The sequence below is a fragment of the Sabethes cyaneus genome, chromosome 1 (genome assembly GCF_943734655.1).
Source record: "Sabethes cyaneus chromosome 1, idSabCyanKW18_F2, whole genome shotgun sequence".
Taxonomy (NCBI): domain Eukaryota; kingdom Metazoa; phylum Arthropoda; class Insecta; order Diptera; family Culicidae; genus Sabethes; species Sabethes cyaneus.
This window is the reverse complement of record NC_071353.1, coordinates 131,146,002-131,218,090: the sequence shown is the minus strand read 5'-3', so window position 1 is coordinate 131,218,090 and position 72,089 is coordinate 131,146,002. Positions and strand designations below refer to the sequence as shown.

General features: G+C 39.4%; 1 protein-coding gene across 1 annotated transcript; it reads left to right on the top strand.

Moving 5' to 3' along the window:
• Positions 1 to 31,894: 31,894 nt before the first annotated feature.
• Positions 31,895 to 67,268, top strand: LOC128746238 (leucine-rich repeats and immunoglobulin-like domains protein 2). The gene is made up of 10 exons (XM_053843287.1): positions 31,895 to 32,459; positions 32,735 to 32,794; positions 32,971 to 33,047; positions 42,242 to 42,427; positions 42,525 to 42,717; positions 42,834 to 42,962; positions 51,043 to 51,162; positions 52,805 to 52,975; positions 66,694 to 66,764; positions 66,921 to 67,268. Exons 1-10 carry the CDS (start codon positions 31,895 to 31,897, stop codon positions 67,266 to 67,268), a joined length of 1,920 nt encoding a protein of 639 aa, XP_053699262.1.
• Positions 67,269 to 72,089: the final 4,821 nt, after the last annotated feature.

The window sequence follows — 72,089 nt, the reverse complement described above, 5'->3', positions numbered from 1 at the left end:
TCTCGTTCCCTGTATCCTTTTCTTGCTTTTCACTCTCACTTCTTTACTTTTTCCTTGCGATTTTCTCTTTCCATGTGATTTTTCTTTTTTTCTGTCCCGTGTTTCCCGTGTCACTGCTTCGGTTTTCTTCGTTTCCCGTACCATTTTTCTTATTTTCAGTCCTCTTTTTTCTCTTGCTTTCCACAAGAGATTTTTCTGTTATTTTCCTTCAAGTCTTCTGTCTTTTTCTTCCCTCTTTCCTTTCTTCGTTTCCAGTCTTCGTCTTAATTTTAATCTTTTTTCTCCTTTTCTTCTAGTTTTTCATCTTTGGTTTTCCTCTTTCGAGGCATTAGCTTCATTTTTCCTTCTTTTCTGTCACGTTTATTCTGTTTTTGACTCCCTTTTCTCCTTTTTAATCTCCTATTTTTCCTCTTTTTCTCTTCCGCTTTACCTTTCAATTTTGATCATTTTTTTGGTTTCGTTTCGTATGTCATCTTTCTCTTTTTATATTTTATTTTCTTCGTTTCTTCTGTCGCTTTTTTATATTATTCTTCTTTTCCCTCCTTTTCTCTATGATTTCTCAATTTAACTGCCCGCTGTTTCCTTTTTCTCTGTTCTGTTCTTCTATTAAAGTACCGTTTTTTGACCCTTATCAGTTTTGATTTTCCCCTTATTTTTCTATTTTATACTCAATTTTTCGTATTTTTTCTTTCGTTTTTGCTCGTTTTCAAGCTCGTTTTTCCTCTCTTCCTGTCTCATTATTTGTCGCTTTCTTTTCCCCTTTTTTATCGTTTAATCTGTTCTACGTTTTTCGTATTCGGCTTTTCTTATTATTATTATTATTTCCGACTTTTCTTCCTTGTCACATTCTTCTATTTTCCTTTTTCGTTAGGCCCGGTTTTCCGTTTACATTTTTTCTTCTCTTCTAAGCAGTTCCTCGTTAATAGTTATAGTGTTTTCTTCTTTTCAATTATTTTTCGTCTTTTTTCTCTTCGGTTTTCTCGTTTTTCTATCAAGCCTTGTCTTTTTTGCCTGGTATTGCCTCTTTTTGACACCCACTTTCTTGTTTTCACGTTTTTCTCTATTTTCTCTTTTTACGTCCCGTTATCATTCTCACTCTGTTCTGGTTTTTTATTTAGTGTTCTTTTATCCATACCAATTTTCCTCTTTTTCTCTCTCGCATTTTTTTCTATTCCATTTGTCCAGCTTCTCTCACGTTTTCCCCTGGTTTTTTTTCCATTTTTCTCATTCTGTCTCATTTTTCCTCTCTTGCTTCTTTTTCTGAAGAGCAGCAGCAAGCGGACTATCTCTATTTACGGTATTTGGTTCATCAGGTTATGATCTTTTGATTTAGTTATATCGAGTTTTTCGGTCATAGCTCAGAACTACCAAAAAACCGGTTTTATGAAAATTTTATCAATTAAAGATTAGAAATTGACAAATGAAAACAAATATTCTAAAAACTTTTCATGTGACAGAACATAATTTTTCGACTTGTTTTTGCAGTTTTCCACCGTCACTTAACTGGGCTTCAATTAGAAATGAAAATTGACACTTGAAATTGTAATTGGATTTATTAGTACGCTCAGGGTTTGTATAAAATTTAATGTAAAAAAATAATTCCTCAAGGTGGAATGAGGAAGTACGGTGATTTTGATTTAACAGCCCGCCATCTCTCCGATAAATAATCTAACTGCGTGAAAATAGATCCAGTCTCAAACCAAACTTTAAGTCCACCCAGTGTGGAATACACTGAACGTGCCGCTTCGATGGTCGGTAACTGACTGCTCGCTTCTACTTCTTCTTGGTGCAAACCTAAGCTGCAATTTAGGTTTTATCATACTCTTATGATGACTTTTATTTTAGATTAGAGCGCAATTAGAACACACTAAAACTCGCATTGTTGCTTGAAAAGCGCAAACATTCAAAAATAATTACTGTCGGCCGGGTAGCGAATCTGTGCGTGTATGGAATAGTTAAAACTGGAAAAACAAAATTAGATGGAAGACCGTCTAATATAAGGGTGTGGCGGTAGTTTAATGCCAAAAGCAGTTGGGTACCAGCCGAGAGAGTATGGGTTGCAGTTCCACCTGCCATTGTACTATCCAATATATTTTGGTCGCAAAACATCAATCATATATTAAATAATATATGTTGGTCCTTGGTCTCTACACATCAAAATTTCTCAATTTCATCCAGTATATCATTCTTCGCATCAGAAACTCTTTCACTTTACAAAAAAAAACTTTTAATTTGCATTGGTTAAAGTTTAGGTTTGCAAGAAAAATTTAAAGTTTAATTTTAAGTCGAATTTCAAATCCAATGTCGAGTTCAATTTAAACACCAACTTACAGTTTAATTTGAAGTAAAGTTTCAAGTATAAATTGATCCAAAATTAAGTCCAATTTCATGTTAAAGTTTATGCTAATTTTATCTAATATCTTATTTCAAGTCAAATTTAATATTCAATTTTGAGTTTAATTTGAAGTACAAATTCAAGTCCAGTTTCGTGTTTAATTTGAGGGTCAATTTAAATTCCGTAAAGTTTAAATTGGTTTAAAATTAAGTCAAATTTCGTGTCAAATTGTCCAAAAGTAAAGTCTAATTCCAAGTGCAATTTTAAGTAAATATTAAGTTTAATTTCAATTCCAATTTCAAGTCTAATTTAACTTCAAGTACAAGCCTATTTCAAGTACAAACTTACATCTAATTTCTAATCCTGTTTTGTGTCTAATTTCAAGTTCGAAGTCCGAAGTTCGAAGTATAAATTCAAGTTAGAAGTCCAATTTCTGTTTCCATTTCATGTGGAATTCGAGTTTAACTATCAAGTGCTATTTCGCGTCCAATTTTAAATAATATTTCGTGACTAATTTCAAGTGAAATTTGAAGTTCGACCTTAAGTTCAATTTCAAGTTGAGTTCAATTCCAATCTCGAGCACATTTTAGGTCTAGTTTTGCGTCCTATTGAGCTTGAACAATTTTCAATTGCAGTTTTTAAGTCCAAGTTAAGATTTAAATGCAAATTTTAATCTGATCGGATACCAAGTCGTCTTTCATGTCTAATTTCAAATGTAGCTTCAGTTGCACTGGGTACATGACCCACAGTCTGGGCACACCAGTGTACATATTGATATAAATTTGTGACACTAGTGTAGTACATGATGTAGTCCAAGGTGAGTCTTGACTAACCTTGATGTAGTCTATATTGGTTCACGAAAACACAAGAAAATGTTGCAAACAAAATATCTACGTTAATTCTAAAATAAATGGAGGCGCATAGTTGTTCTTTTATTTTAATTCTCAGAAGCAGGAAAAATTCTCTTGAGTCAGCTAATATCACTATAGTGTGCAAAAATCAGATTAATTTACATTTTCAAATGTACTTCAACTGGGGGAATCCAAGATGACGAATTTTATAACCGAAATCTTCCCAATAACTTATAGAAGAGAAAGAACAAAGTGGTCCCAAAACTACAAACCTCGCTGTGCTGCAGCTGTCAACCAGCAAAACCACTGCGCATCAAAAGCTAAGCCCCGTGGATACTCTCAAACCACCCGGGCTAAAGCCACTCGGCTACGGCGAACACACAACAAACATAATAAATATAAATCACTACCACAGCCGTACCCTCCGGTGGGCACGAATTTCAGTTAGTAACACACTCGGTCAACCACTACAACTGCCGGCTGCTTGCGGGGTGCGGATCCACAACTCACAAGGATTCCATTTCGGAATTTCCGCTGACCTGATGTTGACGTTGGGTTTACCAGTCCCGCCGTTTCCGCATCGAGCTGTGCATGTTGATGAATAGAAGTGGGTTAGCATTTTCCAACCGGGTACAAGAAATAGGACGACCGAAAACCATGGTAGCAAATATGTCTCCCTATACATAGCCGGTGCAGGGGATCCGATTGCACAGTATTAGGAAATCTTACGAAATTTATCAAAAGTTGCACAACGATGCAAAGAAACAATAGCCTGCCAATAACTGCTGCTACCGCATGCAAATGCCAAAAACAGAATCGGAAATGTCCCCAGCAGTTGCAATTAAAAGTTATTATCTATTTCCATTTCTGGCCAGATATCAGTTTGTAGTACCTTGTCAGTAGACTCTGTACTACTGCCATGAACCGGCAAAATCACAACCGGCAGTCATCAACAAATGGATTAAAGCGAGAAACAACCAAAAAATGGCCGAAATTGATGCTAAAAATCGCAATGGCATGTTCACCCATCTCCTGTGAAATGACCGACTAAACGGGGTAGGTACCTTTTTAAAACCCTGTACCAGCCCTAAGCTGGTAAGCAGTTAACGAAACTAGACACACCCTAACCCGTCGCTCGCTTCTACGGCCAGCCGACCGGTTTACTGGGCCGATTATTGTTACTACTGGCGAAGCAAAATTCAGCACCCTGATGAGTGGTGGACATTGTGTGTTACGATTGCTGTTGACAGCGATTGTCGTACGCCAGTGAACGGGAACATACAACACAAGAGTAGTCCCAATCCGAACGAAACGAAGCCGGCCGGTTGGACGGTCCACTGGCCAGGACTACTCTTCCCCTACCCTACCTGTGCTGTGGGCGCACTAGCCTGACTGGCACTTGCAGTTGGCGTGCTGCGGTGATAATAATTGATGACACAATAACAGTGCATTTACACTTTATTAAAACAACATAATTGCGGAAATGAGTACGGACGTGGTCCTTTCGCCTACTTTCCGTTTTTTGGCTGGTGAACCGAGCACCATTGCCGATTTTTACCATTTATTGTTGCCAATGCAGTTTGTATGTGAATGAGAGGGGGCGCTGCTGGGGCAGGACAGCCGTACTGTGTTGACGTATCCTTCTCATTCTGCAGTCGATGTTCGCGCTCACAAATGCAATGATAATTACGAACACAACCGACCGATATTTGTTGCAATTGTGTGCACTTATGCGCATAAGATGAAACAATGTTATGGTGGGCCATTGAATTTTTATTGGTTCGGGGGTAATGATTATGCGTGTGTCCGAATATTTGTTGTGGCAGATGGACAATTCAGTTTTTAAACCAAGCTTCCAACAATAACGGCTGAATTGCTGGAATAAGTTTTAGTGAAGTACCAAAAAGACTAAGTACGTTAAAATTGATTAGATATTCAATGATGCGGGTATGTTTTCCCAACCAAAGGCCGGATACTTATCTAACAGGCCGTATGAGTCATAGACTTAAACTTTCATATTTCTTATGATCCCGTCCAAAAAGGTATCAAATGGGTAATACAATTTTATTTATATTTTTTTAAATATTTTTTAAAGGATAGTTTCTACAATAGACAAAGAGGATAGTAGAAGAAAGTAAAGAAACAAAGTTGTTGATAGTGTGCAAACAGAATGGGACAAAGCGTGGAGTGCAAAGAGCGGATAATTAGGTAAGGGAGGGTCATTGAAGCAACGCTTAAGAATGTGTGTATCGTTCTTCTTTACCCAAGCTGGAGGATCCGCTGAACGAACCAAGCAAAAATTGGAGCCAATTATAACCGAATTCAAATTCAATTTCTCCTCAACCACGCACATTGAACAGCTGTGTTGAGGTCTCTCAATTCGACGATGTTCCGTGTTCTACTGCCGCAACATGCACTGCCGATGGACCCGCGTTGGTGAGCTCTGTCGGATCCGTCCCGAAAACCGGTCCTCTACTGATGTATTATCAGAACGTTGGAGGGATTAACTGAAATTTAACGGAATACAAACTCGCATGCTCAGATGCTTGCTATGATATTTATGCCTTCACAGAGACCAGGCTCCACGAAAATACCGTCTCTAGTCAACTTTTCGACGACTCTTATGTCTTGTACAGACAGGACCGGTCTCTGACCAACAGCGACAAGTGCTCAGGAGGTAGTGTTTCACTAGCCATCCGCTTGCGAATCAACTCGCGTCAAGTCTTTCCGCCCGATTATTCAGCAGTCGAACAACTCTGGATTAAAGCTGCGCTGTTCGGAGCGAACACTTTCAGCGGTGTTATCTATCTTCCTCCAGATCGTGTTAACAATGTTGATGTCATCGAAAAGCTTATCAAATCGCTTGACTGGATCGTATCTCAGCTGCATGCCAAGGATAACATCATCATTATAGGCGACTTCAATCTTCGCAGCATTACGTGGCAGTTCAACACTAACGGATTTCTCTATCCGAATGCGACGCGCTCTGGTAACAGTGTTACATCCAGCTGTTTGTTAGACGCATTTAGTACAGCTTGTTTGGGACAGCTGAACAGTATATTCAACGAAAATGGCCGTTTGTTAGATCTATGTTTTGTAAGCAAGGAAGTGACTAATATTAGCTTGACACGTGCACCATGTCCGTTGGTCAAAGATTGTAGACACCACCCGCCTTTGCTGTTATCTATGCATTATGAAGCTCGAAGTCAAATCATTAGTGCTAGTCCCAATAGTATATTTAATAACTTTAGTAAAGCCGACTATACCGGTATGAATGCTTCTCTCACAACTGTTCCTTGGAATGAATTAATCCGTAATCGTAACATCAACCTTGCTGCTTGCACTGTTTGCCATGTTTTACTATATGCAATTGATCAGTTTGTTCCAAAGCGGATAGGAAACGGCCTGCTTACCCTGCCTGGTCAACTCGTTGCCTAAAGCATCTAAAAAAGTTGAAAAAGAAGGCATTAAAAAAAATCAGCTTATTGAAAACTGCAACATCGGAAACCCGGTACCTTGAAGCCAATAGGAAGTACAAAAAATTAAATAAGCGACTTTTTCATATTCACCTAAATCGCTTGCAACGGAAACTCAAATCTAAGCCAAAAGGACTCTGGCGTTATGTTAATGATCAACGAAAAGAGTCTGGTCTTCCTACATACATGTATTACGGAGACATAGAGGCGTCAACAATAGATCAAATGGTCGGTGTTAAGTCAGACCGAACCAAGTGACAAAATCCTGATTTCGAGAAATATGCGTTATCATCTCATAACTCCGGCTGTTCGCAACATTACTGTAATCTGATTAGAGTAAAATATAGCTTGGAAAATTGTTGATCGTTTGTTGTCATTAACTCATTTTTGTAAATTTTGCGACTTGGTGCGGTCTGACTTAACACCGACCAAATAGCATCGCTCTTTCGAGAACAGTTCAGCAGTATTTTCTTGGATGCTCCAGCCAGCCCGCTTGTTATCACAGAAGCAGCTGTGAATGTGCCGTCCTTACCTAGCCTAGCCTTACCTAGATGGAATTCCAGCCGTTATGCTAAAGAACTGCATCAATGCTATTGCATCTCCTCTTGCATCAATATTTGACTGCTCATTGGCCACTGGTGTTTTCCCTAGCTGCTGGAAAAATTCTTACGTTTTTCCGGTTCACAAGAAAGAATGCAAGCGATCCGTATTCAACTATCGAGGAATTGCCGCTTTGTGTGCCTCTTCGAAGCTTTTTGAACTAATAGTTCTTGAATTTTTAACGCGGAAATGCTCGTCATATATCTCGTCAGATCAACATGGTTTCGTCCCAAAGCGATCGACTACCACCAACCTTGTGGCATTCACTTCTTTTGTCATTCGCCATATGGAGAAAGGCTCGCAAGTAGACGCCATCTATACTGATTTGTCGGCTGTATTTGACAAAATGAATCACTCCTGGCTGCGTTTGTACCTGACTGGACGGAATATGTCCGTTAAGATAGAAGATTTTGTTTCGCCTTCGTTTTCAGTTAAGGCAGCCATCTTGGCCCATTTCTTTTCCTGTTATACATGAATGACGCAAACTTGATCCTGGATTGTTATAAAAAATCTTACGCTGACGACATGAAACTTTATCACTTTATCAACAAACCAAGTGATGCCCTCTCTTCAATAACAACTAGTAGGATATTGTCGTTATCGTCGGGCCACTGTTATGGTCGGGCCATCACGATTTTACAGTTTTAGTAACTCATGATATCTATGATACAACCATTGTAAAACTTCTTACTGTAATAGCTAACTTTTCACAATATTGTGAGTTTCAATCGTGTATTCAAAACACCCGTTCTGAATTCAGTGACTAAATCTTACAAAAAAAGTTTTCCAGGCGCAATGAACTTTTCTTCAAGAAATGATTCATGAAATGCAATTATCGAGATAAATTTTGAAAATGTATAAAGTGTGTTGTGCTGCACACGAAGACTACAGAAAAATCCCCTTCAGTAAGGTGTTTGGGAAGGCTAAGGTGAAATACTAGAAATGCGCTATTTGTAAAGGTCGGGCCACTTGACTAGTCATGGTTGGGCCACCATAATTTTAAGCGCAGAAGCGCAATAATCGTTAGAGAATATCAGTCACGTAAAATGTGATGAAATGAAGCAAAATTAATACGATAAAAACCTAGATTTTTGTTGATTTTTTCATTGTAGTTGAATACTTCGGAAAAGGCGATTGTAGCAATATTGATTTTACAAGATCGCCCAAATTTCGCAAAAATGCAATTAAAAATAGGGTATTTGTACCTGTATGAGCCGTTGTTTACGGAATTCATTCTTTTCATGTCTCTATATAGAATTTCAATACGTATGTCTTAGATTTTCTGCGGTGGCCCAACCTGTACAGCATGGCCCGACTATGACAACATTTTTTGTCTTCACGTAAATGCCTATAACTTTTTTATTTTTCAAGCAATCAGCAAAACCTTCTTGGAAATATACCTCATTCTTAGACCTTTGCAACGATGTATTTATATTTCCAAAATTCCTTTTGAAACAAAAGTTATGGAAGAATTCCAAAACGTGGCCCAACCACGACGACACTCCCCTAGTATTTGCAGCCTGGTGTAAAACAAATCGTATGGTTTTGAACGCTTCCAAATGCTGTGTTATTTCCTTTGGGCGCAAACGATCACTAATGCTTCACGACTACATTCTCGATGGTACATCTTTAAAACGTGAGAACACCGTAAAAGATTTTGGTGTACTTCTTGATTCCTCACTGACATTCAAAGATCAAGTGACATATGTTGTCTCCAAGACCTCATCGCAGTTGGGATTCATTTTTCGATTCGGCAAATATTTCCAGGACGCTTTCTGCCACAAAGCCTTATACTGTACTTTAGTGCGTTCAACGCTCAACGCTGATGTTGCTAGAAACTAAGATCGACTAATCGAATATATTTATTTTGTTCAAACAACTGGGTTTCAAAAACTGCAAAATTTGGATGGCACGTTAATTTTAGCCACTTTGCATTCCAATATGCATGATAAAATTTAATGTGCATATGCTTCCCAACTACGGAAACTGCTGAAAAATTATATATTAGGCCGTATGAATAAAAGAGTTAGAACAAACTCCCCCATAAGATTTAAGTACACGGGAAAATCAAAGCAAGCTGTTTTATTCATACGGCCTATTGTTTTGAAATTTGTTTTATGGTCGCTGTTAATCGAATCGATTTGACAGCAAAACGTGACCTTTTCTGCTCACGGCTATATATTTTCAAGCTAATAAAGTTCGGATTCGACCGTGGTAGTACGCTTTAATCGTGAGAATATATTCCACTTCTGTCCAGCACAGAGGTTAAGTAGATTTGGTGTTTTGAACGACCGATCTGAGATCAACTGACTTGCTCTGATTTTCAAATCATCAGCGTAAAATAAGTATAACCAAGCGAAAATGCAACATCGTTGATGAAAATGACGAACAAAAGTGGTCCCTAATTGCTCCCTTGCGGAACGCCAGGCGTGCTTGACATGCAACGTTCCTTCAGTCAACTTGCGTAGCCGTCATACAGGTAGTAATGAAGTCTAACAAGTTCGTAGTTACGGATCTACCTTGAACGATATCTGAGTTGGCCAGTTTCGAAGCGTCGGAAAGGCTGGTAATCCTACGGTAAAACGGACGATCGCCCTTTTTATACAACATGGAAAACATGTATGCCAGCTTCCAGCTCACATGGAATTCTCCTCGCTAGAATGACTGGTTGAAAAAACTAATGACTAAGAGTAAATCCGGTCCAGGTCTTACGACTTTTTAACTTTTTTGAGGCAGTGACAATCATGGCGGGCGAAATTTCAAACGTATCCAAACGTTGATAAAATCCATTCATGTAGACTTTAGTCAGATGAAGTAATAATAATAATTCCAGAAACTCAATTTATAATGATTTTGATTTAGTACTTCCCAACCAAAAGAAACAGTAACTCGTGAAAATAAATTTTAAACTCATGCTTTACTGATTTTTTAATTGTTATCTTCGAAAAAGAACAAAGGAACAATTGTTATCAAAACAAAATTTAAATGTGTTTTGTTAGTACATTCCTTTGAACCTTACGCATAAAGTGTAGAAGAATTGCTTTCTAAATTTATTATCACTTAGCATTCATGCTCTGCACTTGAAAAGTATGCAAACATTTTTAACAACCACCAAAATGCAATTACAAAATGCTTACAAAACCAAATATTATTCACAGCACCGGAAATGACAAATTTTACGATCTGCTTATTCCGAGCGCACTCATATGATTACACATTTATTGAAGCTCGTTGAGCTTTGTTGGGTAATCTCTCCGGTTTGCTGGGAGTGAGGAGGCATTCTGATGATTAATTTCACCATTCTCGGTTGAAAAAAACGAACCATTTACCGCTCGAATCCAGCCCATTCCGGCTCTGTAGTAGTGATGAGTGCATAAAATTTTCCCATAAATCTTGATAACACTCGACACATACTGCTTTCGTGCTTTCTCTTTCTCTCCTTCGACCCCGTAATGCCTTGCAGCCTGTGCTTCTGTGAGTTTGTGTGCAACCCAATAGAATACCCTAACGCAGCGGCAGCTCTGCCGTCATTGTTGTCCTGTGCGGAGGTGCATTACCATCAGGAGGAGTAGCAGGAGCGACCAAAACGGCGGAGCGGTAAAAAAAATTTACTTTACTGCTGACACTTTACAGCACTTAAAATATTTTTAATCAGAATAAAACGATCTAATAAATTATCGTTACCATCATTTTACGACTAGTCTGTCTAAAGTGCGTGGGGCACACTCAAATGCCCGAATGCCCGTGCTGGAAACAAAGTTATGTATTGATTTGCTTTGCAATGCAAATAATTCCAGGTTTTGGTTCATATTTATGCTGCATCGACTATTAAATATTCAGAAAATACTTGCCAGAGCAAACTTATTTTATAACTTTTCTTGTTCTAACTTTAACCAGTAACTGTTCTACCACAAATATGTCAAATGCCCCAATGCCCAGCGAAGTTGAAATCAAAGTTGATAACGACGATGATGTAGCAACAAGAAAAGGTTCTGAAACACATGTTTGCACAGCACATGCTCGGCACTGCAATATCACGAGCTGGTTTTTTTTCTCCTGCGCCCATCATTCAAGAGGGATTTCTTCCGACGGTGGTCAACATTCAAGGAAACCATAGCAGCGCGAAACAGAAAACAAGTTATGCAAACTTTGCAAACCTCTTCACTCCCCCAGAGAGGAGTCATGCATACTTTCGCTTCGCAGCGTGTTTGTTGCCTTTTGAGGATTGATGAGCGTGTGGCTGCTGCTGCTGCAGGGGACGCGGTCGTGCGGTTCGGCAGCGGCCGCGGGCGGCGGGATGAAGCCCAATGGAAAAACTAAATTTGAAAAATCTCATCCCATCCGTTTCATTCTTCTCGATCACGAAATTTCCGCTCTGCTTAGAGAGCTGAACGATGGCTTAACTCAAACAAAAGAGTATGAAGACAGCGGCAGGCTCTGCATGCAGGCACAACGCGTATTATTTTTTTTTGTTCGGGATAAACTTCTAGCGCTATCCGAAAATCGCTCGCTGAAAAAGAGAGTACCGAACATAAATATTTCATCCGAGGAATTTCAATTAGAATTTCCGCCGGAATTAAAGCCTTTTGTGTCGGTAGATGCGGCTCTGCGTCTTACACAAACATCCTCCACGGCTCTATGTTTCGTGTTCACGAACTGAAGCTGAAGTCGTTTCCTGCTGTTACGTTTTTCTGTGCAACTCATCGTTTTGCACGGTTGCACTTGACTTTACTTGTTTTTTTTTTCACTGAACAACGACAAACGCCGAACCAGTCCTTCTCAGCAGCGGTGGAAGTTCTTCTATAGACAATAAACGTAGTGCAAGAGTGGAAAGCGCATTCGGCTAATTTCATTGTGACATCTAGCAAAATGGGAAGTGTCATGACAATAAGCTATGAATACAGTTACTGGTTTTAATCATTTTTTGATTCATTTTTATAGACGATGATGATATGTGAGTACGTAAAATTTAACGCAAGTAGACTTTTGTATTTTGCGTATACCTTCTGCATTCGGCATTAAGCTGCAGTGAAAAAAAGTTGAGAGAGCAAAACTAGTTGCTTTTTTTAATCGAATATTGCTAGGACCTGTTCGGAATAATGGCTCGTTACAATGATCTCCAACCCGTTGTTTCTAATCTCTAATGTTTATTAGAAATCCAGTCTTTAGGAATATTTTAGCAACTCTATGTAATGTTTGTACTTTTATAAGTACTATTTGCATGTATTTATTCTTCTTAAGCCCGATGATGTGCTAATCCTATCCATCGATAAAGACAAACCAAATCAAATCATTGCTACAAACTTCATTTCCATTAATAGTGAACTAATGTAGCGAGAGAGACACTTCCGACCATCTGGGAGCTACGAAAATTATTTTTCGGTTACAACTTACGGGTACAGTACAGAACTAACAGTTTTGCTCTATCTCGCAGAACTCTAGAACTCGGAAACTCGGAAACTTAGGAGCTCTGGAACTCTGAATTTCTGGAACTCACGAACTCTCTAAATATGAAGCTCTGGGATACTTGCATTAAGGAACTCTGCAGCTCAAGAGCTCTACAATTCTGCAAGCCTCAAATTCTGGAACTTTCGAACTCTTGAATTTCTGAACTTTTGAACTCACGAACACAACAGTTCTTGAACTTTTGGACTTTTGGACTCTTGGACTCAAGGACTCTTAGATCAATTCTCGGGTAATTTTTCAAATAGACCTAAGTGACAATGAGAGATTCCCTTCGTGTCTCCTCTCTACCGCTGTTTACGCCGATACTAGTGCATTTTAACACATCAGCTTTGCATGAATCGGTTGCCGGAGTCACTTATTAGCCAAATGTTTTGAAAATTTTCCTTTCTATGCATTTATGTAACCATGAAAAGCGGAAGAAAGGAGACGCGAAGAAAATCGCTCATTGTCACTTAGGTCTATTTGAAAAATTACCCGAGAATTGGACTTTTGGACTCTTGGGTTTGACACTTTGACTTGCTGGATACTTTGACTTTTTGGACTATTGGACCTGTTAGACTTTTAGGCTTGTTGAACTCTTCGATTTGTTGGACTCATAGACTAGTTATTTTCTTGGACTTGTTTGACTCTTTAATTTGCTGGATTTTGTGACTTGTTGTACTATACGTACGCACCCGAATCTAACATTACTCATCATGAAAACTAAACATTACGTAACAGATCAAAACAAACAACTGACCGTATGATTCATTAAGTCATATAGAGTCTGGCCGTATGACGCATTCATTCGCAAGTACACTTAAAGTGCTGAATTACACTTTTGATGCTCAGTGTTGATCAGCATTCGCGTCGCGACCAGCGAGGATTCCAATTACATTCATAAAATTAATTTTTAATAACGGTAGTGCTTACAGCAGATCCAACTGCTTGGGTAGAGAAGAACGGTACACATACTCAATTAAGCGTTGCCTCAGTCACCCTCAGTTATCTAATTTTCCGCTTTTCCTCTTTCCTTTTCATGCCATGTCCCATTTTGTTTGGATACTATAAACAGCTTTGTTTCTTTACTTCCTTCTACCGTCCCATCCGTCTTTTGGATTTGTTAGACTTCATAAACTCATAAACTTGTTGGACTCTTGAACTCTTGGAGTCTTGGAATCTTGGACTCTTGAACTTGTTGGACTCTTTGACGTGTTAGACTCAGGCTAATTGGACTGACTCTTGGACACTTGGACTCTTGGACGCTTGGACTCTTGAACTGCTGGACTTTTCGACTCTTGGACTCTTAGACTCTTGGATTCTTGGACACTTGGACTCTTGGACTTTTCGACTCTTGGACTCTTAGACTCTTGGATTGCTGGACTCTTGGACTCTTGGATTCTTGGACTTTTGGACATGGTGGACATTGTTGGACGCTTGGACTCTCCGTCTCTTGGACTCTCCAACTCTTGGACTCTTGAACCCTTAGACTCTTGGACATGTTGGAAATTTTGGAATCTGTTGGACTCTTGAAACTTGCTGGGCTCTCGAAACTTGAACTTGAACTTTTTTAACTTGTTGGACACTTGAAACTTGTTGGTCTTTTTGACTTGTTGCACTCTTTGGCGTGCTGGATTATTTGACTTGTTAGAACCTTAGTCTTGTTGGGTTCTCGGACCTGGTAGACTCTTGGATTCTTGGATTTGTCGACCTCTTGGACTCTTTGATTTGTTGGACTCTTGAAATTATTGGTCTTTTACTCTTATTGGACTCATAAACCTGTTGGTCCCTTGGGCCTATTGAGCACTTAGACTTGTTGGACTCTTGAATCGGTTCTACTCTTGGAATTGTTAGAATCTCCGACTCGTGGACTCTTGGACTCTAGGACTCCTTCGCTTCTTGGATTCCTGAACTCTAGGACTCTTGGAATTTGTTGGACTTTTGGAACTTGTTGGACTCTTGGAATTCGTCGCACTCTTGGAACTTGTTAGTCTCTTGTACTTGTTGAACTGTTGTACCCTAAGACCAAGGATGGAAAAAGTCATTCACTCAAGTGAGTATCGCTGATTTACGATCATAAGTTGTCGAAGGCAAAAAGATTACTACCGCTAACGCTCAGCAGTGATCCAGAACTGTACTAATTCGCTCTCGCTGTTAGCTGTGCACGAACCAGTCTCGAAAGAGAAATGATTCAAAAGGGATATGAAAAAATAGTGATTGGATCAGAACCGACACAATAACAAGACGAACGTAAGCGATAGAAATTGGTTTGAACTTGGTTCACTTACGCTCACTGATCGATCAGTTTTAACTCAATGGTATTCACACTTCTGCTATTAAAATATATTGTAATTATTCTCCATATATTTCAAATATTTAAACACTTTGTAATGGATAAGTTACATTACTTATTGGACCAAAATTAAAGCTGATTCAAATGAAAATTGCAATCGTTTTCGGTTCATGAACGATTGAGAAGATGAAAAGCAAAATAAAATCGGATCAGATTCGCTCAGTGGCAAACGTTTGGTTCGCTTCGTTAGGGTCAGAGAGTGGTATGATCGCAATCATTTCAGCTCATATTCAATTTGGTTCGTTTGCAACAAATGATGCAAACTGATATGAGAGCACGGTTAGTCTGCCTAAGTGAGCATATAAAAGGTGATGGTTGTGTGGGTTGAAGCGGAGATTGAGAGATGACAACATTTTGATGCGATTTTTGACCATGCCTGCCTAAGACTTTTGTACTCTTGGATTTATTGGACTTTTGGTCTTCTTGGATTCTTGGACATGTTGGACTCTGAGTTGACTTGTTGGACTCATGGACTTGTTGGATTCTTACTCTTGTTCGACTCTCAGATCTGTTAGACTCTTGGACTTGTGGAACTTTTGGACGTGTTGGGCCTTTGGATCTGCTCGACTCCTGGACTTATTGAAGACTTTTGGTCTTCTTGGATTCTTGGACATGTTGGACTCTGAGTTGACCTGTTGGACTCATGGACTTGTTGGATTCTTACTCTTGATCGACTCTCAGATCTGTTAGACTCTTGGACTTGTTGAACTTTGGGACTTGTTGGACTCTTGAACCTGTTGGACACTTGAATTTGTTACATTCTCAGACCTGTTAGACTCTTGGACCTAGCGGACTTTTTGAATTATTGAATCCTTGGGCTTGTTGGACTCTTAGACTTTTTGGATTCTTGGGCCTTTTGGACACTTGGACCTGTTGGACTTGTTGGACTCTTGGACCTGTTGAACTCTTGGATGCTTGGGTTTATTGGACTGGTGGACTTTTTGAACTATCAGACCTGTTAGACTCTTAGGCTTCTTGGACTCTTAGACCTGTTGGACTCTAGGATTTGTTGGACTCTCAGACTTGTTAGACTCTTGGACCTGTTGCACTTTTGGACTCTTGGACTCGTAGTACTCTTGGACCTGTTGGACTCTTAGAATCATTGGACTATCAGACTTGCTGTTCTCTTGGACTTGTTGGACTCTTGGACCTGCTGGACTCACGGATCTGATAGACTTATGGATTTGTTAGACTTCTAGGTTTGTCGGACTTTTAGACTTGTTGAACTCTTTGACTTTTGGACCTGTTGGTTCTTGGGCCTGTGTGCCTCTTGGACTTGTTGAACTCTTCGATCTGTTGAACTGTTGGACGCTAGGGTTTGTTGAACTGTTGGGTTTGTTGGGCTTGTTGAAATCTTGGTGGACTCTTTGATTTGTCGGAATCTTACACTTGATATACTATTGAACCCTACACTGAGAAAACTTTTCGTATAGTTTCTATGTGTTTCACACATAGATTTTATCCATGTGCCAAGTAAATGAACTTTATGTGCCAAACAGTTACCATTTATGTGTTTTTAAAATTTACCTTTAAAATTTGCACATACTATTCATATACATATAATTTTCATGTGTACTTCTGGGCGGATTGTGTTTATATGTGGCACATAATAATCATAATGTTTTTCATATGGAAATTTTCCATTAGTTATGTACGGATTATTTTGAGTGTATAATTATGCGAATATTGGACACACCGAATATGAGACACTTAAAATGAGGCATACTTCGAATATAGGACACTTTGAATATGAGAAACTTTAAAAATGAGATACTTTAAATATGAAACACTTTGAATCTGGTACACTTTCAAAATGGAGCACTCCGAATACGAGGCCCGTTGAATATGAGATACTTTGAATATGGGACACTTTGAATATGGGATACTTTGAATATGAGACGTGTTGAAAATTAAACGCTTTGAATATGGGACAGTCTAAATACGAGACCTGTTGAATATGAGACACTTTGAATAAGTGACACTTTGAATAGGAGACGCTTTGAATATGAGATCCTTTGAATTTAGGACAATTTGAATAAGAGACACTTTGAATCTGGGACACTTTTAAAATGGGACACTCTGAATACGAGGCCCGTTGAATATGAGGCACTTTGAATATGAGACACTTCGAATATGGGATACTTTGAATATAAAACACTTTGAATCTGGGTCACTTTTAAAATAATACACTCTGAATACGAGACCCGTTGAATATGCGGCACTTTGAATAGGAGACTTTTTGAATATGAGACATTTTGAACAGTAAACGCTTTGAATATGGGACACTTTGAATATGGAATACTCTAAATACGAGACCAGTTAAATAACGGGTGACAACTAAAATTTTGGATTTTTTTCGAGGCTTCTATACTCCGCAACAAACGAGCTCAAAGAGAAATGAGAGTATGTATGTGTTAGCTCTCTCTCTCTCCTCTTTTTGTTAATATTTTTTGTTTTGTTTACGCTTGCCCAGTTTTGCTAAAAATGGCGTCGAAACAAGAAGCATGTCGGTAGCGCGTTGTACACTTCTAAGAACTGCCACAGAAATCTCGGCAAAAAGTGATGCCCACTGCCCTAAGACGCCCAACAACTATTTGCAAGCAAGGTAGTGGAAGACCAGCCAAAATTATGGACGCAGAAGGACATCGTTCTGTTTCTCGTTTCTTCAACAACAAGCCCTCTGGTTTGGCTATCAATTAGGATGCACCAGACAAATGTATGCAGAAAATTTTGATCCCGTTTCTTCAAATACATCATGCAGATGGACAATACGTGGTTTGGTCGGATAGAGCATCATACCATTGCGCCAAAAAAACACAATTGTTCCTGAATACCCGTTCGGTCCCATTTGAACCCAAAAACTACGACCCGACAAATCTGTCTCAGTGCGCCCAATCGAAGATTTCTTCGGGTTTTTGAGTTCCTTGGTGTACAAAAATAATAGGAGAACCACGAATTGCAAACAGTTGATTGGTAGAAGCAAGAGATGCATTCGCAAAATTGACATGACGGCCATACAACGCTCCTGTTCCGACATCAAACGGAAGCTTCTTCATGTATCTTTGTCTTTTTTTGACAGCTTGAGTAAAAAATTTTAGTTGTCACCCGTTATGAGACACTTTTAATATGAATAAGAGACACTTATACCTATTTATACCTTTTTACCGGTAAGGACTTAAATTTTTGTTAGAAAAACTTTTTTCCCTTAAATATGCCCATTTTGCTATTTATAGAAGACTTGTAGACCATATAGAGTAGGACGGGGCATAAGTGCAATGTTTGAAGTTGTCATAAATTTTCGTGAGATGTAATAAAGGACAGCAACATAATATATTTTATAGTGATGCAGTAACTCAATGTCTTCACATTCAACTATAGATCATCTGCGGTAATAGTGTTTTGCAAAATAAATTCTTCTTTCTCCTGATCAAGTGCAGATTCACACTTTGACCCCACTAGCGGGGCAAAAGTGCGAATACCGCGGGGCAAAAGTTCGAAGCTAGAATCCATGAAATTAGCCCAGCAGTAGCTATCAAAACCATATTATCTTCAATCTGCGTTATATTTCGGTAAGGAATATTCTCAATTTGCACGTTTTCTATTTTGCGCTGGTGTATTGCAGCCTCCGTTGGATCGAAACTTTTCCAAACGTTTGTTTTTTGTTTCATCAGCGGAAACACATTGTTTTTCTTCGGCCAACATCTGTAGAGCACACAATTTTCTGCAGATCTTTCATTTCTAGTATCTGTGATATAGTGCCTGAAGCTGTATATAATTAGCTATACATTTTTGCCATGTCCATGAATCGCACTTTTGCCCCGTCCGTGAATCGAACTTTTACCCCGCTAGGCGCTTGACGGGGTTACATTAAATTACGAAAAAGCGAAATATATTTTGTAAATTATTTTCGCCGTAATTTCAAAACAGATATGTGACTGATGTAAAACGCTGCTATAAATTTTCAACAAGTAATATCCTCCTGTTGATATCGTATTTGCCGTATAACGAAAAATTACATTACAACCGCCCTAAAAGAACATTTGCACATAACACAGCAACTATGCTTCGTAAGCAACCAAAGTGTACATTAGATTGAAGCTGTCAAAGTAGTCACCCATCCATGCCAATGTAGAAAATTTACTCGGAATCTGCACTGATAAATCATTGAATCGCACTTTTACCCGCATCGCACTTTTACCCCTCGTTACTCTAATTATCTATCTTCGTAAAAAATTTCATCAATTTCTGAGATGGCCTTTTTTGAAAAATCAATTTTTAGTTTTTGAAATCCTTTTTTCAGAGTGTTGAGTTTAATTTTTATTTTTATAAGTATTGTTTTTATTAGAATTCAGAACATTTTCTAAAAGTCACTCATAGATCATTTTTTGTAGGTCCTAAAGTTTTCGAGTTATATTTTTTATTAAAAAAAGAGAAAAAAATTGACCTTTTCCAAAAATTAGTCCAGACCAAGTTTTGAAAAACTAATTATGCAAAGTTGCTTATTTACATGAATTCTTTAGACACACAAAGTTTCATTGAATTCTGAGAAGGTCATGCCAAACTCTGGTCGAGTTGGCATGAAATCTGTCTATTACATTGTTAGGTGAGTGAAATCAGTTTTTCCAAGTTCATTGCAATATACAACAATTTAAAGTATCAACATATGATAAACGGCATAACATGAATTTTATGAGCAAAAGCTATTTGCTATCATAACCTATTGAAAGGGCAACGGAAAACTATCCAGCGAACGTAGTTGAAGAGGTCAAATTAAAAATCACAATTCCTACCAACTTTTCCGACCTTCGGCCGCTTACAATTACTTTCCCGGTTATCGTGATGCACACACAGATAGATACCGGCACGGAAAACCACAGCAGCAACAGCGGCTACAGCATCCATGGCACTGATTCCAACAACCCAGTAGTGCCCAGAAGGTAATTTCTCATCCCATTCCACATCGTGGTCGTGCATATTCTGTGGCTATCCCCGCCACTAGCAGCTGCACCAGCAATGGCACTGTACTTGTGGTGTGAAAAGGCTAAAATATTTGATTTAAAAATTAAAGATTGCTACATTATTCATAGAGGCTGAAACGCAAATAAATTAATGTCACTGCAACTTGTCAGCGGCACCAGCGCGACGGCGAGAGCACGTTCGACCGAAATTTTAATATTGTAATTACCGCCACCGAGTGGCGATTGTCATTAAATCGAGGAGCATTCAGCGGAAAGTACCCACGAGTTGATTGCACATGTGTCCAATTGTTCGTGAATTACCGAAACGCGTGCTGCCATACAGCGATGTGCCGGATAATCAATTAATTTTTTTTCGGAAGAAAGTTGAAACAAAGTGTACCAAGATTAATGTTGAGATATATTTACTACGAGTGCATCGTTCCAAGTCATTACTCGGAGTGTAGTAGAGTTTATATGCAAGAGAATATTTAATGATGCGTAGGTTCAATCGACGAAAAATATTTCAAACAATTAAATCATTTTCATTTATTATTCAACGAGATTGATTGAATCAAACTAAACAATTTCATTTCCACACATTGTCCGGTAAATGCTTTGAAGTGACTAATATCGCCTCGGTTATCAAACTAAACGACAGCAGAACGGCAAAAGCAAACAGCCATCGCCCAAGGACGGAGGCTTATTGCTGTTTGCATTAAGGGGCAGCTGCCCTGCATTCATCGGATGATTGCTGTTTCGTACGCCGGCCAGCACCGGAAAATGCTTAACCCGCCGTCATTGTAGCTATGGTCCAGGAGCATCTCGTCGTTTCAACACTACAACACAACTGGCGAAAAACAGACAAAGAATGGTTTGCGCCTTTTTTGCTTTGACCACCAAAGACTAAAGTGCTTCTCTGGATTCTTCCGGCTTAATAGCTTTCTTTTCCCCCATTTAGGATCTAGCCAAACGTTTTTCTCTCAGCCGAAGTCTCATCGCAGCACGTCGTCGTCGTCGTCGCCGTTATCATCTGTTCTGTTGCTGTGTAGGGTGTAAACTGTCGTAGTGTCCTGTACATTTCACAGCCACACGTATTGCAGCTTTTGCGAATCATAGGAACGGGTAGGTTAGGAGGATAGATTATGGACCTTTTTCAGCGAAGATAAAGCGAGATCAAGTGAGTAAAGTGTATAAAAATGAACAGCTTAAGCTAACAAAATAAAAAGACTGCGTACCGAGCTAGAGGGAAAGCAATTTATGTGATTTGTGAGATGAAAAAAAACGGTGAGAAATTGGTAATTATTGTAATATTGCAAGGGATAATTTTTCGCAGCGTATGAGCAGCGTGCTTTAAGAAATAAGATCGGCCTAGTTTGTATTCATTTTTATGAATGTCAATTCAAAATCAGCTGAAAACTTTGTGGATGAAAATTTGCGCGAAAACTTACTGCGTATTTCGTTTGTGCATTTTAATCTACTATAACCAGCTATTACAATTAAAGAGAGTCGACGCGATTATTTTTACACATTTTAATATAATTGCAAGAGGATATCAATTTCATGTTTAATAATGCATCCTCTCCTATACGAACACTGAAAAACTAGTTGTTCCTTGCTATAATAATCCTCAGAGCAACTTAAAAGAAAAGGATCTTGAAGCGATACGTAGTCGATTGCTACACCCTGCCAACCGGCCCCGAAGTTGTTATTAAAACGCTAACTACTTTATTTGAAGGACCGGAAGTGATTGTCTGTTCATTAGTATCTAAGGTACGAAAAATGTCAGTACCAAAGACGCAAAAATCTTTCATCGATTTCAGTGTTACAGTCCAGAATATGTGTACGACAATTGTAGCTTGTGGTTTATATCAACATCTGTGTAATGCTTCAAGAGCTTATGGAAAGATTGCCGCCGACTATCAAAGCTCAAAAGGGCGAGACATGGGTAAACACTAAACACGGATACTCTTTAAGGCTTTAGTAGCTGGCTTGGAACACTGGTCGAAGCAGTATGCGTGGTAACGTTTCCTTCGTCATTCGGCGATTATGGTGGTAAATCAGGTAGGCGAAGTAGGAAAAAGGAAGTGTACTTGTGCAGTCTTTTGTTCAGTGCATAATATGCAACGAAGAATGTCGCAATATTAGTTTATGTACAACATTTCGGACATCGGACCTGGTAGACACACATCCCTGCAACGAACGTCATTCTCATACATTTTTCTTGAAGCCGTTTGAGCCAGGTTTGTTGGCTCGATTTTACGTCAAATTTGACAACAGCTGTAAGAATCATGCAATTATACGGTTTTATGCTTCCAAAAATTTGTTGCATGTAGGATGTAGATTGTTTTTTGTGTTATCGGCAACGTAAGATGGGAAAATTTCTGACTTTTGATAGTCTTATTTTTTACGATAAACAAAAGAGGGGTAACTATACGCTGCATTCGTCATACTGCGCAGCATTGAATACATGCGTTGTCCCGTTTACATTTTGTTTCAAAATTTTTTGTCTACCTCTATAACCACCACTATCGGAGGCGGCTTCGGCTGACAGCTGTCGTGACAGGGATCTGGGTAGACAACGACTAAAAATAATAAGTTGTGTCACAATTGTCTTTCAAAGCAATTCGCAGCGTGCACATACAGAAAGTTTATGGAATGAATGGCCGCACACGTACCTTACAGAAGTTGAACGAAGAGAAGTAGGTCGAGCACTTGGTTATCACCGTGGACACCAAATCATCATTAACCCCCCAACATCAGTGCACATTGGAGGCAAGTGGGAGCGTCTTGTACAATTTGTTAAGAAGACCATAAAATACCTCCAACTCGCGCGCTCACCAACCGATGAATTACTAAGGAATATGTTAGCCGGGATGATCTCGACTAGTTGCCCTCGAGGTATGATGCTGGTCTAATAAACCAGTCGTCATATGTTCGAATCTCGGTTGGGAGAGGCTATTAGAGTCAATAGGATCGTAGCAACTGGCCCTGCAATTCTCCTGTACTCATACAGCTGAGTGCGAGGTCTATCGTATAAAAACAGAAGGTCCAGTTTCGATAACGGAATGTAGCACCTAGGCTTTGCTTTGCTTGGCTTTATTATGTTAACCAACATTAACGTTGAATTACAAATTTACGATTATAAAAACCCAGATCGCGTTCGACGATAGAAAGCATGCATTAAAGCAGGTCTGCAAAAATTCGTAGGGATATACAAACAGATTTTGGAAGCACTGGATAACAGAATACTTGCCAATGCTGACTTGACTTGAAGAACAAAGTGATTCGTTTCGGTTAAACCAATCACCGAAGGAGACATCGTTGTCATAGTGTCAAGGAACAGCTGGCCGAAAGGTCGAGTAGTTAGTGTGATTCACTCTAAAGGTGGATGGAGTAGACTCGATATCGAAGTTTCTGAGTGGCTTGCTGTTAAACTTACAGTATTGGACGTCGCTGCAGATGTAAGTACGTACGGATCATCGACCTTGAAGAACCAGGGGGAGTGTCGCATCATTCTGTTGCTGTGCACTTTCGTCTATGTTAGTTTGGTACCGTAACCCGTCCCTAGCGCCAGTGAACCGTTATGACCAAACTTAAAAAGAAATGTCACTCCGTAAATATTTTTGTGACCTAGCGGAAAAAGCAAACCTTAAAACTAGTGACTGGCTGATTTGTTTAGCTTAAAACTATTAAAATTTATATTTGCTCTACTTAAAGAAATAAATGCTATACTGAAGCTGATTATCGTTGAGAACATTGCGAAGCAGGAAGGAGTTAGTCTTCATGCAATTGGAAATATGATTGATCAGTTTAGTACACATCACAAATTTAAGGATCTGCCCGATCGGGGCCAAAAGGCTGGTCCTGCTAAACCTAATTTGGACAAAAAGTTTTGTAGTAGTAGTAGTAGTAGTAGTAGTAGTAGTAGTAGTAGTAGTAGTAGTAGTAGTAGTAGTAGTAGTAGTAGTAGTAGTAGTAGTAGTAGTAGTAGTAGTAGTAGTAGTAGTAGTAGTAGTAGTAGTAGTAGTAGTAGTAGTAGTAGTAGTAGTAGTAGTAGTAGTAGTAGTAGTAGTAGTAGTAGTAGTAGTAGTAGTAGTAGTAGTAGTAGTAGTAGTAGTAGTAGTAGTAGTAGTAGTAGTAGTAGTAGTAGTAGTAGTAGTAGTAGTAGTAGTAGTAGTAGTAGTAGTAGTAGTAGTAGTAGTAGTAGTAGTAGTAGTAGTAGTAGTAGTAGTAGTAGTAGTAGTAGTAGTAGTAGTAGTAGTAGTAGTAGTAGTAGTAGTAGTAGTAGTAGTAGTAGTAGTAGTAGTAGTAGTAGTAGTAGTAGTAGTAGTAGTAGTAGTAGTAGTAGTAGTAGTAGTAGTAGTAGTAGTAGTAGTAGTAGTAGTAGTTTTTGAGTGTCTCGGCGCCTCTGTAATCTATAGTCTCTGTGACCGCCACACGCTATATTAGGTGTTCTAACTAGTTAATCATGATCACGTATAGTTATATACAAGTAAATTAAAAAATATAAAACACTGCCGGTGGTGGATTCAATTCGAGACGTGCCGTGGCGAACGTCGGTAACGCACTGCTCTGCATCTATCACATTGAACGAGCAGATAACATTCTATCTTCTTAGCGGTAGAAACAAAGACCAGTCATACAAATAATATCGTCGCGAAGTGTGTGATGCGTATACGGGAGTGTTAGAATCGGTAGAATAAAACAAAATTAGATATTAAACTACCTAACATAGCGGGTGGCAGTAGTTTAGCTAGTAAAACACTCGGGTACCAACCGAGAGTCGGGATTCGGACATACGACGACTGGCTTCCCGATCAGACAAACATAACAAAATTATAACAAATCATGATATTTTGTAATGACGGTATTTCTAACATAATTTGATATAATTTTGGTCTCGTTAGTAGTTAAAATAACAAAAATTCTATCAGAACTTCTTAGCAGCAGTAGCAGAAATGTAACAAAATTTGTTATGTTTTGAACAAAATTATATCAAAATTTGTTATGATATTTGTAACAGGTTTTGTTATAATTTTGTTAAAATATAACAAAAACTTCTTTGCCATTATCTGCTATATCGACACTTTATTTCGGCTAAATTGGCAAAAATAGTACAACTATTTTATCAGGAACATTCACAAATAGCACAGAAAAAAACTTTCATACATTTGAAAAATCGTTCCGACCGCGGCCGGGATTGAACTCACGACACATCGCACAGAATGCAACAGTCTTAACCTCTGTGCTAGAACTACTCTTAAATGAAAGTCGATTAAATGCTTATATGATTTGGCCGATAGCTCATTCGGGGTTGTCAGTTTTTGCTTCGAGCTGTCTATAAATAGAAAATAAGCGTTCAATCCAAAGCCAATCAAGAAGACGAAGAAATTGAATCATGATATGTTGCGCCATTAACCGTTATGTGTGCGACAAAAAAAACACCTTTAGCAGGGCGAGAAGGGTACCCAAAATTGATATTGTTATAACATCAACAATTTTAAACCGATTTTGATGAAATAGGTGTCATTTGATTCGTTAATTTATCTAGTTTTGAATTATCTGGCCATTTGGCCATTAAAAGACATACGGGGCCCGAAAAACCGGAATTCCGACAGAGTGTCCGCTGTGAGGTAGAGAACTGATTGTATTGCAGGAAAATCTGTCATGCGGATATAAAAACTCTAAAAATTCATACAATGAACTATTTCATATAATCAGATGAATCAGGTTGGCCATTCCGAAATAGGTTCCTGTAGGGTCATGGGTGGCCAGTCTAGGATTGGAGGTAAAACCTAGCAGTATGGGTATCAAAGTTCTTGGAATTAATTCGGTAGGTGATATTTTTTACATTTCGATGTATTTTGATTGGTTATTTCGAAAATGGTTTCTACGGGGTCACAGATGATACCGCAGAATTTAAGATAATGCTTAGCATTATCAGAACAGTTCAAAACGTAGAACCATCCGTTATACATTTGGAACCAGTTCCGAAATTATTAATCAGTACTAAACTGGCCATATCAGTTCAAAACATTTAAAAGATCCGCTAAACCAAGTCTAATATTGGAACGAGTTTTACGCTGTCGAAAAATTTCAATGACGTATGTTTTAAATTTAATGAGTTATAACTATTTTAAAACTGAATAGGTACCCGGGTACCCTGTTGCACACATAACGGTTAAGAATGTTGCACGAATTGCCATTAAATATGGTCGGTGTTAGATCAGACTGGACCAAGTCGCAAATTCAAAAAATTAGTTAATGATAGCTAGCGATCAACAATTTTCTAAGCTGCATTTTACTTTAATCAGACTATCAAAAATATTGCATACAGCCATAGTTATCAGATGATTTCGAACGATTGATAGGTATTAAACATACAGAGCAACAAACTTTGAACACGTTTTTCTAGAAGAGTTTTGTCACTTGGTTCGGTTTGACTTAACGACGACCATATATGATCGATGTTAAGTCAGACCGAACCAACTGAGTGATTTCGAGAAAAACACGTTCAAAGTTTGCTGCTGCTGTGTAGTTTAAAGCTATCAATCATTCGAAATCATTTAATATCTTTGGCTGTTTGCAACATTTATGTAATCTGATTAGAGTAAAACATAGCTTAGGAAATTATCAATCGTTTGCTGTCATTAACTTATTTTTTAAAATTTTGCGGCTTGGTCCGGTCTGATTTAACACCTACCATATAAGAAAATAATGCCAGACTTCATTCTTGGTTTTTTGCTCAGTAGATGCTCAATTGACTACAGCGCCCCAACTAAACAGAATTTGAAAAAAAAATGTGTATAGGGAGTTTGTAGAGCTGATTATTATCTACACTATTGTTGAAGAAAGTATAGTTCTATCTTTTTTATTTACGGCGCTATGCGATTGCTAACCCGATTGCTACAAATGAGTAGGGGAGAGTAGTCAACAGTGAGACAACAGGAACAGTGAGACATCGGGAATAGCTTCGCCATAAAACATACAAGGTCCATGATATTTTCCTGCAAAGTAAAGTTTGTGAATCTATATCACATAATACAGTTTGAGAAAAATTTGTTAATTTTTTAGTATATTTTTCAACAAAAGTCGTTTTTGGGGGGGTCAAAGTAAATTTTGTTGCGATCATTTTCAGGTGATTTTTAACGGCAAATCGCATAACTAATCCAAATTAAATGCCATGTAGTGCATCTCATAGGAATGAGAGATAAAAATAAAAAATATAAGACCATCGAATTGTTTGCTAACACCACTATTTCACTATTTCTTATGAAACATTCCAATTGGGAACAGTGAGACAAACAGATGTGGGTAATTTTCAAAAAAAAATTTTTGTGTTGAATTGTAACTCAATCCATATAAATTGATTGTAAATGAGTTCTGAAGTGTAAGTTGAAGGTCAGATAGCCAGGATTTGACCTTTATATGAATATAAATGTAGATGTGAGAAAAATCGGAATTTTCAATAATGCACAACAATAATGTATCCTTTATGCACAAAATAAACAGTACGACCTCTAAACTATTCTTTGTAAACGAAAAATATGGTTTAGGTTTAATTCTAATATGTGTCTCAATATTCAATATTCGTTGTCTCACTCTTCCCACCTACTGGGGAACAGTGAGCCAAAAAGACACCTTCACATTTGCGTTTGTAACTATTTTATGTTTTAATCAAAAGGGCTGAAACTTTTTTTCAGACAACTAGAAGGATATACCTTTCAAATGGATTGAAGACCTCGTTGGTAACTATCACCAAAACAATTTTAAAATTTTTGGAAAAAAAGTGTCTCACTGTAGACGTCTCTCCCCTACTCTTTTTACTACCAACGGGGTAGCAGCCACATAGCGCCATAAATACAAACGATAGAACTATACTTTCTTCAACAATAATGTAGATAATAATTAGCTCCACAATCGCCCTTTACACTACTTTTCCGAATTCGGTTTAGTTGAGGCGTTGTAGTCAAATGAGCATCTACTGAGCAAAAAACCGAAAATAAAGCCTGAATAATGCAATGACTCCTATGTTTCTGTTTTCGAGTCTGTAAACTTTTCTGTTCATTTTAGCAAGATTCAGCCACAGAAAAGATTAAAAACAACCATGAAATTAATTATTTAAATGATGTGAACGGTTGAAAGCCTAATTAAAAAGTAAATAAATAAATAAATAAATGATGTGTAGAAGAATCTATTCCTCAGTAATTATGCGAACTATTTAGATAATTTTTTTGTTTTGTTGGTAAAGGTTTGGAGAAAATTTTAACTACTTTTGAACTTTGTAAACATACATAAACCGAGAATATAAAAGATAAGATTTTATTTTATCTCAGTTATGTTCAGTCCAAGCATATAGCAATAAAATATAAATGTGAGTAAACGAAACATTCTCCAACTACATGCCATTAACTAACAAAACTGGTTCTCTCATATATGAAATTCTACAATGACATTCAAAAATAACTCTTTAGGTTATTTAAACAAAGACTTCTGTCAATACGTTCTTTAATTTCTAGTAATAAACTGAATGAGGTTCCTCAAGCGCGACTTGACAGGAGCGGCGTGTTACTGCATCGAGTATGTTTAAGAGTATGTAGCAACATGTAGAATGCGACATGTTGCTAGTTCTTGCTCGCATTAATCGTGGGGAGGACCAACTAGCACCAAATTTAGGATTTTTACATTCTGACAACAAAACAACAAAGTTTATATGATATAATGCGTAGAATTTGATTTTATTTTAGTTTTACAAAAACTTGTCAATTTTCAAAGATTATAAAAATTCCGAAAGAGCTCTTTACCAGATTTTAGAGCATTATTTGCGCTTAAAAATCTTAAAAAAAAGACATGTTTTGAGATAATTCACAAGTTATGATTCTTAACGCGTATTTGCAAAGCTTTTTCTTTCAGTGTAATTGTTTACTGAAAATACACTTGATTTACTACGAATTTTGCTTTGACGTCATTTTCATAAAATAAATAGTTTTCGAGATAGAATTTTTTGAAAAAAATATTCTAATTTCTAAATACGCTCTTTTTAAAAGTTACTCTTGACGAAAAAATATATTTCATGGAAAATGATTCGGTGCGGGATTGTAATTAGCAAAACTTCATTGCAATCAAAACTAGTCGAGACAAACCGTTTGCAAGCTGGAACAAGCTGAAATGGCTCTGTAACAATATTATAACAAATTTTGATATAAGAGCAAAACTTGTAATAATTCTGTTAGCCTCATTATTTTGTCTGATCAAAAATATAACATGTTCTGTTATTACTATCTAATTGAGATATTTTTTTGTTATATGTTTGTTATAATCATTTACTCGGGTTATTAGGCCAGCGTCATACCTGGCCAACTGGAATGCAAAAGAGTTAACAAACGACGTCAAAATAACGACAGAAAACGGTAAAAAGAGGTTTCCATAGAAGACAAAACATGCAAAAAAAGACTACGAAAAATGACGAATATACAACGGCAAGACGGCGTTTGTTGTATTGAAAACAAACAGAATAACGAAAATTCGTCAAAACAGTAATAAAATAACAACGAACGAACAGATGATGAAAAGATGACAAAAGGACCATACAAAATCGACAGATCTACGACAGATGGATCAAACTAAACGAAGAATACAAAAAAAAACAACAACAAAATAACAAAAAGACGTCGAAAGGTGCCATCGAAAAGACAGTGGGAAGACGTTGGAAAAATAACCAAAAAGTGATAACAAGTAGCCGAAGAACAAGACGAAGATGAGAAAAGACGAAAGATGACAAAAATGCGCAACAAAAAGACCATAGAAGCGAAATTAAATGCCAAAAATGACATTGAAAAGGCGACGAAACGACTATAAACAGATGCAGAAAAAGCGACGAAGAGACGTATAAAAGATGACAAACCAGCGACAAAAAATTCAGACTACGAATGACAACGCAGTGGTGATGTAATCCGCTAATCCTTACTGTTTGTTCGTTTATTTATATTATGCCTGGGCGTGATTCATTTATGGCCCGGTTATCGCGGTATGTAATCTCCGGACCGTATTTTCATTACTAGCGTGATGGGATGTGGGTTGATTGCATATTGTACGGGCCAAGTGTTTTAAGACACAAGGCCGAGTGCGCATAGCACACCTCCCTTCTAAAAAAGAATGATGTTGTGGCTTTCGGGTTGATGTTTCTCGGTGAAAATTCAAATTTAATCTGATGAAGGCTGATAAAAAACAGTAAGCCGAAACGTAGTTTAAAAAAATTATAAATTTGAATTTTCACCGAGAAACATCAACCCGAAAGCCACAACATAAATATACGGTGATCAAAAAATTAAAACAAAAAAGAATGATGTAGAGGAGCGAATTCATACCGATAATGGCTTGTACTTTTTATACTATATTTTGTTTCGTTATATTCGCATTTATTGATTTGGTTTGTGTATTGAAAGTCTTCAGTTCGTTATTTGCGTGAGAATACATCAGCACTAACGTTTGTTTACCTTGTATATACTCAACTGCAAAATCAAACTCTTCGAATTCAAATCTCAGTCTTGTGAAAACATCGAAATCAATATACACTTTTCAGCAAAACTTACAAACGCTCAGTACTGACAAACCTTCAAATAAAGCATAAATGCCGGTAAAACTTTCATTTAAATTAAAATTTGATTTAAAATTTAATCAAAATGCGAGACTGAACCTTTTTCTTTTGTTATTAAAACACAGAACAGATACTAAAACTACGAATTTTTCTGGCAACGAGGAAAGGAAAATTTTGTCTATTTAAGGTTAATACCATAGAGTATAAGGTATTTATTTCACAAATATCTAAAACAAAAAATTAAATGTTTGTTTTTCCTTAACCTTTCGTTACTCGCGCCAATATCGATTTATAGGCATGTTAAAACCTACAGGATTTCACTCGAATACTAATACCGCTTAATGAAATACTTATGAAACTTTTTCTACCGTTTGAAAGATCTTGGTCTGGGATCAACTTTGTTGAAAACAGTAATTTTGTTTATTGGTGGAATCTCGAGATATACTGAGGTAAAGGTAACGGTTTACAGGCGTTGTACAAAATACAACAGCGCGAGTAACGGAGGGTTAAGACATGCCTAATTTTCTTTATACAGAAAACTAACCGTCTATCACTGTATGACGAAAATTCAACGAGAAATTTCACCCTTCAATCTGACACAGCTTTCTCTAGAAAACTATCTCAACCTCTTAGCCCGCATATATGTACGGTGACAATGTTTCAAAGTGCTCTTCGGAAAACCGAACTATGGCACCGAAATAAGCCCGGAATTCGTTGTGAGTTCACGAAAATAAAGCAAAAACCGCAAATAAAAGCATAAAAGTATCATAATCACCGCCACCATATCGCAGAGCGTCATCTTGTCAGGACAGATGAGAGAAAAGAATCCTGCAACATGTTGAATATTACATTACGATTCTTTTCGCCACGTTTTCTCGTTCGTTCGTTCGTTCGTTCGCTGTGTCGCAATCGGTGAAGCAATCTTCGCTTCACCGCTACACGCGGTAGCAATTCGTTCGTACCGTGGCAGAAGAAAAACTTTTTTGATATAAATTTTGTATTCGAAATGTCTACCCTCGCCGCGATGCTAGCTTCGGAAAATACTAACATTTTTTTCGTCCTTTTTGACTCGTTCTCTTTCCTGCAGGATGCCGCCCACAGCCAGCTGTAACACCGGAGGAGACTCGTAGAGCACGGCAGACATTCCACCTCGCCGGCAGCGGCTTTGTCACCGGGTCAGAGCGGAAAATCGCATTCCACGCTGCTCTATCAACGGAAGAAACGAACCAAGCCAGCAGCGGGTGAGGGAAATGTAAAATGAAATGCAAAAACAGTCAAGATGACGATAAAACTTCACGAGTGCAAACATAAACATCATCATAAACATCATCGCAGTGACGGTAGTCGTAGAATTAATTTTCCCCGCGACTGCTCAGGTGACGGCGGCAACGTCGGCGGCGGAAGTGCAAACGGAAGTGCAGTGTGGAGGTTGAAACCGGAAGAAGTGGTGCAAACTAGGGCAGATGGTACCGGTCACGGTGAGCTAGCGAGCTGTGAATCAGCCGCGGCGGAGGTCGTGACAGGTGTGGATCGTTTTGCGGTGTCCCACCGGAACGGTAACCTAGTGAACAGTGCGTGGCCCAACAACGTCGAATCCAGCAGCATCGATTGCATCGGTGGCGATGGTCGATCACTAACGACGCGGTTGCTGGCACGGCAGAAACAACCATTCTGCCTTGGTCAGCAGCAGCCCGGCAACAAGAACTACGACAACAACAACAACAACAACAACAACAGCAGCAGTTGCAGCCATCCGACTAGTTTTAGTATTAGATTTTTTCGTTCACAAGTCCTGCAAACTGTGGTCGTGTTGTATATAGCACTGGTAGTAATCATAGCGAATGGTAAGACTATTCTTTTTGTTCTTCAGCAAACAAAATCGTGTTTCTTATATTATATTGTCATGCGATCAAAATATTTCTTAAATATTGCAAATTTCAACATGAGCACTCACAGTCCCAGTTTAAACATATATTTTTTTATGTGTGTCGTTTTCTAACATTCTTGTTTCGAAACGAGAACGTCGGTCTTCCTGCGTGGATCATTAATCTATTTCCATCTCCGTACAATAATGCACCCCGGATGTTCGTCTTTTTTGACCGCACCACCACAACAGCAGCAGTTGCAGCATTTGAACCCGATTTTGTATACCCACTGGAAAATGTTACGGTAGCAAAAGGTGAGTATCACAACATGCTACCAGATTAATCTAGTAAAGAGCTTGAAAATCTATTATTATTTGCTCGAAGAAAAGCAAATCAATAAAAACTAATGGTGTGACTCAAAATCACAATGAATAAAATGCTTTTCTGAATGTTTCCCTCTTTCAATCGCCTTTTTCTCTTCTCCCGCCAGGACGTGATGCGACGTTCACGTGCGTCGTGAATAACCTCGGTGGTTATAGGGTGAGTGGGGAGGCAACTCCGGCTAGGGTAGGTATCGGTTTATTCAATATGGTTCAAATTCTTCCCTGATTTTGTGGTCGAAACACACACCGTTTTGCTCCTTCCGCACAACCCGGCAATCTCTGGCACTGTTACTTGCACCTGTGCACCAAAAGATCCACTTAGTAATTGCACCAGCGCACCCGATCAGAAAGTTAAACTGCACCATCGCACCACGCAAGTATAACCCCCCAGTATGGAACCAAAACCTGCACTCGTTTTTCTGTATCAGGTGACACACTAATAGCTGAGCTGAACGTTCTCGCACACAACTCTTCACTGAACCTGTCAACGGCACTGTGTTACACTATTATCGTTCCTGTTTATAATCTACATATATCTAATAGCTTAGTACCAGCACAAGCGTCCAAAGAGAAAGCGCACAGTTAAAACACTATATAGTGATGCACCGTAGTTTGGAGAGCAAAAAAATCATTCAATATTGCACCGTAATGTTGCACACTACTCGCACCTGTATTGTACCCCTATTAAGTGCACTGTTACTATAGTTAATTTGCACCAGCCAGAGCGCCACCATCAACTCAACACCAACCCATAAACTATTGGCTCACCGCTATCTTGGTCTATCAATTTTGGCACTCTATCCCACAAAAAATCACTAAGAATTTAGCTATATTGTATACTATCTAGAACAGTAGTGTAGTTGCGTAGATCGGTTAAATTGGCGGATTATAATTTTTACCTTAAACCCGTAATACTACTTTTAAATGCAAGGAAAGTGTCCAATCGGCCACTAGGATTCTTATGATCAACTGCCTGAATAGTTTGATGGTTTGATTCATAATCGGTGACATTCACAAAACAGAAGAAACTTTCTAAGAGACACTAAATCACAGATAACCGTGCGTCCCCATCGAGCTCCATTCGATGGAGATGCAATGTATTTGGATTTAGCGTTTACTGTACTGTACCAATGTGACATTTTCATCGCGTCTCCATCAAATGAAGGCTAATGGAGGCGCGTAGTTTTCTGTAGTCAACAAATCAAATATTCAAATTATTTTTATGAATTACCCTCTATTGTCGCCTTCCAACGATTTTTTTTTGTAAATTGATTGCCAAGTTTTTGCATCCTATGTACCACGATTTATCAGTATTATGATGCATAATGAACATGGATTTGATGTCAGAATCTTGCACTTTCTTGAAATTTATCACATCGCGATCGACACTCACCTGCAATAAATATAGCTAATTTGAAACTTTGGCTAATCGTTTCGCTTGGAACTTGAAAATCTAACGCTAGCTCGTTTTCCAGTTTTAAATTTGTTCATAATGTCTATAAAGTTTCCCTAAAACAAATTTTATCTGTTTTATAGTCAACTAGCGAACCCGACAAACTTCGTATTACCACAAATTAGGCTGTGTTGTACATAAATCGTGAATCTCGGATGATCTTTGTCACAATCTCGAGTCGCCTGCAATACTCACGGGCTGCGGCCGTCTCGCCCTGAATCATCTAGTGTTACTATTGATAGTTTTTGGTGGTCTTGTTATTGACTAAGGTTTTATGGAAGAGTCTAAAATTTCTCGAGTTCGGTTAGTTTTTCAGTTAAGCCAAATTTTTTATTTTATTTGTATGAGAGTTCTTATCCCCCTACCACAGGGGCGAGGGATCTCAAACCATCATAAAAAAAATCCTGCCGCCAAAACCCAAAGCCTGGGTACTAATTCCGTTATCGAAATTTGATCTTCTGTTTTTTTCATACGACAGACTTTGCAACCATCTGTTAGAATATAGGACTGTGCGGGGTCAGTGCTACGACCCTATTGACTCTAACAGCCTCTCCCAGCCGAGATTCGAACATAAGACGACTGGCTTATTAGACCAGCGTCGTACCTGAAGGCCAACTGGGAGGTCCCCCAAAATTCCCCACATGCCTCCCACATGCCCACATGGCTCCATTTACTTGATTAGTTCTAGAGGTATGTAAAAATTTGTATTCATTTGAATGAGAGACCCCCGCCCCCGGCTTAAAGGGGGAGGGGTGTTAATTCACCATAGAAAAAATGTTTGTCTCCAAAACAACCACATGCCAGATTTTGTTCTATTTGCTTGATTAGTTCTGGAATTATGAGGAAATTTGTATTTCATTTGTATGCTCCCCCCCCCCACCTCTTAAAAAGGAGAGGGGTCCTAATTCTTCATAGAAAAAATTTTTGCCTCCAGAAGACCAGAAACACCCACATGTCAAATTTGGTTCTATTTCATTGATTAGTTCTCGAGTTATGAGGAAATTTGTATTTCATTTGTATGAGTTTCTAAACTCATCTCATCCTTCTAAAGTGAGGAGCGGTGCTAATTCACCATTGAACAAATTTTTGCCTCCAAAAACCTTCATATGCCAAATTTTGTTCCATTTGCTTGATTATTTCTCGAGTTATGCAGAAATTTGAGTTACATTTGTATTGGAGCCTCCCCTCTTAGTGAGAGGAGGGGTCTCTAACCATCATAAGAACCTTCCCTGGCCCCAAATACCCCTACATGCACATTTTCACGCAGATCGGTTCAGCAGTTTCCGAATCTATAAGGTACATACCGACAGACAGACAGACAGAAAGGAATTTTTCCGAAATAGTACGCATATTCTGGTTTCGTGCATCGTAAGCGATTTCTCTAGATAGGGTACGGGAGGGTATTCCCAGTACGCTACTAAATTCGGCATACATTACCTTGTTTTGCCACGCCTTGCCAAATAAAAATTTTGCCGCTATATAACAATACTGAAACGAATATAGAGCTCATAAGCTTTAATGTGTTTAACTATTTTCATAAAAATGTAAGTAATTTGCTAAATTTTGTTCAATAAACATCAAAACCACTGTTTTTCCACTGCCACATAATCAGACTGAAAAAACCAGCAGCAATCGCTGCGAAAACACACAATTTTATGATCATGTTTACCGATTCTAGAAACTAAACAGCTGTGAATATGGTATCACAGAACAATGCTATACTTCTTTTTGTCACGGAAGAACACAAAAATTCCCGTCTGATATAAAAATATAAATCAATTTTCATTCACTAGCACTTGCAGCATTTTGTTTTTAATTTCAGCATATAGTGCTTTACACTTTACATTTACACTACTGCCAATGTGTGAGGCAGTTACTCCTGAAACTATTCTATCGTGTTGACATAGCTAGTATTTGAGTGACAACCACTTGCTATTGAGGCTAGTGTATATGAACGATTCAATGATACACTAGCGCCAGCAGCACTGCAAAACTAGTTATCTTCAAAGAGCCGGTATATAGGCTATACCGACACGTTATCCATCGGTCTCTCTTTTGATCTGTTTTTGAAAAGCATTTAATCCCTGTGCTGGCTATTTCGGCCAGTCGGATTTAAAAACACAGACACCACTATAGAAAATGGGCTGAATTTAGCCGCTACGACTTCATCATTTCTCGCGACTATAACTCAAATTCAGTAGCGTTTTATTAAGACCAAAATACACGCCGATATTCAGTAAATATTATTCTACCAACTGGTATAAAAATCTTGTCTCGAATATATATAGTTTCAACGTAATTTCTGAATATTGTTCAGGCTACCGCTTAATGGGCTAGAAAAACCCTCCCGTACCCTATATATCGGTACATATTTTATATTTGTTACATGGATATACATACGAAAATGTTTACTAGGTCTGAACCTTCTTAAAGTCATTCCTATTCATCTCACGCTATTTATTTCCATTTTTCCTTCACGAATCCTGAATAATTAGCCGGGAAAGCCAAAAATTTCTCTATCGTGACTATTTGGCCTCCAAAACCGGTGATCCGAGCACAACGAACAGTAGGTACTTAAATCTATTACTGACTGGTGAAAGATCAACCCTAATCCCTCAATCGTTAGCGATACGTTAGCAGCCAGAAGAAAACTACTTCCGCGAGTGTTTATTTTCGGACTAATCAACGGGGATATTGACTGCAGCACACTTCTTAGTCTGATTTGCATACATGTCCCTCATAGGCAACTGCGTAACCATACAATGCTATGGCATCGTTCCAATCGTACTAACTATGGCCACAATGAACCGTGTACTATGTGCTGCCGTGCTTTTGATGAAACGTCAAGCGTGTTCGACTTCAATAAACATTGAATTAAGGCCTTAAGTAAGCGAATAATCTGTGCAACTATATGTTGAAGAAATAAATAAATAAAAATGCCATATCGAACAATATTGTTTGCCAACGGTCGTACCGAACCATTTCTTTTCATTCAACAATGGTCGTATAGAATCATTTAATCATTTAATCCATGGTCGTACCGAACCATTCAATTTAATGCCATATCGAACCATTTGGTTTGCCAATGGTCGTACCGAACCATTTCATCTGTCTATGGTCGTACCGAACTATTTCTTTTCATTTAACAATGGTCGTACCGAACTATTTCATCTGTCTATGGTCGCACCGAACCATATACTTCTTAGTAGATAGCCTAAAAAAACGGCCATCCAAGCATCATGCTCCACGCACCACACACCACCACGAATAGCTCTCGAGCAACGCACGAGCGTACGCACGTACGACCAACAGTTCGGACAAAGAAACCAGTCTTCCCAGCTAAAAATGAGTGGTGACGTTCAAAGATTGAACACGAAACGAACACTTTCTCAGAGCAAACTTACGTTTAGTTTTTTATTTTTCAATGAATCAGATATACAATACTGGATAGTAGGGTCTCGTAGACTTTAATGTGTTATAACTAATTTCATAAAAATGTAAGTTAGGCCATTGCAAATCATATTTAAAGTTTTTGTCACCCCCCCTTGGAAATTGGCTTGAAAAATCGGGGGGCAAAAAAATAATTTGTAGGATATGAGTCAAATTTCATTTTATAAAATCAATTGTCTGTGGGCTCTACAGTCTGAGAAACTCGAAAAATGAGTCTCCGAGTTGAATTAACGCTTCTAGCACGAAACAGAAATGCAAATTCGAACAATGGAATTTCCGAAAATCGTCCAAAAAAATTTTCCTTCATTTTTGACTTTTTTCGTATATTTTTGCATAGAAAATAATAACGTATATATTATAAGCAAGAATAGATTCGGTTTTCACGATTAAACCTTAAATAAAAATTCTTCAAATCCATGTTCTTTTTTGCTCGATTAAAAAATTCACTTTGTTTTTTTTTCGCCCCCCCTTCAGTGGCCGAACACCGGAAGGACAAAAACTTTATAAAATATTTGTAATGGCCTTATTTGCTAATTTTCATTCAATAAACATCAAAACCACTGTTTCTCTACTAGCACGTAATTAGGCTGAAAAAATAGAAGCAGTCGCTTGTGTGTATCCGCTCTCGATAATGGTTTGGAAAATACACAATTATGATCACGTTTACTTATTCTAGAAATTAAACAGCTATTAATACAGTATCACACAACAATTCTACTTCTATTTATCACGGAACACAAAAATTCCCCTCTGATATGAAAATATAAATCAATTTTCATTCACTAACAATTTGCAGCATTTTGTTTCTAAATTCAGCCAAAAAAAATGAGGTGCTCCATTTACACTATTACAAATACGTGTTGCAGATGCGCCTGAAACACTTCTATCAAGCTAGTTTTTGAATGGCAACCACTTGCTTCTGGTGCTAGTGTATATGAACGATTTAATGTACACTAGCGCCAGAAGCAAGCTGTTGCTGCTGCAAAACTAGTTATCTTCAATGAGCCGGTATGTAGGCAACAACGACATGATATCCATCTGACTCTCTTTTGGTCAGCTGTTGACCTAAGTAACAATTCTGAAGTCAGTTGGTTTTACTTGAATTTTGTAAAGGTTTTATTGAGGTATTAATCATTACCTCTGGTTTTATTGTAGTATTAGACAATACCAAGGGGATACGAATCAAATCACCCTTATAGCCAGTTATAAAACCATAATAAAACTGTTGATAAAGTAAATTTATTGCGGTTGCTCATATTACTACGATAAAACTAGTTGGCTGTACCACATCTCTTATAAACTTACCATAAGTGTGGCGTAGCAATTCAAAATGGTGATCCAATCAAAATTGGTCTTATCGCGGTTGCTTGTCAAACCGCCAGAAATCTGCTGGTTTTATAGAGCTATTTAAACGGTAACACCCTGACCAAACAGGTTTATTTATGCTGTTATGAAGAATACTAAAGTTCAACAGCGAAATCACTTTTTTATGCGAGGCCATATTTTGTCATATTTTAGTATTTTGTTTTAGCTCGCAATCAAAAACTCATCAAAGCAAAGTTTTTGCAGAAAAAAACTTGCATCAATCGGTTTTCCTGTCACATGAAGCAACGAAAACTATTTTGCTAGGAATTGAGATTGACTAACTGAACACATTTATTTTGTTAAAACAATAAGTTTTCAAAAATTGCAAAATTTAAATGGCGCATTGATTTATTATATCAATATGCAGGATAAAATTTAAAGCGCATATGCTGCAAACGAACTATGATTGCTCAAAATTTATTAATTATTCTTTGGGATATTTTATTATGATCGCTATAAACCTAATCAAACAGAATGATCTAACAGTAAAACTTTAACTTTTCTGATGTATTTACAAGTTGATAAAGCTGGCAAACTGATTTAGCTTTTGCCTGAGCGAAAAGCGAAAAGCTTTATTAAACTATGGTGGTAACTATCAAGCAACGAAAGCTTAATCTATTTTATTGCTGCTTTCAACAGGACGTGATATGACTACTTGAGCTTATAGCCCGTTTCTTATAGAGGTTATGAAAACCTTCTGAAGAGTGGACCACTTGGTCAGAAGGCAGTTTTATAGCGGTCATCAGAAAGTTCTGGTGGAGCTCATAGTTTTATTAGCGGCTTTATGATATTAGTCATGAAAGCCAGTATAGGAAAAAGCAAAGCCTGGGTGCTAATTCCGTTATTGAAATTTGACCTTCTGTTTTTATACGACAGACTTCGCAACCAGCTGTTAGAATACAGAACAGTGCGGGGTCAGTGCTACGATCCTATTGACAAGTATAGTCAGTATAGGAACGTAATAAAACTTAGCATTGTTACTTGAGGAAGGACAGTAATCTACCGAATAGGCCCTAGTGCTCATCACAATTTCTCAGGCTTCTTCAAATAGATACAGCTGGTTTTTGGTAGACGATAAGCCTTTGATAAGCCCCATTATTTTGACTTGCGCAACTAAGAAATTAAGGGGGGCGCCCGTGAAGTACAATTCATTGAGTTATTCGGGGGATTGCTTTATAACTGTTTCGGTTTGTACCTGCAGGCTTTTTCGTCCTGCCGGAAGTTTAAACAACGTAGACACCAGAATAAAAAATGGACCTAAAATAGTCGCAGCAACTTCGTCATTTCTGGCGACTATAACTCTACCAATTGGTATAAAAATCTTGACTCGAATAAATATAGTTTCAACGTATTTCGTGAATATTGTTCAGGCTACCGCTTAATGGGCCGAAATACCCACATGAACCGTACTATGATTATTTCAGACTTATTTTTCTTGTGTGGGGTTTTCACCGTGACCAGCATTTAGAACTATTTTGATATCGCCTGGCTGTAATCCACACTGCATTTCATTTAAGCTATTGAGCAAGCGGTATGATTATTATTAATTTTATGCATAGTTGTGTGTATTGAGATTAACCCTTTCTTCAAAACTTACTTTACTATATGCACTCGTTTTTCAAGCCAGTACTATCTCCAGTTATAACTTTTCCGGGCGGATCTATTACGCATTCCTCTGACCAGTATACTTTGCATTCTCTCAAGAGCTTGTTTCAGCCTTACTTCTTACTATTACTCGAAATTTTGTCCTAACGCGGCCTTTCGCCTATTGTGTTAGGTATTTTCTCATTTATTTGTTTCTCGGTGCTTACAACCAGGAGTCGGGGCTTGGTTTTCGTTACAGACAGCATAAGGCTGTCATATAGTAGATCTTATAGTAATTATTTGTAAACATTCTGTGTTGAAACAAAACAATAAAAAAAAAGATTGGATACTTTCCTTGCCTAATGATATATAAAAAATTAAAACTCAGTGTTAAAACAGTTTCATCTATAAATCCACAACGATAAATCAGCCCAATGTGTATCTGTTGTTAGATTTCTTCCAGTAATAACTGATCAAAGGTAAAATTTACCTCCTGGTTCTAGGTAGAAATGAAACCTTCCCTCGTCCTACATTGGCGAACGAAATTCAATTAGTAATTTCCCCAAGCATATGGAACTGACATATGTAATTGCGAAATTTATCAACTGAAACGCATCGGGCAACACTTTAAATAGTAATTATTTTATTTTCTATTACTGCTTCGGTCCCACAAACCACAACACTCCCGTTCCCCGCACTTTCTCTCTCTCTGCTGAGCTTAGTTTTATCGAACAAACACAATCCGGACCATATCCTTTGAAATTGCACCGCCATATATTATCTAGCTTCATCCTATCCCACGGAAGCACGCAAGGTTGTGAGGGGTAAAATGCGCAGTGCTACTTTTAAAATGAACATTCATTGTTTAATTCAATTTAGTTAATGTAACTTGAAATACTTCCGTTAGTCATACAATAATAGAAACCAAAGTCGCATTTTACTTCCGATTCCCCTCTTGCAAACGTATTGTATTTATGACCGCAAAGATTCTATACGCACATTTCCTTCCAGTACACAACAGCGGTTTTATTGTCCCCATCCTCAGATACAAACATTCGCGCTCTACCTGCTAGTTCCTGTTGATTTTGCCGTTAGTCGCTGCTCCGCACATCTATAGAATACAACTGAAAACATAAATAAATCCGCCAATAAAATGTATAATTCACTGCACTTTTGCACCGCTCAGCACCGCACCCTATGGCTTATCATCCCAACATTCCTTTCCGGCTATCCGACTCGGGATGATCCTGTTTCGGTACGCAGCTACCCTCCACCACACAGACACACTCCCCTTCTTCTTAATTTCCCATTCTACATCAAATATTGAAACAACGCTTAACCTTCCGCAATCCGCACTCGCGAGCACATTTTCCCGTATTTCGTTTATGCAAACAACAGCAATACCAGCAAATTTATCTCTGCGTGACTAGTTTTTCGCGAAATTGAACTCATTTTCAATCTCGTTTCTCCGCTGAAATGACGCCACCAACACCACGTGCCCCATCACCACATACACACACACGCAGGTAGCCTGGATAAAAGCGGACGCGAAGGCAATCCTGGCGATCCACGAGCACGTGATCACCAACAATGGGCGACTTTCGGTGACGCACAACGACTACAACACCTGGACGTTGGTGATTCGGAACGTCAAGATGGAGGATCGGGGCCTGTACATGTGCCAGGTCAATACCGATCCGATGAAGATGCAGGTAAACTAAAACTAGAAAAACAGTTATCTAAGTTATTAAAATTTTGAAAAATTAGTTGGTAACCCTAAGACTATCGTCTTTCGCTTATTTCGCGCAGACTGCATTTCTGGAGGTTGTGATTCCACCGGACATCATCTACGAGGAAACGTCCGGCGACATGATGGTACCGGAGGGTGGTTCAGCAAAGCTGGTGTGCAAAGCACGCGGCTATCCGAAACCGAAGATCATCTGGCGGCGGGAGGACGGCCGGGAAATAATCGCACGTAACGGTACCCACGGGAAAATGAAAGGTAAGTTAAGTTCCATCTGCGAACGCCGTCGTGCGTTGCCGGCGACTGATACTATCCTGTGTAGCGTCATGTTTCAATTTAATCCGACTTCTTTCGCTCTTGACTGACGCCGGCAGCCACCGTCGTTGAAGGCGAGATGCTATCACTTACCAAGGTGACACGCTCGGAGATGGGCGCGTACATGTGCATCGCGTCCAACGGTGTTCCTCCTTCGGTGAGCAAGCGGATGAAACTGCAAGTACATTGTAAGTTTAACGGTTCCTTTCTCTTTACACGGTGCGCTTCGTGTTTCGTTCGATGGGAAAGTGCACGACAGCAAGTTACCGAGATCCATTTCAGCGTAGGGCGATTCATCTGCACCAGTACAGTTTGTTTGGAAAAGTTTGAAACTGTTCTACATTGCGTTAATTAGGCTAAAAATTAGTTTGGATAATACATTGCAAAAGTATTGTAAAACATTACACCATGGTGGCAACATTGTCTTGAACCCATTAAAATCTTACACAACTTCAAACCATGAAGGGTAAAATTTCAATTTAATTCAATTCACACTTGCCACGGTACACTTGGCAAGAGTGAAGAAGAACTGCCAAGAGCTTCCTGCATCAACGAAGCAAACTCATCGGGAAGCTAGAATGAGGAAGTAATGACGACGACCGACGGGAGGAAAGGGTTTAAAAACCAACTTTCATCACGCCTCTTCAACCCTTCTGTTCGGGGTGGCCAACTGGAGCAGGAGCAGCAGCAGTAGTGCTGCGCTGCTACTGCTGTGCTTCTGTCAAGATTCATAGATATGAGCACCAACACATATATAACTACTTGAAAACCGTGTGCACATACGACACGCATCACATCAGCCGGTAGGTGAAGATTACCATACAAATGGCGAACCGTGGCGAACGTCCTGCTCGAACCGGTACGGCTACGGACACCGCATCGTCCGCCAGCATACCAGACGTGTGCGGAATTTGTAGGCTAAAATTAATTTAAAGCGGAACAATTTGCACTAAAAACGGCTATGCTGTAAACCCTTGTCATCTTGAGCGTTTGCATGTTATCGCACAAATAGGTCATGCTGCCGCCTTGATTCGACCGCATACAATGTAATGTACTTCGAACACACTTTCTTTTAGAATGACGATGAACCACGATACAGTCACAATCCAAACACAAGAAATGTATTCAAGGTTTTTGTTCTTTAACCGATTTAAAACCATCGTTTTTACGTTAAATCTTTTACAAAAAGCTACTATAACTTTTAAAAAAACACCCTAAGTCATATGTGATCATAAACACTTTGAGAAAAACTCAAGGTAATATTTTTCTCAACTACAGAATGAGTAGTAATAATTACAGATGTGTCTGCATATTTTTAATTTAAAGTGAATTCAAATTCAATACAGCTTGCAAGTTTGTTTTGAATATACATTCGTTTATGAGTCGTGCTAATCATAGACGCAAAAAGGGAACCTGTGATCAACTTTTTTTTGAACAAATTTCGACCGTGTGTTATTTTAAAGAACTTGAATTTACTTGAAATAAACGAAACGTTCATCAGCGAATTCGAAGGAAACCAGATCAGTTTGGACGTAAGACAGCCAAGGAAGTGGGAATTTCGCAGTCAACCATGAAGAATATTTTGAAATATGATTTTCGATTGATTTAACACAAAAACCAATGAGTGCACGGTTTGACGTCAAAGCGGAAAGCTCAAGAGTCGCTCAAGTGGCATGATGGTTGTAAAATTTTGTTTTCGGACGAAAACAGATTCCTGCTACAAGATCACCAACAAAATAATCGGTTATATGCAACACATCTTTCTGATATTTCTCGGAACAAACTAGCTGTTCAAAGGTTCCAGAATTTTCCAGGGGTATGGCACGGATGTATAAAAAATTTGAAGGTTCCATTGCTGTTCATTGAGCCTGGTGTTTTAAAATCAATACTAACTATTACATGTTTTGAAGCACCATTTGCTTCCCATCGTCAAAAAGCACTACAAGAATGGACCATACTGCTTCCAACAAGATTCCGCACCGTTTCACTAGGCGAAAGGTGCACAGGCTTGGGTGTGAGCATGGTTTACCAGATTTTATTTGTTCGAAAGAGTGGCCTGCCTCCTCGCCTGATTTTAATCCACTCGACTTCAATGCATGGCGTTAATATGGAGCACCAAAGGATTGACTGTGGACACTTTCAAGCGACGTTTGGAGAAGATATGAGATAAAATGTCTCAAGATATCGTGCATGCCTGCTGTAACGCTTTTCAACCCCGATTGCGACTGGTAATCAGGCTTAGTAGGCTCTTTTCGCTTCGATTTTGCTGTTTTGAATACTGCACAACAACCAGGCAGAATTAGAAAAAGTGATGTATGGGACATTTTTAGAATTGATGATTACCTGCATTATTGTTGAAGTATGTAATATCTTTTGTAATTATGACGCTATAAGACAGCTACCCCGTTGAAAGCACAAAGAGCGCTCTTTAGTAAGCAGCGTTTTATCGCCGTAAACACAAAAGATAAAACATTACTTTCTAAAGCAGTATTATAGACAATTACTTGTTCTACAAATGTCCCATATATCACATTTTCAAATTTTGCTTGGCTGCGGTGCAGTAATCAAGAGAGTAAAATCGAAGCGAAAAGAGCATGCCAAACCTACCGGTAATTAAAATAAAAGGAGAATAATTTGAATTGAACTAATTTAAAACAAATCTTATGGATATACTTTACACGGAATACACTCAAAATTAAAATTCATACAAGCGTCTTATTTTTGTGACCATTTAGTTTACTGACAATTATTACTACTCACTCTGTACATACACAGTAAATTATTCTGCGATATACTAGAGCAGTCAGTTCAGAAACAGCAGTTTCGTTTTGTAGCATAGCCAGTAAGTCAGAAATGCGCGTTGTCTCTGAAGACAATAATTGTGGTAAAATTAATATCTTAACTATTTGCGAATTTAACCACGTATGCCCAAAACGACAGCCATCTTTATTGAAATATGCAACGCACTAATAGAATCACCTTTTACTACCAAAATGTGCGAGTGTTACAGTCGAAAGCAAATATTTTAATCCTCACGTCTGCATCCTCCGACTATAATTTTTTTTACTTCATGGGAGCATAGCTTTTTTTGTTTTGATTATAGTCACTTCAGCAGCTTGGGTAATTCGTGACATTCTGCGGGGTTGGGATTTGAACCCGGGTCCTCGCGGTGAGTAGCGTGAATGCTAACCACTACACCGGGATTGACCCCGGCACATAGCAATAATATTATTCATTAAAAATTGTGTTTTGAGTAGGGGAGAGACGTCTACAGTGAGACACTTTTTCTTTAATCTATTTGAAAGGTATATCCTACTAGTTGTCTGAAAAAATGTTTCAGACGTTTTGGTTTTAAGCTTTAGCAACAACCAGAAATGTGAAGGTGACTTTTTGTCTCAGTATTCCCCAATAGATGGGAGAAGTAATACAATGACAAATTTTTCTCAAACTTCATCACGAATTGTAGGTTCACAAACTTCACTTTCCAGGAAAACATCATGCAGATATTACCGTTGTCTCACTGCTGATTACTCTCCCTATATAGCCTAATTTTCGAAGCTAAATAACGCTTTCCGCTTCTATTTGCATCTGACTGCGTGTTCTGTCCTCATCTTTCGTCCCAGCAATTTGAATAGGCACTATGCGGCCTTATGACTTAATTGTAGATGGAGTTTTTGTATTATTACTGGTTAGAAAATCGACGAAAAATGAATATATGAACATATGAACTCCGCCTCCGCCGACGAATCATCAATCCGTTTTTACTTTTATTAGGTATGAACAAAACATAATGTTCAACACTGCATGCTGCTACAATAGGACATAGGAACTACGCATGGGACTAACCACGCATCTACGCGTAATGAGTTAGCCACGATCCTGCGGAAGAAAAAACGTCAGAAGGAGTACCGTGAAGAGCTAGAACAACTATTCCGGACACAGACAGAAGCTTGATATGTGTAGGGACGAGGAGGGAAACCTGGTCACAAACAAGCGAGAAATGGTCGATAGGTGAAAGCAGCTCTTCGATGGGTATCTCAGTGGCAATATAACAGAAGGAGACGGAACGAAAACTTAACCTAGGAGTGCTTACAAACAATGACAGCGTCGCGGCTTCCGATCTCGAAGAGATCCGGTGAAAAATGGGTCAGCTACAGAATAATAGAGCCGCCAAAAAGGACCAACTCCCGGTAAATCTTTACAAAACTGGCGAAGAATTATTAGCAACAACACTTCACTGGATAGTTCCATGGATTTGAAACCAGGAGACACTGCTAGAGGAGTGAATGAATAGTGTAGTATGTCCCATCTACGAAAATGGCGATCGACTCGAATTCTATAATTACCGCGGCATTACACTGATCAACGCCGCCTCGGATCAAGGTGCACTCGTAGATTTTGTCACATCGTCTATAGCCAATAGCAGGAGAATTCGTAAGGCAGTATCAGGCGGGCCTGTGCTACTACGGATCAAATTTCCGCTCTCCAACAAATTCTCCAGAAATTTCGGGAGCACAACGTTCACATGCATCAGGGCAGCATACGATACAGTCCAGGGCGAACAGCTATTGCGGATAATGCACAGTTTTTCAGACAAGCTGACGCGGCTGATCAATGCAACCCTGGAACAAGTAATCTGTTACGTGCAGTAGTGGACAGGAACTTGCAAGCACCGGCCATTTTAGAACACCGTCCGCCTCGTTTCGGAGGCTTTCACCGGATCTGCCATTGCCATTGATTTCGTCTGCCATTGCGCCTTTTTCTGCCACTGGTTATGAACTGCCTTGATCGCTAGCAGTTATATAATACGGCCACCTACTACTGCAATAATACACGGTGCGGTCAGTGCGGAGAGAATCATTCGGATGTCACCTGCGAAAAACGTGCGCTAACTGAGACCATGAACTATTGATACGCGCCGCGTATAAATGGCGTCTTCAAGGGATTTTTAGAGGGGCGCAACTTCGCAGAAATACTCGAAAAGGCTGCTTTCAATAAAGCTATTTATAAGGTCTTGTTAACTTATGAGCCTAATACTGGCAATCCGCTTGACGGAGTTTTGCCGACAAGTAGAGAAGTCAAGGAAGAGAAAAAGAATCTTTGCATAAACGTCCTAAAATGTATTATAGACATCCCCAAATGGAATAACTAATGCACTTCACGGAACACTAGAAATCCCAAATATTCCATCTTGAATGTACAAGATACAGCCAGAATCTGAACCAGGTATTAAAATTCTTGGATATAGTGAATTTTTAAAACATTCAACATTACTGGTCTGCTTAAACGTCTTCTACTGGCATTTTTATCAAAACAGTTGATGGAAAAATGGCCCCTCCTTGCACTGATTGTATCCTTCGATGGCTAATTTAGTAGTTCAACTAGAGGATTTAATGAATTTATTACACATAGGTTATTACCTAAATTGATCCCTTTAAACAGCTGTTTTATTACATTCCTCTAGTGGTTTTCAACAAATTTTGTAAACCCACTAATAAAACTATGGGATCCACTAGAACCTTGCGATGACTGCTATAAAACGGCCTTTCGATCAAGTACCTCACTCATCAAAAGGTTTTTATAGCCTCTTCACTGCTTGACAGCCTCTGCCATAATTGAAAGTTAAAGTTTTACTGTCAAATCATCCTGATCGATTTGGTTTATAACAACCATTATAAAATATCCGATAGAATAAATAAGAAATTTTCAGCAGTTTCCGTAGTTGTGCAGGATATGCGCATTAAATTTTACCGTGCATATTGAAATGATAGGCGAATACAATCGACGCGCCATCGAAATTTTGCTATTTTCGAAAACATGTTTTATTTAAACAAAATAAATATATTCAATTAGTGAATCTCAATTTAAAGCCAAATCATTCTAGTTGCTTCCTCAGACATAAAAACCGATTTCTTTCTGCAACCCGCACTCTGCTTTGAAGAATTTTTTTTGCGAGCTAAACAAATATTAGAATATTGCAATATGGCCTCGCATGTTTTCGACGTTGAACTGTAATATTCTTCATAATGTCAGCAATAAATTTGTTTGGTCAGGGTTGCCATTAATCACTATAAAACTAACAGATTTACCGCGGTTTGACAAGGAACCACAATAAGGTCAATTTTGTGTTGGTACGCCATTTTGTATTGCCATGCCCCACTTATAGTAAGTTTAGAAGAGATGTGGGGCAGCCAACAAGTTTTATGATGATAATATAAGCAACTACAATAAACCAGCTTTATTAACAGTTTTATTATGGTTTTATAACTAGCTATAAGTATGTTTTGACTTATATTATCTTAGTACTTATTGCGTAATACTATACGGCTTTAAAATTGTTACTTGGGATGTGAAGCACTTTGTGAAACCTGCTTACTTTTAATACTGATCCATGATTTGAAGGAGTACTTTTAGGAATTACAAAGTGATATTCTTTCTATCGAATTAACTATCCATCGATCTCCATTGAATGTGTGGCATTTTAAATAACAAAACAAGGCGAAGATCATTGTATAGCACCACTCTCTGTTCGTGGCTAGGGGACTTGGAACAGGGCTAGGGGAATTCGAAATCGAAAAGTCGCTAAGTCGATGAATATTGGACCTATCCAGGAAAGTTCGGTCGAACTCTGTTCCTGAAAAAAAACATTATTCGCGACGCGTGTCCAGACCATAACGCGATCGATATACCATTGTTGATGGCAGAACTTTCTGTTGCTCTCCTTTCTTGGCTGGACAGCATCAAACTCAACTTATTTGAAAATATGCCTATCTTTGACAAGAGTTGCTTGATTTATCACGCTAAACATTATTCCGCAGAATTGAAGACAAGTGAAAGCGGTCGCCATCCAATAACACACAGATTGGATATTTTAATTCAGTTGACGTCTATTAACGTGCTTATGGGGAAATTTTACCGACAAGGATTTACTTCAATTTTAAACAATTTATTTTATTAGTTACTTGATGTCCAAGAGGGATATGCGTTTTACCCATAGTGATTTAACATCGTTTCGAGTTAGCTACATAGGTCTTCCCCAAGTCCCATGCTTAAACCCCTTTCTTCACATTGTTTATGTTAACAACTTTGGTACATGTTTTCCCAACTCATTCACGATCAGACAACTATTTTGAAGGTGATAAATATTATCTGCAACTGGCTGAAAAGAAAAGAAATAACAGACTTTGATAGAACTTTCAGAGAGAGCAAGGCATGGATAAATTAAAATGACAATATTTGGAATAAAATAGAAGGTCAAGTTTCGAAAGCCGACTGTACCATGAAAGTATTACTTTGCCTTGACACTGGGTACGATTTTAATGCAATCTAGAGTTCTTCGAAATTCAAAATCCGGGATGACATTGCTAGACGCTACGAAAGTAGTCTATAATAAAATTCGCTTGAACGATCGATGACTTTACGAACCTTCGGACAACCATTCCAAATGCCATAGGAAGAAAAGATATAGAATTTGTTTCATTTACTCACTCTCCTTCCGTCGGGCAGAGATCGTGACCGCCAGAGGTTAACTCTCGATTATTATATATGCAAACTTTGTCCCGTCCCGTTTGCAGTAGCAATATCAGTCGAGCAAGCTCAAAGAGCATCGTTAGCATATCACTTTTCGTACCCTCTGTGCCCAGCAAGGTTCACCGGCTGTTGTCATCACTTGAGCAGTCGTCCGTTTTATGAATGCTAATAATTTCCTCACCTGTTCGGGGACCGGGTAGAGCTTATCCCTGGCGCCGCTGCATTATGCTGCTGAGAATCTGAGTTTTCCACAGAAACTTGAGTCGCGGATAAAACTGCTTTATATAAAAGCATGTTTAGTAAAATTTTCAAATTATCACCTTCTAATTCAATACGAACAAAAAAGCTAATGACCAGAACCTCGTTACCACAAATTTGACCAGTTATAATTTTGTCCCATTCTTGCACCATTTCAGCGAAAATTTTCACCAAGCACCCGCTACTTCGAAAGCTACTCATATTGTAAAGAGATTACTCTGCCCCTCGAGTAGTCATTAAAAATTTATTCACAATTCACCGGAAAAGGGCAACCCTTTTCACACCTTGGTCAGACATTTCATACTTTTCCTACCTCACTACCTCGACCGGTAAACCCGGTGAGCCCGGAAAAATGGATCTCGTAACTTTCTAGCACCTCCACACTTGAGTGAACAACTTCCGGCCCGGCTTTTAACCTACAGCTCTTGTTTGCTTGTGTCTCTCTTTTCGCCTTTCCGTGCTGGCTTTCCGGCAACATAGTTCATCCGCTGATACAAGTGCCGAATCAGCTTGTTGGAGCCCCGCTGGGAACCGATGTCACGGTAATTTGCAACGTCGAGGCATCACCGAAGGCAATCAACTACTGGCAGCGGGAAAACGGTAAGTTCGAAAGTGCACATGGATGCAAAAACCACCCCCCACACAATTTCCACCCCAACAGCTCAGCTGAATGATTCACTCGAGTGGATGTGTTTTTAATTTTTCATTTCAATTATCATTCGCTTGTGCCGCTAAATTTTGTTGATTCCCATTGACAAACTATTGTCGAATGGATAGTGCTCGTATCAATGCTTGTTACGGTTTCCACTTGGAACAAATTCATGCTTATTTGCTAATCATAATGTCGTCGACCTAGTTTGCAGCTAAAATTTGAAATCATTCACCGTCATCAATAACAAGCTTATTTTTTTCTACAAATAATCTCCATTTACAACTGCAACTGTTCCAAAAGCCGAATAATGGGTAACCATTTTTGTGAATGGTCTCTTGTTGCGCACTAAACTCAATCATATATTCCATGTATTTATGTTCGCCGAGGGAACCCGCCGCTGCTTGTTACGGGGTTGGAATTACCGCACAGCAGCATGGGCGCTGCGCTAGTTCCGCCGCACTGAACAGCAGCCGAACCAATCCGGTTCGGGCAGTGCCTTGCTTGTGGCCAACCGGCGGCGTGCGGCGCGGTCTGCCTTTTGGGGCAGCCAAATTTATGAACCGTTGCTAGAGGTGGCCTTATGACGGACGGTTTACAGTTCAAACATACCGTTCAGGCGGAATGTGTGCGACTCGTTTGTCAAATGAGGTATTTTGGTGAAAAATGGAGCGTAAAATCCCTTTGAGATTGTTCTATAATACTGCACCGTGTAGTCCTGTGATAGTTTGGCTCGAACTGGATCGTTTCAATGATTGGATTTTGAATTTTGATGCTCAATATAAAAGTTTTTTTTCGTATTTGTATTTAACAATAAAAGATTTATTTTCCGCAAAACCCCTCACTTTTCAAATGTTAACCAAGTTGATTCATCATTTATTGTCACTCCATGGAAAAAAAACTTTGATGGTTTATATATTCATACAGCTAAATGTTTTTAGTGTTAAAATAGCTCCAGCCTACGATACTCATGTGTAAAATACCTGCTATTGTTACCTACGGATAAGTATGAAATATTTTCCATTCCACTCCCGTCAGTACCAATTATAAATATTTGTTCAGAGTCCTACGCGAAAATACGTTTAATTGTTTGTTAATCATAATTCGTTGGATTAACGCAAGTACATTGACCGCGCGGCAAGTGTGCCGAAGCAGAGTAGAGCTACGTGCGGCAAGTTGCAATAATTAGTTGCTGGGATTCACGAGTTATTATTTGAATAAATTAAATAAATGCATTCGATCTCTGCTGAAATTGATTACCAATTACGAATAAAATCAATTTATAATCGATTTTTTAATGGTTGCATCATTTTAAGTCATCAGTTTACTCACAAACATCGCTTCAAAGTAAAACATTATGACCACAATCAAACCCAGCATGTAAAATTATATTAAATATTCGATCTAACAAAAAAACTCCAGCACTGAAACTCCATCCGCTTTGATGGTCAATAAAAAAAATTGTTAATTCCCCCGCTAGAAAGTTTCCGTTGTTATGCAGATGAAACAAAAAAAAACAGGAATCCGACAAATCGATTTTTAACCGACCGCTTTTCAACCCCCCGTTTTTATTTTTTTCCGTGTCGTTGACAGGCGAGATGATAATCTCCAATGAGCGCTATTCGATGAACGAAAACGAAAGCTCGATGTACGCGGTGCAGATGACGCTTGTGATCCGGAAACTGCACAAAGCCGATATGGGCGGCTACAAGTGCATATCGAAGAACAGCATCGGCGATGCCGAGGGCACCATTCGGCTGTACGGTAAGTATATAAATCGTCTGGGTGCTTTGCGCTTTGCCACGTTGGGGTTCGAGTTCGAGTGCAGTGGATGGTTTCGCCACTGGCCATGATGGTACGGACCATGGTACGGTTCCGGCTAGTAAAGAACAGCGTTGCCTGGCATTAAATCACTTGATGATTGTTAAAACTCTTAACAAACTAACTGAATTTTTGTAATTGAATATTGACAACTTTGTTACCAACTGTAACTGTAGTCAACTTATTTCACTAGCGATAACGTTGACAACCCACCATTCAATCTGGCCACGCTGCTACATTCAGCAGCTGACTGTCTAAACCACCAGGAGTCAGGAGCTTCCTATACCGGAGCGACTCCCTGTGCATCAAAATATGTGGGTAGTGATCGCTCGGAACATGTTCGTTCACCATTAGCTGGGGAACAATAAAAAAGAAATTTGTTCATGAATAATTCAGCCACCAAAACGATGTGTGAGAAAGTGCAAGACAGCTTTGGTTGGGAGGAACGACGAGCGGAAAAGAATCTCACTTCAAAAATAATAATATATGTAGCTGAGCCTTGCAGTGCAGCGCGGCGCAGCGGCGAAAGGCAACTGGGTGGAGGGACGCATGTGTGTGATGCAGAAGGGCGAAACCCACTGGATTTATACATAATGCCGTGAAAGAGATTACACCGAAATGGTTTGGAACTCACAAAAACGTCGTTCTAGGGAGGTGCTTCCAAATTACTCGCAAAAATTGAAAAGAGAATTATTTCAGTTAGAATATTATTTTAAATTTACGCTTGCTGAAAGCTGCTGGTAAATAGAAAATCTAATGTTTTGAAGACTTTCCTTCTAACCATTTATTACGATGTTTTATCGACGGAAGATCGACGGGCGTCGAAAAACTTTATAGATTTGGCGAAGGAATTCTGCTAATCCAGTTGGACTTGCTTGAATTCTCAACCTAATCATAATACTACTAAGAAATTGGTTCGTAGTTAGTTTCCTTACCCGCTAATTCATCAGGCTCGTAGCTCAAGGGACGGCAGTTTGTCAAGTTTGTTATTTCTAAACAGTTATGTTAACAATTTCAGCAGTTGGCTGTTAACAGTTATTTTCATCGTTTGCGTTCACAGATCTCACCATCCGTTCCCATATGCCGCCCTTATATGGGACTGAAATATCAAGCAATGTACTTCTAAATACGCTGCATGCACAACTTTTTTTTCCTTTTCCTTTTCCTTTTCCTTTTCCTTTTCCTCTTCCTTTTCCTTTTCCTTTTCCTTTTCCTTTTCCTTTTCCTTTCCCTTTTCCTTTTCCTTTTCCTTTTCCTTTTCCTTTTCCTTTTCCTTTTCCTTTTCCTTTTCCTGTTCCTTTTCCTTTTCCTTTTCCTTTTCCTTTTCCTTTTCCTTTTCCTTTTCCTTTTCCTTTTCCTTTTCTTTTTCTTTTTCCTTTTCCTTTTCCTTTTCCTTTTCCTTTTACTTTTCCTTCTCCTTTTCCTTTTCCTTTTCCTTTTCCTTTTCCTTTTCCTTTCTTCCTCTAGTTGTCACTTTCGCAAATTCCAAATAGACAACACTATCTACACTATATGGTCTTCTGCCCGAAGTAACTCGTCGCACAGACAGACGATTCATTTTTGAAGATCGTAGAAGGGTAAATGCGTTCGTTCTATTACCATGGTCGAACTAGTAATCTTGAAGAATTTTGTTCTCCACTGCTTTGTCGCCCTTGTCACTAATATTGGCTACCCTTTACACTTCTGCCTACAGTTGTGTACAAACCTCAATACGGCTCCCGTTACCCTCGGCATAATATTTTACAAGTAATACGTCTTCCACTTCCAGAACCTCATGTGACGTTTACACGAAACCCCCCGTTCGTCTAAACTATGAAATCTCTGCGAATGGTCAGTGATCCTATGGCACATACCCGATCAATGACCTAAACCTAAACCATTGAACAGAGGTTGCCGCTTATCCCGAAATAAACATGAATCGGTTTCACATGATCGAGTGTGCTATAATAGAGAAATTCGTCAAGTAGCGGGTTCCGGTTTCCTTATGCCGATTGCAATGGACACTGGACCACTTCGGCAGAGTTGGTCAGCTTGTTCACTGGGTTTTAGAACATCTTCTAACCTCTCAAAAAAATTGGGTGTCAAAATATTCTATCGGGGAAAAAATCATATTTTAAGATTTAATCATGAAATAAACAAAACTCGTACATTGTTCTTTTACATTCACCAATCTCATAAAGGAACACACCGGAGCCTGATAGGGACCAGAAGGGAAACCCGATCAAATGCAAATAACAAATTTATAACAGGATGAGTTCTACGCCTTTTGTTATAAACTAGGTCTCGTTAGTAGTTAAAATAACTAAAATTGTAACAAAATCCGCTCTGGACATATTACAAATAAAGCGAACTAGCTGATTGCCCGATCTCACACGAGGCCCTTTTGTCACTCAGTCACTTGTACATCTGTTTTTTAACGAAAACTCTCATAATGCAAGAAACAAAACCCTTTTTTCATTTGAATATTTCTACTTCCTTTGTCAGTTCCTCTCACGTTGTCCCCCAACCACTTGTAAACATGTCTTCTTCTCGGTAATCCCTATAAATCGGCACAAAGCCTTTTTTACGTTTTTGAACCTTCCCCTTTTTAAAGGCCAACCTATTCCCCCTTTCAGAAATAAAACAACTTGCACAACTGCTATCGTTCCAAATGCAAGAGAAACGCGCCACTCTACTCATTTGAATCTTTCCCTCCCCTTTTAAAAGATTGTCTCCCTCTTTAGTCAACCACCCCCGTGCTGATTCTTTTATGCCAAAAACATGTGTTTAGCAAACGACGTTTGATGAAGATCAGTCCAGAAGTTCCGGAGCTATGGCGGAATATACATTCATACTCACGTTCCTCGTCCCCCTACATGTCGGCTGTCCTTCCCAGTCAGCTCCCCTTTCTGTCACATGCATCAGTTTATTCAATAAAAATCGCTATAATGGAAACAAAACAAAGGTTTTTTGCCATATGTTCCTCTTCAGTGGAACCCCCTCTTTTCTCAAACTCATGCAAGAGAAACGCAACCCCATTTACTTAGCCCCTTGTTAGGGCTTCCCCCTTTTGTCAACCTCTAAGTACTGATTCTGTTATGTCAAGGAACATGTGTGTCAAGTTCGATGAAGAATTGTCCAGGCATTTCGGAGTTATAGCCTCCCCCCTGTTATGAATCCCCCTCCCTCTTTTTGTCAATCCTTCAGTGCTGATTCCCTTATGTTTATTTATTTATTTATTTATTTATTTATTATAAATTATATTCATCTGACTAAGTCTTAATGAAACATATAGCACAAGTCAACAAATTCATATTATATCCAGTCAGCTCTCTTCAATTTTTGCACAAATTTTCCGGTAGATTCACCAAACTCGAACAGTCCTTCAGCCTGCGTGAACGTCCGGATACATGCAGCCATTGGTTCATGGTACCCAAACGTGGTTCGATGAAACTCGGTATGCAATAGCGCCGTGGTGCGTAAATGTCTTTGCGATGCACGAAAGTTTAGTTTTGTCAGTAAGCTCGGTGAATCAATGTCATGATTAAGTATTTTTGCCACAAGCGTTGCCTGTTGAACTTTGCGGCGCCGTTCCAAAGTGTCTAAGTCAAGCAGGCGACATCGTTCTTGATACGGCGGAAGATTATCAGGATCTCTCCAAGGCAAATCCCTTAGGGCCATACGGATGAATCTTCTTTGAATGCGCTCGATTCTTAAAATCCAGGTGAGCTGATAGGGCAGCCAGATCACACTTGCATTTTCAAGCACAGGACGGACTAACGCACAGTATAACGATTTTAGGCAGTGAGGATCCTTGAAATCTCTCCCAATTTTGGCAATAAACCCAAGCTGTCGAGATGCTTTCGAAATAATAGCAGAATAGTGAACGTTAAACGTAAGTTTGGAGTCGAGTACGATGCCGAGGTCGCTAACGTGATCCACCCTCCTGAGAGTACTCCCGTCTATGTTATAGTCGAAGATAATTGGGCTCTGGATGCGGTGAAAAGTGATTACCTCACATTTTCCTGTGCTTACAATCAAGTAGTTCAACTTGCACCAGTTCACGAAGACGTCTAGTAATTCTTGCAGCCGGAGACAATCGTCGATGGAACGCACAGGAAGAAACAATTTAAGGTCGTCAGCGTAAATAAGTGCGCATCCGGCTTCAAGCAGTGTAATCACGTCGTTGAAAAATAGAATGAAGAGCAAAGGTCCCATGTTGCTTCCTTGGGGGACACCAGATTTATTGGTGAACACACACGAAACGGCAGATTCTAGTTTAACTTGCAAGACTCTGTCGCTCAAATATGAACTAATCCACGACAATAGCCGCTGTGAGGCCCCCAGTCGCTGAAGTTTTCGTAGAAGGATACGGTGGTCGATACGGTCAAATGCAGCTTTCAGGTCAGTGTATACTGCGTCCACTTGTGCTTTTTCCTCGAGTAGCACAATGCACGTGGAAGCAAAATCGAGCAGGTTAGTTGAGACGGATCGCCCAGGCATAAATCCGTGCTGGTAGAAGGATATATAGTTCTTCGTACGATTTAGAATTTCGCTGCTTACGATAATTTCGAAAAGCTTGGAGCCAGCAGACAAGCTTGTGATACCTCTGTAGTTCCGTACATTTCGGCGATCACCACTCTTATGGACGGGGAACATGAAGGATTTTTTCCAGATACCAGGAAATTTGCCTTGCGTAAAGGATTTGTTGAAAATGCGACACAGTGGCGTAGATAATTCTGATGCGCAGCGGCAAAAGATAGCAGCAGGAATTCCATCGGGCCCCGCGGAGAAGGATCGCTTCAACTTACGTGCTGCTTCAACAACCATTATTGGGGTAATTTCAAAGGTGTCGAGGTCAACTAGTCCTTCTGGAACGTTTACCGCAGCCGATTCAGCTTCAGCATCAGTAGCGAACGTATTGGCGAACACAGAGGAGAAGAAAGATGCGAACATTTCACAGGAGTCCATGACGGAACGCGCCTCGGAGCCGTCAAGATAAACATTAGCAGGAATAGAAGCACTTTTGCGTTTCGAGTTGACAAAACTCCAAAAACCTTTTGGGTTCCTTCGTAGGTCAGTTTGTACACGGAGAACATACGACTTGTATAGGGAAGCGTTGAGCTGGCGATATTCGTCACTAGTCCGTTTGAATTCACGTTTCGATTCTGGGGATCTACGTTGTCGATGCTTACGAAGATAAGCGTTACGTGCTCGTTTTAATGAACGTAAACGACTAGTACCCCAAGGCGGTGTGCGACGTTGTTTAACAAATGGTAAGTTAGATCGGAGCCACAGGTTGATAGTGCCACAGAATAAACTCGCCATTTCATCTAGCTCTTTCCTACCAAGTAAACCTTCCCAGTCAAAGTTCCGTAAATACTGTGAGAGCAAGTCAAAATCTATTTTGCGATAGTTCAATTGTCGGTGTTCAATTTCGGGTGGCGAGTAATTCTCGAGATAACTATTAATAACTGGCAACGAAATCAACAACGGGGGATGATGAGTGTCAACGGGAAGCAGTGGTGCAACACACGTGTCAACGGATACAGCATGGTCTGCAGAATGGAAAACTAAATCGAGAACTCTACCAAGCTGATTACGCTCCAGATTAGCTTGTTGGAGGTTGAGAAAGTCCATTCCGTCGACCAAAATCGTACTCGCAGCGGAGAGGTGCGATGTATTAGTGGGCCGAATCGTGCCATCATTGTAGTCCCAAGTAATACGCGGTTGATTATAGTCACCGCAAATCAGGACAGCTTCAATTGAGCGGGTTTTTTCACACAACTCACGAATGGAAGAAACATGCGACTCGACCACAACAGTATCTTGACTTTTGTCGGGTGGTATGTATATGGCGCTTAACAGGATCTTCAAACCGCGAATATTTGCAGTAACACATACCTGCTCTAAGGTACTTCCATGCACTGACGTAAGAAGGGCACATGAGTGTTGCCGAGCGATAGCAATCAGTACTCCACCGAAACTGCGCTTTTCACTGTTACGAGCAGAACGATCGCAGCGAAAAACGTTGAACTTTTCACCAAACAGTTGCACTGAATTTATGGAATCGTTGAGTCCCGTTTCCGTCAAAATAATAACGTCAAGACAGCAATCTCGGCACGCTAGGTAAAGCTCGTCCACTTTTGTCCTCAATCCCCTGGCATTTTGGTAGTAGACGCTGATATCGTTGGAATGTGTGTCACAGTACTGTAACGTGGAAATACTGTACACAGCCGGAAAATTAGTCGTATTTGATAGATACTCGCCTTTGGCGGGAACCATAAGGTTCCCACCGTCCACAAAAGATCGCGTTGTGTTTAATTCATAACCGCAACATCCTCCATCGGAAGCACACTTGCCGCAACCGTGCGCTGGTCCAAGTTTTTTGCCTGGTCAATGAACTCCCGGAACAGTAACCCAGCTGGCCACGATGAGGGGTTTAAAGCGATGTCCCGCATTTCAGGATCGAGTCCGATTTTGAAGGACACAAACGACATAGTAGAAACATCTTTTCCTCTGGGAACTAAGCGAATTACATCACTAGGCTCAGCGACGTTCAGGCAGCGGGAAACGATCATTTTTACATCTGCGTTCGAAATCAGTGGATTCAATTTCGATAAATAGAGCCAAAATTTTTCAGTAGTGACGGATGCGACGGTAGCAACGGAAAGGTCAGTTAAATCAATAACCTTTGTGCCACAGTTAGTCGGCGCTACAATAGTTGGACGTGGCTGATCGTCGATGCGGCGACGTTTCATGGACCGTGCTGATCTGGATTCATGAACAACAGGAGTAGCATGGTTCAGCGAGGGGGTGACAGGAAAGTGCGAATCGGTTGATAATTTATCAATTTTTTTGCTTAGTATGTCGACAGCATTAGACAACAGTTTAACCTGTGCCGGCAGACTATCATGACTATCATCAACCGATGGTTGAGACTGGATGCTATTTAATTTATCCGCTATATATTCGCGAACACTCCGTCCACCCAACTCGTCTCTGCAAGGAGAGCAAACAAATAGGATTTTGCCCTGAGCAAGCACGTCTTTGTATCCACGACTGTTAAAGCCGCAGCACTGTTGGCTAATATGGTAGAATGCGTCGCACACACTACATCGAATTGGCTCAAGATCATTGATGGTTTGCTTGCATTCTCCACACACTTTTTTTTCCATGACTCTACGTTGCTCGTCGGATAACCAGTGCGCACACAATCTCACTCGGTGTATTGTAGTAAGCCGGCTAAAGCACAAAGCAATATCACTGTATCGAAATGGTACGAAGCAACAGATAGCAGCGCGGCAATAAATAATCGGCCAAAACAACGGCAGATAATGTTAAGGAACATGTGTGCCAAGTTTGGTGAAGAACCGTCCAGGCATTTCGAAGTTATAGCTTCCCCCTGTTACCAACCCCCCAGTGCTGATTCCCTTATAGCAAGGAATATGTGTGCAAAGTTTGGTGGAGGTCAATCAAGGCGTTCTGGAGTTATGGTGGAACATACATACAAACATACTCACGCTCACTTTTATATATATAGGGTAGATGCTGCAGCAGGTGTGGTAGTACCAGTAGTGGTGGAAACTCGAATTATTCCCTTATTTTTTACCAGTACCGGTATCATTTGTTAAGTATCCAACTTGTACCAAAATTTGGAAAAATAATGTAATATTTCAAGTTTCCACCACTGCAGGTACTACCTCAACTACTGGAGTAACTACTCTATAGATTGTGATATATCTATGAGTAACAAAAAACCAGCATTCTGCCCTTCTTTGCAAGAAAATTCGTAGGGCAGTATCAGGCAGATTTTATGGGAGCCTGTGCTGCTACGAATCAAATTTTCATTCTCCGACAAATCCTCCAGAAATGTCGGGAGTACAATATTTTCGTGGATGTGAGAGCAGCGTACGATACCATCGAGCACGAACAGCGATGGTAGACAAAGCACGAGAACGGTTTTCCGGACAAAGCATAATCCGCCACAATTCGTTTCGTTTAATTTAACCGTACGCCGTCTTGAAGTTTGACGAGTCTGCAAGTTAAATTTTTAGAATTTATCTAGGATTTGACGCAAGGTGAACATTTAATCCGTCGTGGAGCGTTCCTCTTGAAAACTCCACTGGTATTCACCAACAAAGGTTTCCTGCAACGTCTTCTGTCTATGAGAACTTTGTATGCAAAGTTGAGAAGAGTAATGCCCCGATAATTGCTACACTCGAGTCGGTGGCCCTTTTTGTAAATAGAGCATATGGGACCTTCCAACCAGTTCGTAGGTACACTCAAGTACCTACTTCTTTCCACGGTTTGTTTGTTCGGTTATTACGAACGGGGCAACTTAGGGACAATTCATTTATTTCTCAATACATTTAGGAGAGGCCCGAAATTCGTCACGTAGTTTGTAAATGGTCCCTCAGTTGTACCGTTCTTGAGTTAACAAACCGTGTAAAAAAAGACTTTAGAGTCGTTCCGCCTCAGTCCATACCTTTAGTATAACCTGCTGGGTTGCACAATACAGCCGTTAGCTATCGCGAAGTTTCGGCGGGAACGTCATCCTTTCCAGCTGCTTTGCCATTCTTCAGCTCTCTCACTGCTTTTCTAAGCTCGTCCAAAGTTGGTGGATCCACTGCTTGTCCATCATTCTCAATCATAATCCTGTTTCTGTTGAAAGCTCCATCTCGTTCACCATTCAACGCTTGAGCACCTTCGATCTTTCGGTAATCAGGTTCCCGGTTCCTGATTCCGTTGATTATTTTAAAGAAGCTTCTCAAAATGTGCCTCTCGAAGCAATTCTTCGCCTCCGAAAAAACGCGATCCTAGTGCTGACGTTTGACGGTGAAGTCTCTTTTCGGCAGCTCTAGCATCTCCGTTTGTCTCTGTGACGATTCTTCTCGTTATTTACCCTTGGCACTCTATGTAAAACAACTCACTGGAAGTGGCTTCAGCAGTAGTTTCCAACACTTCTCGCGCTGTGGTGCTGATCGCATAATGGATATGTTTCTACTGCTCATTCAGATTGCAGCAACCCCTTCCGTTGATCACCACCAAATGTTCAGTCGTATCTTCCTCGTTGGTCTCGATTTGAATACGTTGTACAACTGGGCGCGAATCTTGCTTACCACAAGATAGTGGTCCCTGGAAGGACCGCACGTCTGCGACATCAGAAAAGTGCCAGCCATCAAATAGAACGTGGTCGATCTGAAAGCAGACCTCTCCACTAGGGTGTTTCCAGGTGTGCTCCTAAATGTTCTATCGTGCAAAATAGGTACTACAGATATCCATTCCTCTGGCTGCAGCGAAGTTGATTAGCCTCAGGCCATAATCGTTTCAGGTAGGATGGAGGCTTTCTCTAGCAGTAACGGGGCGTAAGAACTCTGCGCGTTTAACCTGTGCGTTAGTTTTGTTTATATATCACAATAGTATACACCATCCCCCTTTCGAAGAATAACGCATCTAAACGATGTGATTTTCAAATAAATAGGGAAGCCTGCTGCAGGTTGTGACTAATATTGTTTTCGGTCCATAAAACTTAATCAGAATGTTCTGCTTATAACTGTTATACATCGTTGGAAAGATGTTTTTACGGCTATACAAAAAATAATGGAAAATATTTGAATTTAGGAAAATAAACAAATCATAAAAACCTCAAAAAAAATATTTCTGCCTATTGAGATTTTTTTTGTTTTTATAATAACGAAAACAATACTAATTTGAAATCATATAAAACCCGATAAGTATTTCCCCGAAACCCACCTCCTCGAAAGACATTTCCCTGAATGTACCAATTCCCCGAGAACCATTCTCCCGAAAGATATTTCCCCGAAAGTACTGATTCCTCGACAAATGTTCCTGAAGCAAATTTTTACCACTTTTGCCAGTTCTCCGAAAAGCATGTTTTCAAGAATAAGTGATTACTTCACAAAACAACATTGCAGAATAGTTATTCGTTCAGTTTTACGCGTTAAGTTTTAAATTTGATAAGCGGAAAGCACAAAGATTTAAAAACCACAGAAAGCTGCAAATAAAAAAGCAGAATGACACGTATGTTTTGCTGAAAAATTTAAAAATTCAAAGAGGTTTTCGATTTAACAAAAGCAGTTGCATGGTGAATGACCCTTTGGGTTAAAACCACTATTAAAAAAAGCAGTTGCTCTACTATCTTGCCCATAAAATATTTGCTGCTCGTGCGGAATCAAGTGAAGATTGGTTACTAACGGGTGGCAACTAAAATTTTGGAATTTTTGCACGGCCCTTATACTCAACAACAAACGAGCTCAAAGAGAAATGACAATATATATGTGTTAGCTCTCTCTCCTCTTTTTGTTAATATTTTTTGTTTTGTTTATGCTTGCACAGTTTTGCCAAAAATGGCGTCGAAACAAGAAGCATTTCGGGAGCGCGTTATACACTTCTACGAACTGCAACAGAAATCTCGGCAAAAAGTAGATGGTACAACATTTAAAAAGCCAATATGTCGCGGCTTCGACTGTTTACCATATCCTAAGATGCCAACAACTATTCGCAAACAAGGTAGTGGAAGACCAGCCAAAATTATGGACGCAGAAGGTCACCGTTCTCTTTCACGTTTCTTCAACAACGAGCTCTCTGGTTTGGCTATCAATTAAGATGCACCAGACGAATGTTTGAAGAAAATTTTGACCCCGTTTCTACAAAAACATCATGCAGGTGGACAATACGTATTTTGGCCGGATAGAGCATCATCGCATTACGCCAAAAAACACAATCGTTCCTGAATATCCTTTCGATCCCATTTTTACCCAAAAACCACGACCGGAAAAATCTGTCTCAATGCGCTCAATCGAAGATTTCTTCGGAATTTTAAGTTCCATGGTGTACAAAAATAATTGGAGAGCCACGAACTGCAAACAGCTGATTGGTAGAGTCAAGAGATGCATTCGTAGAGTTGGTATGATGGTCGTACAACGCTCCTGTTTCGACGTCAAACGAAAGCTTCGCCGAACAGCCAATTACGGACCGTTTTCAAATGTACACTAATTTTTTTCTACAATGGATAAAGTATCTTTAATTTCGGTAGATCAGATCTTCTTCAAGTAACTTTGTTTTTTTGCCACCCGTTATGACTGAGTATACGAAAAGATTCGGCAATTTGCAAGTGAATCTACGGAGATTCGGAAATTTGCCAACCCAGTTAGCTTCTGGGTACGATGCTGGGCTAACAAGCCAGCCAGACGACTGGGCGGTACTGCTTATAGAGTCAATAGGATCTTTGCACTAGCCCCGTAATCTTCCTGTACTCTAATAACCGGTTGCGAAGTCTGTCGATAAAGAAGGCAAGTTCTTAAGGACTTATACTCATGGCTTTGTTTTTTTTTTTTTGCTTTCGCGAAGATTTTTTTAGAGAACAGAAGTAGAACTTTGTCCGTCTTAGGTCCCTTAGTATAGTTCCTAGTGCGTAAGAGAAAAATCGTTTTCGGATCATGTAGATTAGGCTATTACATTATAGTGTTCGAGTAAAATTTTCTTAGAAACAATCTTAAAGGTTAAAATAATAGTTCCCAAAAATTGATTAAGCAGTCTCAAAGTAGTAGTTCATAATTTATGAAGTGGAGTAATACGGGTCATTGGATTTAAGTATTGGAGCTGAAACATTTCCACTTCATGTCATAGAAAACATTTGAAACCTTTGGCCTACGTAATTGTTGCGTATATGCTGTCTTTACTCGCTATCACTCGTTCGAACTAGTGAGTAAGCCTTGGAGAATGCAAACGTCTAAGTAGAGGTGGTGTCTGCTCTTGCCTAACAAGCCAGTCGTCACATTTTCTATTTTCGGCTGCGCAGTCCTGCTGGAGTCAGAAGGATCGCTGCTCAAGCACCGTGATTGTTCTGTATTCTAATAACCATTTGTGTCCTCAAAACAAACAATACACAAACCCTGGGGGGAGAAGGAAAATGTTTGCAAAAGTGGAAGCATGCGAAAAAGCTTCTGGTTTATTGCGAATAGCTGTGTCTGGCATATTTTCGTTGCTAGCTTATTCTCATTGACTTGACTTTTGCTTTGTTTATATTTCACAATAATGTACACCATCTTTCTTTCGAAGAATAACGCAGCGAAACGCAATCACTCCGAGCCTCAGCAAACGTTATTAGGTTTTAAGCGTTAATTTTCAATAATTTTGCACCAATCGTCCATTTTTTTACGCCCAAAATTTGAATTAACATTCTCTTTTGATAAATGATAATAAATTTTTTTACGTCCTTCCAATACTGGACGTGGAAAAGAACAGTACTTGAGTATAACAGTAAATCATAGTTATACAGTTGCACTAAGCCAGCTTCAAATAAAAATAAAGGACTTACATTTTCATACCAGTATATACCACATTTTGATACAAAATATACGTTATATTTTACTTTACACTTAAGTTTAGTAATTCTCATTTCAATCGTTACAACCCAAGCTTACTATCCGACATAAAACGGCCTAGATCAGGAACAGAACTGTTGATATCCCACTTATGGCACATTTCGGTAGCTACTTCAAACATTCAGTGGACAACCCTGATAGTGTGTGCCATTTGCGTTTTTTTTTGTTGTTGTTCCTTCGAAAAGGACGATACTAAACAAACAAACGATCCAAAGGGAAAACTTGACGCGCCATACTGCCGCACCGATGATACCGACCGGTTGACGTGAACAAGCAAGCATTCAGATATGTGCGACGGACAGGGAAGGTTCCCCATCTGTGGACGGCGAGTTGGAAAGAATACAGAAAAAAAATCCTACCTTTTCTCACCATTTTCCGGGTCCCCCCTGTAGTAACAGCACATAAAAATATTAAAAATCATCATGCACACATTTTTTTCGCCCTATTGTGGTTCGTCCTTTGTACGGCACGGAATGGTAACCATGACTAGGCTAACGCGCATTTTTCGAAAGCATATGTGCGGCGTGCTGCATTTTTGTATAGATTTTTTTTTCTGACTGCGAACATTTCAATGCTGTTGGCTGCTCTTCTACCGATTCTTGTCACGACGCAATATAGGTAACAGTTATGGCCCCCATTGTGCTCTTAAACAGTGCACAAAACAAACAATCCACAATGCTGAATGTTCGGCATTAAAATTCCAGAAATTAATTCCACTATCCACGTTCACAATGGCGAGCATAATGGAGTCCGCGTCCCCAAACCGCAACGGTGTGTGGCTGGTAACGGTGCGACGATTGTTTGTTTGCTTGCAGCCAGAAACTTTGGTGGTGATGACACGTGTTCTATTGTTTTCCACCGCGTCGTTTTCCAGTCGCCATATCGACTAATAGAGATTATTTCAAAAGCATTTCGAGAATCGCTGCCACCGGTGAAGGACTGCAATCAAAGAGCATTAGGCAAACTTCCCAGTGGAAACTTTGATTTTCATGCAAATAAGGAGGGATCAAACGCTTCACGTTTGAATAGAGTCAGTTCTAAACAGCATCATGTGATCCTTTTCACGTATGTAAACCATTGCTTAGGCACACTGAATGTCAAGGCTAACAAAATATTTTTCAGAAACAAGTTCAAAACCATTACTTTGGGGATAATTGTTTCAAAATCGTCCTATCCCGTTGAGAAGCGTTCTGTATTTAATGTGGTATAATCGAATAATTAAAGTTCTCATTTGTCCTTTCTTCCACATACACAAACACATACGTCACACAGAGATGGAGCTGCAGAAAAAAACCAAATCAGCACATAGACTGAACAGCGTCGAGGATTCATCCGTTAATGATGTAAGTGCAAATCCGAGTGCCGAGAGTTGATGATTGTTTCGAAAGGCTAGCACGCCTGGCTAGTGCGCCTGATTGCAATAATAATGAATCTTTCTGTTGCTGTTTTCTATTTGCTGCCTATCTTCTCGCTGGGAACTGTGCAATAAAACCAAGCAGGAAATCAACTCTACGCCAAACATTGAAATACCCGAGGAGAATAATAAAATCCACAAAAACGGACGCCTCTACAAGGGGCTGCAGGGTAGCGAGCACGACCTGATGAGCTCCTCCGGTGCGACCGGGGCCATCGTCAGCGGTGGGGTACACCAGCTCTTCCGACGGCCTCGTCAATCAGCGTGGTCCAGCGGCGGCGACGGCGGCGGGAAACTGTTAATTGTCCTACTGCTGGTGCACCTACGCCAGCAGCTCGCCGGTCTGCTGCTGTTGCTGCCGCGGTTAGCCGGAATGGTTCGACATTTCCGCCGAACTTCCTCGCCACCACTACTGCCGTGCTCGATGTTGTGATTATTGCTACTAACGTTTAGTTCTGCTGATAGATGTGCGTTTAGGCGTCGGTACTCGAGGCCACTAGCTGTTTGAATACTGTTGGACACAAGCCAGCTGTAAGTAAGAGTATATAATTATTACTCTCTATTACTATTACTACTCTATTACTTTTTTCTGATTTCAGTATTACTTTGGTTCAGTATGGATTCAATCTATGAGTCTAATATGAAAACGGGTCTAATAGGGTATACTCTTTATTCCCCTTGTTTTTTTCCTGTGTGGACTCATCACTGCGACCAGTATAGTTGATCTATTGGGATATCGCCCGGGTGTTTGCTGTATGACCTGCACTGCATTTCTTTTTGCTATAATCGCTACTAAAGTAGCGACATGCTTATTAAATTTTATGCGTGCTTGTGTGTATTGGGGTTGGCGAGGACTCTTTCGTTCCTCTGACCAGTACACTTAAATATAGGAAGGACTTTTGCACTGTCAAGAGGCTTCAGTGGGTAAATTTAGAATTCAGCATGAAGGAAGGGTAAATGAGGGGAGGGGCCTGAGAATAAACTCATGCTAAAGTCACTTGACAGCGAATGGCTCAGTTCTACTAAGATTCGAACCCACGACCACTCGCTTGTCAAAGCATACTCGGTAACCTTGCAGCTACGGAGCCCCCCGTTCCCTTTGTTAAGCACTGCTGATGCTGGTTATAACTGCCTGAAGTCCGATTTTTTTTAAATCTGATATTTTAGATACTGGAATACTTCAAACAGCCGATTCCAAAATCCAGCAAATCCTTGACGGCCAAACTCGAGTCTTCGAAAACGCTTTTAACGTTAACTATGCGGCTCGTGCATAAAAAGTTCAAAAACAATAATCTCGTGTGCTTACTCAAGGCTCAAGACAGTGACCAAGCAGTTTCTTGTAGCAAACTTTTAGAGTTGCAGTTATTACCAAAACCCCTTAACCAGAGATCCTGTGTAGCATAGAACTCACAGTCCTACCGATCTGTTAAATGTTTTAACACCTCTTCCCTTGGTGCATTGAGGATGCAGGAATCTTTTTGCAGAAAGGATAAAATATGAGCCTTTTCTACCCCATTATCAATGCGAAACGTTCAAGCTGTCGTTCCAGAGGGTAGGAAATAAATGGGAAAATACAGTCATCCCAGTATTATGGGCCAGTTAAGCATGATGATGCTACAAAATTATTGGTAGAAACGCAGATTTAAATAATTTACAGTTTATTTATAATCTAATTGGTTATAAATATATCATAATTTGATGTTCAGTAGGCAATCTTGTTCTAAATTCACACACTTTTTTGCAGAACAACAAAATATAAGCATATTCCATTCCCAGTATTATAAGCCACTTTTAAACCTGGTCAGAATTATGGGTCAATGTTCCCAGTATTATGGGTCAGTAAAACAAAATTGGTTTTATTTCGAGCAAACCGTGTGTGTGTGTGTGTGTTTTTTTTACCGTGAGGAAAAGCTCAATGCCTGCCACACTAATGATGCACTGCATCATGTGGCACGGTGTGGGATTCTAACCCACTAAAAACCTCACTGCTCCTGGCCCCAAATCCTCCCGGGACCACCGCTAGGTATTACTTCGGGAGGAGGGTGTGCCTATGCACTACTCCGCTACCTGTCGAGACGTGCACCGATGCTGAGATGGCGACCAACTTAACGTCCATCTCTTCACGGCCACCCTCGCAGGATTTCTTTGCGAAGGTGTAGCTAGCATCGCGACCGCATTCACAGGAACTTTACCCCACCCGTCGAGACGTGAGCCAAATCGGGTGCCTTCCAACAGCACGCACATGGCCTCCGTAGCGGGATTTCTCCACCTGTCGAGACGTAACCTGATAAAGAAGTGCTCTCCAACAAAACGCGCACTCCGCACAGTCACCATCGCAGGATTTCTTCCATTTCCACACTGAATATTGTTCATCTAGGTGCAGGGACTATTTTGGGAAAGATCCCATCACCCACACATATGAGTCCGTCTAGGGTTTTACCGCGCCCAGAATCGCGTTGCTTTTGATCTGTGTGTCATATGCGGCCTAGATACGTCCATTCAATGGACCACCTTGTCCTCTATACGCTCATCACCCCTCTTTTGAAGCTAGGCATTACCGACTTGCTGATCTGCCCTCCATTTTCGCTGCAGCTGAACCAGAATTCTTGAAATCGATCTATTGACGACGTTCCAAGTGCCCTCATCTAGACACATTTTCTCAACAATGTTGTCTACGTTTAGAGCGACATATCCTCGCGCACCGCTTCAAATCTGGGGCATACAAAGACTACATGCTCGGGTGTTTCTTCAACCACCCAACTGTCAAAAAACCGCGAATACCGTTGATCTATATGCTTGACCCATAATACTGGGAAAAGTTAATTTTGGTCCCAGTATTATGGGCCATTGTTTAATTTCGTCTATTAGAGCGGAAAATGCATTTTTCTAGGTGGTTTCACCGTAATTCAATGAATACATACCTATTCCCTCGATTTCCATCCATTTTACGCTCAGACATACAAATTTACGCCGCTATTCAGCTTATAATTCACAACCGACTTTTTATTACAACCACAAAAATAACATTGAATCGACAGTCAATTGGAGACAAGTGACAACTATAGGAAAATTAAGAAAATTAACGCATTCGAACTAAGTGTATTGCTGTCAAGCATGCAGTACAATGTTGCTTCTATCTATTGCACTCATATTCGATAGTTAAATATTAATTTGTTACGTATAAAACTAATGTAAAGTGTACACTGGCCCATAATACTGGGCGGCCCATAATACTGGGATGACTGTATTGATAAATATCATCAAATAACTGATTTTAAACGATTAGCATGCTGATATTGGTGTAGAAATGATTCATGGCATATAGCGATAACTCACCTAACCAAACAGACAGCCAAACGAAAGTGATTTACAGTTAACTTTACGAAAACTGGGATAAAATGATCTGCAATTAGCTAACATTATATGAAATAAATAGGTGTTAAGAACAAGCACCTAAACGTTGGAATTTGATGAAAAACTTTTTTATGTGTGGAGAAAGATTGTATATATACCTGCGGATTCTAGAGATATTTACTTTTATGGAGAAAGAAGAACAATTTTAACCCGGCGAAATGTAAATATAATAAAAGAAAGGATCTAACGGGTGGCAACTAAAAATTTGGAATTTTTTCGCGCTCCAACAACAAACGAGCTTAGAGAAAAATGAGAGTATATATGTGTTAGCTCTCTCTCCTCCTTTTTGAATATTTTTTGTTTTGTGTATGCTTACCCAGTTTTACTTAAAATAGCGTCGAAACAAGAAGCATGTCGGGAGCGCGTTGTACACTTCTACGAACTGCCACAGAAATCTCGGCAAAAAGTATACGGTAGGGTTTATTTCTAATTCCCGTCGTAGTAAGGAAACTCTAATCTCACTCTAATTTTTATCATTTCTTAGGTGGATTTGCCGTGCCCTTTGAAATCACTAAAAAGCAATTAATAAAGCATTTGATTGAAATTACGCAACTGACTTTATATCTTAAATACGTCGTACCGTTTTAAAATCCGTCCATCAAAATTTTTCATCTTCCGAACTAAAAACCACAATAATGTTTACGAAGCTAGCGCGCATGTATTTGTGTAGGACAGCATGACAAATGTTATTCTGCTAAATTTCTGTAGGTTATGCAAGTTTTCCCGGCTACAGAATAACAACAATGCGTTGCGTGAGTTATTTTCATTTTATTAATGACGGAAATTGAAACGATTAGTCGACATTTTCTTCTTCGTCGCACGAAAAAACATTGGAAAATTGGCTGCTAGGAATTCTTGAATGAAACAAGCATTTGAATCGATCTCAGCTCACTTTGATTAATTGCGTATGAGAGGCAACAAACTAAAATATTAGGGAATAACTAATTTTGCATTGTGTGTCAAAAAAATCGCTGATATTTTTAATCATTTGTGTTGGATAGGACGGGAATAAGCAATTACGACGAAGCAGCAACATACCCTACAACATTTAAAAAGCGAATATGCTGCGGCTTCGACTGTTTACCATATCCTAAAATGCCCAACAACAATTCGCAAACAAGGTAGTGCAAAGTCAGCCAAAATTATGGACGCAAAAGGACATCGTTCTCTTTTTCATGCCTTCAACAACAAGCCCTCTGGTTTAGCTATCAATTAAGATGTACACCAGATGAATGTTCGAAGAGAATTTTGATCCGATTTCTACAAAAACATCATGCAGATGGACAATACGTGTTTTCGCCCGATAAAGCATCATCTCGTTACGCCAAAAAAAACACAATCGTTCCCATTAATTTAATACCGATTAGCCGATTACGGACCGTTTTCAAATGTGCACTAATTTTTTCAACAATGGATAACGTATCTTTAATTTCGGTAAATCAGATCTTTTTCATGTATCTTTGTCTTTTTTTGACAGCTTGAGAAAAAAATCCAAAATTTTAGTTGCCACCCGTTACTACCCTAGATAAATAGATAAATAGATAGATAGATAGATAGATAGATAGATAGAGATAGAGATAGAGATAGAGATAGAGATAGAGATAGAGATAGAGATAGAGATAGAGATAGAGATAGAGATAGAGATAGAGATAGAGATAGAGATAGAGATAGAGATAGAGATAGAGATAGAGATAGAGATAGAGATAGAGATAGAGATAGAGATAGAGATAGAGATAGAGATAGAGATAGAGATAGAGATAGAGATAGAGATAGAGATAGAGATAGAGATAGAGATAGAGATAGAGATAGAGATAGAGATAGAGATAGAGATAGAGATAGA

Coding starts and splice junctions, on each gene's coding strand:
- LOC128746238 (XM_053843287.1), top strand. CDS start 31,895: ATGACGATAAAACTTCACGAGTGCAAACATAAACATCATCATAAACAT. Junction 32,460..32,734: donor GGTAGTAATCATAGCGAATG/GTAAGACTATTC, acceptor CCACAACAGCAG/CAGTTGCAGCATTTGAACCC. Junction 42,428..42,524: donor CCGATCCGATGAAGATGCAG/GTAAACTAAAAC, acceptor TATTTCGCGCAG/ACTGCATTTCTGGAGGTTGT.